This window comes from Nicotiana tabacum, chromosome 11, assembly GCF_000715075.1.
Source record: "Nicotiana tabacum cultivar K326 chromosome 11, ASM71507v2, whole genome shotgun sequence".
Classification (NCBI taxonomy): Eukaryota; Viridiplantae; Streptophyta; class Magnoliopsida; order Solanales; family Solanaceae; genus Nicotiana; species Nicotiana tabacum.
Window position 1 is genome coordinate 103,615,368 of NC_134090.1, and position 72,089 is coordinate 103,687,456.

Here is a 72,089-nt window from a genome sequence, read left to right on the forward strand (position 1 = left end):
TATTGTGTGTTGTGATTTTCTCCTGCATGGGGTCTAGTGGAAGGTTTTTGGTTGATGGGATATATGTCCTACTTGTGATTCAGAGTTGAGAATGGGATCATCATATTTTCATATGATAGCGTAATTAAGGTGATGCACTGTGTGGGATTGAGATTTCATGGTCAAGGTTGCGGTTCGTTTTGAAAGAAAGGTCATGAGTTCTAGACCGCGGGGGAGATTTCAGATGTTTAGAAGATGTTAGTACTACCTTGTATCACCTCAGGGGTGTGCATATTAGGAGATGCATTGTGTTTCGACTTGCGGATGCTTAAATAGTATTATGTTAATTGGATGGTTGTTGGATGTTGAGGTCCAAGCTTTGCTATGTGGCGCAGAAGATTTATGTGAGTATTTTATGCGAGTTGGTTGTGTATGAGCAATGTGTCAATCATTTGAGGGTGGAGTTGGGATTGGATAGGGAGATTCATGTATTCTTGAGGTATAGTGACTGTATGCTCTTAGAGGCAGACTATTCCTTGGTTGTGGATTATGAAGATATGTTAAGAGTTATACAACTGATGTGGTGTGTTATGGATAGGTTACTATGGACTTTTGGAAGGTTGTTTACCTATTTTAAGATGATCCGGATTGATTTGGGGGCCCATTAGTAGGCTTAATGAGAATGTGTATTCAGCATCAGACGAGTTTGTTTACTAGGCACAACTACTGATGGTGGTGTTTCAGTGGCTAGAGTTAACCTTATTTATGTCCTGATATGTTCTATGTGCTACGCTCTCATGCTACGATGGGCCGCGAGACTAATTGACTATTCACACACATGATATAGTTCTGTTCGGGCCTTGCATCGAGACTCGAGCGAGATAGCACCTAGTGTGTTAAATTGTTTATTGTGTCTTAGCATGTCTTCTTGTCTGTGGCATATTGTGCTATCCGTTTCTCCATAGTTATGGTCATGCACTTCGCGCATTTATTATTGATACGCATGTGTTTGCTTATTGTGAGTGTTATGGCTAGATAGATATTCCATGTGGATCGGTATGTTTGGATCGGGCTACGTGCTGCAACAGAGTTATGATAGCACATGATTCTTCGTACTTACTTCTTGTGCCTTAGTTCTTCTTTGTGAGATGGGTTTATAGCGTTATGCTTTGTGGTGGTATTTGTTGGGCTTGTTGGGTGGTTCACTTATTTGGTTCTGTTTTGATCTTCAACTATATTTGAGTTGTTGCTTTTTGGGTACAGATTTCTCGTATGTGACTATGTGGCATTTGGTATGGCTTGTTCCTCAAATAGCTTCTATTAAGGGATTGGTTATGAGTTTCTACACATTTTGTATATCATTAATAGTGTTAATAGTGTTGTGAAGGTTATGATTGATATGAGGTATGTTACTGGTACTGGCTTTGGTAATGGGCAGCTATTGTGGTAAGAGATATTGCTACGGACATATGAGCGATGGGCTATGCTGTGTGGTTATATCTTGGGAATATATTTATGATTTGATACACCTTGTTAAGATTGAAATATGTATATGTGAGGACCAGATCGTATCAAGAATTTTGAATGTTGGAATTTGGGTCTATGGTTGATATGTTAAGGTTGAAGAAAGAATTTTCAATTAGGTTGTGTTGACGGACTTATATAGGTTAAGGTGATGTAGGATCACTCATAAGTATGTGTATGGTAAGTTTATACAGTGATTTGATTTGGAACTACTCTTTGCACGTTTGAGGACACTCGTATATTTAAGGGGGAGAATACAACGACCCGACCGGTTGTTTTTAGCTTTAGCGTTCCATTGGATGGTTTGAGATTTTGAGTAGCTTCATATGATGTATTATGACTTAAGTGTATGGTCGGTTTTGGTTTTTGAGTGGTTCGGGATTGATTTGGAAGAATGACTCTTGATTTAGAAACTTTAAGTTAGAAGAGTTGACCAAGATTTGTCTTTTGGGTAAACAAACTCGGAATCGGGTTATCATTATTCTGATAAGTTTATATGATGATTTTGGACTTGTGCATATTTTGGGATTTAGTTTCGGAGGTTCCTAGAAGTATTCAACACTATTTGTCGAAGTTGGCAATTTAGAGAACTTAAGAGTTCATAAGTTTGACCAAGAGTTGACTTTGATGTTATTGGACTCCAATTGATGTTCCAAGACTTTGGATAGGTATATAAAGTTGAATTGAACTTGTGTGCAAAGTTTCGAAGTACTCCGAAATGTTTAAATATGATTCAGACACTCTTTTGAAAGAATGAAAATTTAACAACTTAAGATAAATTCTATTCGGTTTGAACCTCGATTCTTTGTTGTGATGTTCCCGTTGGTGTTTTGAGGCTTTGGATAAGTTTAGATAATGTATTTGTACTTGTTGGTATGATTGAATGGTGTCCCAGGGGACTCGGATGTATTTTGGATCTTTGGTTGAGAAACTAGTTAAGTTAAGAATTTTGAGTTTGACCATGGTCAATATCGAGTCAAGATGGCCTGTTTTCGGTGTTTTGAGTGCACGAGCAGGTTTGTAGCGTGTTTTATGATTGAAGTGTATATATGGTTTGTGTCCGAGAGGTTCCAAATAATTTTTGGGTGCTAAAACGAATATATATATATATTTTTATTGTGTTGATTTTTTGAGGTAAATAATTATGAAAATACCATTTATGTCCCTGAAATTTTCAGACTTTCTTTAAAACTTCATAACATCATATCTCCTTTATTTTAAGGCCTAATTGAGTGATTCAAAAGGCTATTTTAGGTGTAAACACGCAAGGATCATGTTGGAATTATCAATCGTGAGTTTCAAGATCATCTAGGATCTAACTCGGACTGGGACATCTACTGCATTTTTTATTTATTTTGGAATTTAGTTACTTTTTTTCTTACAAGGTTTGGGAGCTTGAAAAGACGCAATTTTTGAGGGAATTTTCATCTACTTCATTAGCGTAAGTAATTTTGGCTCGTATTTAATTATATTACATGATTTCATATTTGATTTTAACATTTAATTGGTGTATCTATAAGAAAAATTGGGGGTTCTTGTCTAAACTTTTCTAAAGTGAATAATTGAGTTTTGAACACCAACTTAGAGTCGGAATTGGATGAAATTAGTATGGTTGAACTCGTATTCGAATGAGTTGTTGAAATTTTGAGTTTTTTCGGGTTTTGGGTGTGAGATCGGATTGACTTTTTGGTTGACTTTGAATTTTTGATTCACGATTTGACCTTTATTATTTGAGTTTGTTTCCTATGGTATTATTTGATATTTTTGAGTTGCTTTTGGCTAGTTTCGAGCCATTCAATGGTAGATTCGCACGGGATGGCATTTCAAGATTATTGTTTTTTCTTGTTCGAGGTAAGTAACATGTCTAAACTTGGATTAGAGGGAAATTATCCTTGATAACTATGATTCTGAGATGTGTTGGGGATGACGTATGCGCTAGGTGACGGGCGTTTATGCATGCACCGGGGTGTTCATGATCCGGGTGGATTTTAGTCTACTATGAGACTTGTTTGCTATCATGTCTTGTAATATCCGTACTTTCTCTATTTGTATGATTATTTAAGCTATGATTCATGTTAGAAATCATGTCTAGGCTATGTGCTTATTTGTTTGAGGCATGATAGGGCTACTCTTGTTATTTGAGATGTTTGTCTTAATTGTAAACGTACTTTCAATCATGATATTGTATCCGTGTATGATATCTCTGTATCAGTGCATATTTATTTCGATTTCTCACATGTTGGTGATGCATCATATGTGTAACACTGTTGAACTAAGTACTGCGATATGTGGTTAACTGAGACTTGAGCGATTGATGAATGAGTGGGCCATAGGGCCGATTTGATATTGATTTTGAGGTGACGCGTACAACAGGCCCATATTAGGCTAACTAGTACTTATTAAGGGCGACACGTGCACCAAGCCCCAAGATTGCATTATGTGATATTGATTAGTGCTTGGGCCAGGATCCGCCCCTTTGGAGTTTGACATATAGTGAGTGCAGGCACAGTGATATATATATATATATATATATATATATATGTGTGTGTGTGTGTGTGTGTGTGCGTGTATGTGTGTGTGTGTGTTTGTGAGAGTGATGTGTCATTGTTGACGGGCAATTTTGACCTTCCTTTTTAAAGTTAATTTATTTATACTTAATAATTTTCAATCAATGTTTTGAAAATATTTTCAGTTAATAATACCTATTTTACCAAAACTAACTAAGTATTAGTAGTTTTGAAATTAATAATTTAGTATTAGTATTATGTAATTACAAATATACTTACTATTTTATAGATTTTACATCACATAGGCCTTATAATTAATTTAACGAATTACTCCTTAATTTTTAGTTAATTAAACTACTATGTTAATAATTTGAAACTAACACTATAATTCAAAAAATGAAGTACTTATAAACAATTAATTGCAATAGTTAGTAATGTATATAATAATTATAATTTTACTTCATTTTATTGAAAATTATTAAGCTTATTTAATTTAATTATAAAATGGATCAAAAGAGGCTAAAGGCTATAATTGCAATTCTTTATTAAAGACCAAGTGGCTATCTTTTAAATCATCTCTAGCCCAAACCGGAATTGACCTAGTCCAAACAACCCCTCCAAGCCACCTTGGTACTCCTTGCCACTCCTTTTAAACCAATAGATGTGTGCCATGTCACCTATCTCAATCACTCACACAACAAACACAATTGATCAGAGCCATCCATCCTACAAATCAAAGGCTCTGAATTTATCTCCATTTTCCTTTAATTTTAACATCCTAGCAAGATTAATCTTGGCCGTTGAAACCAAGGGATCTAACGACCCTAAATTTTGTCCATAAAAATGTTTATATCCCAAATTATCAGGACCGTTTATCTAAAAGATCAACGGCCCAAATCCCTTCCCTAAGCTTAAATAGACGATGCCAACTATTCTCCTAACCCTAATCACATTGAACGGCCGACCCTCTTTCCTCTTTTCTTCTCTATTCTCTCAAATCCCCATGCCCATCAATCAAGAAACCTTGCACAAATCGGTGCAAGGTAACAAAAATTAAACCCCAAACACTCAATATGCTCCCCTATCCACGAATCATGCTTTCCTCTTTCCATTTTCGACATTGAGATTCAAAATCTCTGAATCGGAAACCCTAACCCTAAATACGAAACCTCAAATCACCTGTGATCTTTCAAATCCATGGCATGCATGGCCATCCATCTTGCTTTTGTACTTCAAATCTTGTTGTTCTTTCCATTTTCACCATTTGATTTCAAAAGCCTTAATCACGGAGTCACAAACCAAAACGTGAAGCTTGAATTCGTCTTATTTTCTCTCATGACCTTTCAAATCGAAGCAACATGAAGACATTAGTTGGCTTCATCATTGATATTCGATATCTAGAGGTCAAATTCAATGACCTATGGGTATTAGAGTTCTGATCGATGGTCTCTCATGCTTCAATGGATCGCTCACTTCCCATGCCCAAATAATTATCTATTACTGCTTTTCACCTCTGTTCGTCTCTGATTTTCACTCAATCGTCCTCACATCATCAACTCTCTGTCATCTTCCGCTATCTAGTTTGAATCTGTGAACCTATGGCATTGAATGCCACTATAAATAGAGCCTTCAATGCTCTCACCTAACAGACTTAACGTGAACACAAAAGCAATATTAAAACTTCACAAAATTTGGGTTCCTTACTGATTTCTGGTTCTCTTTTTGTTTCTGAGTTCTTACACTACTCAAGTCCGAATCTTTGGGTCCTACGCAATTAAATTGAACTCTTGTTTGGTCTGCTGCCCTAGAAAAGGTCAGTAAAATTTCAATCTTATCTCTCTTTGTTCATTTGTTTGGTTAAGCATGATTCATTCTATTATTGAATGATTATTAGCGATGCATCAATGTCTTGATTGGTTTATATGTTTTTGTTAACATTATATAGTTATTAATATGTTGCAAAAATCATGAGTTATTGGAGTGGTAGTATTATGATAGTCCTAATGCGTATTTGGTGGCATGTCTTTGTTGTTAAAACCTTAAAGAAAGTCTAATAATTCTTAAGCTATCTTGATATCTGCTATCTTCAGGCTTCCTTGATGTTCTGTTAAGTATTGTCATTCCGCCTTAAGTATCATTTGTATTTGTAGTAGTTTATTTGATACATAGACTTAAATAATAAGAGTATGTGAGGCTGTCATGTTGGCCTGGGAATACTGGTTTATGGTACTTGAACTTATCCTCTCCTTTAGCATGCTTTTCTTTGACTCTTGTAAGCCCTTCAGAGGTCATCGACTCTCTGATGAGCTTGTAATTATTTGATCACATTATATGAGCATGATTCGAGCAGACTAAGTTCCTTGTACCATCTTTGTATACATTTTGAAGTTCATCACATCTCTGACCTAAGTCATGAGGCCTTATTCAAGTTCATGTATTATAAGTTGTTAAATCTAAGCTCTATTATGTTTGAAATCCTAACCTTAACCTACTTGACAATTTTTTTCAAAATGATAGCATCCCTATCCCTTTTTCTAAATCCTATGTGTTGACACTGTAGCTTAATGATGATGGCAGTTTCATATTTGAGATAATATGACTTCATGTTCCTTGTACAAGTGATCCTGCAGTCATTTGATCCTTTAGTACTTGTTTATTTGCTTTCCATAACCGTGTGCATGTCCTTGTTGTTCTTAGAGCTTCACTAAGCCTGCATGAACTAGGAAGACTTAGCTGATAAATTTCAGATGAACATCCTATTTTTACTGATAGAGTTTAACATCATGCTTTGTTAATATGAAGTTAAATTTTTTTTGGAAGATGTAGTCATGTCTTGAGCTTTAGAAATAAACAAAGTTGGTAGCTTAAGTTTCTTTAATACTCTTTTGGAGGCCTTAATCTGGATTATTAATTTGTGACTATGTCAATAATATTTAGAGGTCCTGACCAGGTAGGGGTTTGTATCTCTGTTGACATTCTGGATTGGCAAACTTGTTAACATCCTTAGAAGGTCTGACCGAGTTCATAAGTCTGTGACTTTTGCTAATATCTTTGAAGCTCTAATTACAATTGTTAGTTCATAATTTTATTAGTATCCCTTAGAAGTGTAATTGATAATGGTATCTTTGTCATTATTTTTAAGGAACTCAATTAAAGTGGTTAACTTGTTTCTTTGTTAATATCCTCAGGGATTGTCAATAAGGATTGCTAGCTTATATAAGTTTTAGAAGTTAAGACTTGGGTTATGAATAGAATATATCCATATTCATGAACTTCATAGATTTAAATCATGCAACTATTTTATCCTTAAGGCGTTTGATCTCAAGTGTTTGGTTTTTTAACTATAGTATGTTAATACCACTGCCTTTATATGTGTGTCATGACCTGACCTCGGGGAGCGCAACCGGCGCTCAACCAAGATAACCTAGTCAAGCAAACCTATACAATTCCTTCTACCCAAACTTACCCATGATTAAAGAGAACATATATTTCATTAATTAAATGATGAGAAGATCATGTGAACAACACCAATTCATTACCATTAGTTACGTCATTTATAAGTCTCCAAAATATTACATTACACATTCATAGTCTAGAAGTGGAAACTTGTAATACAATTACAACATATTTAGTTTGGATTTCACAAAACCAATATACAAGCCACACTATATCTATGGAGCCTCTAACAGATACAAAGAAGTACTGTGATATTCCGGCAACAAGGCCCCGACTTTACCTCAAAACATAATATACAAGGAAAAAAAATACACGACCCCGAAATGAAGTGGGGCTCATCGAATCAGCTAGGAAGAGGGTGTAACGCTATCATTGATCAATCCCACCTGCTGTGGAACCACCTGCATCCATTAAAGATGTAGCGCCTCCGGAAAAAGGGACGTTAGTACATATGAAATAGTACTAGTATATAAGACTAAACACCCTCTCAGTAGAACGAGTAATGGAAGCCTCAAACAATACCCAAGCAACAAGTTAGGAGCAAGATAAGTTTTCAAGTAAGTTTCATTATTTTAGGTTGGGAGATCTGTAGTACTGATATACCACCGTGATTTTAGCATGGAGTCTGATCTTGGCCCGATCGGCTAGGTCGTCTCACCTTAAGACATCCAATCACAATCACTATCACTATCATGTGCACAGCATGGCATCCGATCTCAGCCTGATCGGCTGGGACGTCTCACCACAATGTCATGTGGATCGACATCACATTCCGCTAGCAATCATCTCATCCTAATTAAGGGGAACTATCTTAACACATCAATCTCATCCCATTTAAGGGGAATATTCTCAACTCAGTTTGGGGATTTGCCCCTTAATCACTCCTACACTGGCACGTATAATTTTGGGGTTAGGTTATTTCAACCTACCCTTCCTCGGTGACTAACGATACTCCCAAAATATTTATTATATAAGGGATATTCAGCTCATTTCATAACCTTTTACACATCTTTTCATTTCATCGGCATTAGTGGCCACAGATGTAATATCATTCCTGGCACATCGGCGTATTTCATATTTCATGCTCACCCCTTTAACTTTTAAACATCAAGGATTATCAACAATAAACTATCTCTAATCACGACTTATAGAACACATATGAGCAAATAAGAGTCTTGGGCACATTGAGTTTTCTTCCACAATTTGGCACAATAACTAGCAATTGAAACATGATTGAATTCATAATATTTTGACACATGGTCACATTTGAATACATTATCGAAGGATAACACAATATGATAAGAGCATTCGGAACACATTTTGAACATATATCTTTAGACACAAAGTTTATTCGGAAGAGTCAAATTTATAATAAATAACTCAGGACATGAGAAGTAAGAAATTGGTACATCATACTTGAGACTTGCAAGAACATTGTGAGATTCAATTCTAAGAGACAAGTTTATCCAACATACCTCTCTTTGAGCTTTCCTTAAATTACTACAATGATTCGAAAATCTTAGAAACTTCAATCTCTTGGGTGAAGACTTCTGAGTTTTCCTTGTGAATTCTCCAAGACTTGAGCAAAGATTGATGAACAAAGCACTTAGGGCTTCCTCCTTTCTCTATAAAACACTCCCCTCTCTCTAAACTGGCAGTTTGAACCTTCTAAAATAACCCCCAAGGTCATTTTATAAAAATGGGGCCGAGTTATAAAATCGGAAAATGGACCCTCTGAACTCAACTTTGCGGTCACAAAGTGCACCGTAGATCATGTCTGCGACCTACAAAGTGGACTGCGAAATGGTCCTCCAAAACTAGGCTGGTCTGGACCAGTCTGCAACAGATCTGCGGTCCGCAGATCAGTTATGCGGTCGCATTATGCGCCGCAGAATCTTCCTCTGAAGTTTTCTCATGCTGGTTTTGCGAAAGATGTGCTCCTCGCAAAACGATTATGCGGTCTCATATTTGACCGCAAAACCTCCAAAATTGGCCCATTTTTGTGCTCCGCTCCGCGACGGATCTGCGGTCCGCGGAGTAATTCTACGGTCGTATAATGGACCGCAGAAACGCCATGTTTTACAATAATTTTCCTCCAACTCCCCAATTCATTGCACAACCCAAAAAGTATTTTCTACAACTTTTAAACACATTAACCTACCTCAGCACCATGAAACCCCAGGTTTTATTAAAATTTTACGGGGCCTTGTCGCATTTTTGTACGAACGTCTTTGCGTCATGTTCCATCTGAGGCTAGTAGTATCATGTATTAACTAGTTTTAGTACCAACATATATGCACCTGAATTGTTTTCGCAAATTCATTCATGGACTTCTCTCATCACGTAATCTTTTTCCAAGGCTCCTAGACATCGGGCCAACGAGCCTTGGTATGATCTCCTATATAACTATCCACATATTAGGCAGCATCGAGTCGTTTTGGTGCATAGTGCCCGCGACACCTTCGGGCTTCGGGCAACTTTCCATGCCGAAGATAGTCGATGAACTTGTTCCTCAAGTCCCAGACTAGATTGGGTGTATTTACTTCACAATAGACATCCACATCTAGTACCGAATGCATAAGTTGAATGACAGTACCGGAGTTGGACCCTTTCATCTCCATGGACAACCCAAAATTGGCCAATGTATCTACTTCTATGTTCTCTTCTCTCGGGATGTGTGTGATCGACCATTCTCTAAACCGTGCAAGCAAAGTTTCAACTTTAATCACATACTGTTGCATGTGTTCCTCCTTTACGTCAAAAATCTCGTACACTTGGTTTACCACTAGCTAGGAATCACATTTGATTTCTACGACCTTGGAACCAAGTCCCGAGGCAATTTGATCCTGCAACTAAAGCCTCATACTCGACTTCATTGTTAGTTAACGGAATACTTTTAATGTCCTGCCTCAGAGTTTCCCTCGAGGGTGTGATTAAGACCACCCCGAGCCCGGACCCATTCACATTGTAAGCTCCGTTTGTGAACAAGGTCCAAACTCCTGATGTCATTTCCGACACTATCACCGCTTCTTTAGCGGCCAAGGGTAATAACCCAGGACTAAAATTGGCCACAAAGTTGGCCAAAACTTGTGATTTGATTGCAGTCCTAGGCTTGTATTCAATATCGAATTTGCTAATTTCAACTGCCCATTTGGACAACCGGCCTAACAACTCAGGCTTGTGAAGAACATTCCACAAAGGAAAGGTTGTGACAACGGCTATCGGGTGGCACTGAAAATCAGGCCTAAGCTTTCGAGAGGCAACTACAAGAGCTAAGGCCAACTTTTTGAGGTGCGGATAAAGAGTCTTTGCTCCTGACAAACTTTTACTAACGTACTAAATAGTAAATTACGTACCTTTACCCTCCTAACTAGAATGGCACTTACCGCTACTTTCGAGACCGCTAGGTATATTAGTAATTGTTCACCTTCCCCTGATTTTGATAGCAGTGGGGGGCTTGATAGATTGTGTTTCAGGTCTTTTAAGGCATGTTGACATTCTAGAGTCCATTCAAAATTGTTCTTCTTCTTTAGAAGTGAGAAGAAATGATGATATTTTTTCGAGGATCAACAGATGAACATGCTTAATGCGGCCAATCATCTGGTTACCCTCTGTACTTCGTTTATGCTCGTTAACTGATCCGGGATGTCTTCGATGGCATTTATTTTACCAAGATTTACCTTGATCCATCTCTGTGAGACCATGAATCCCACGAACTTATTGAAGCCAACTACGAACGTGCATTTTTCGGGGTTAAGCTTCATGTTATGCTTCCTCAAGATATCGAAGGTCTCTTGGAGGTGCTTTAAATGATCACTTGCATTCAAAGACTTGACCAACATGTCATCTATGTACACTTCCATTATTTTACCTATTTGTTTTTCGAACATCTTGTTTACGATTTAAGCCCGAAGGGAATAACATTATAACAATATGTGCTAAAATTCGTTATGCACGAAGTTTTTTCCTATCCTCTAGGTTCATCTTAATTTGATTGTACCGGGAATAGACATTGAGGAAACTCATTAACTTGTGCCCGGCTGTTTCATCAATCTTTTGATCAATGTTTGGCAATGGGAACGAGTCTTTAGGGCATGCCTTATTCAAGTCTTTATAAGATACGCGTATTCAAAATTTGTTATTCTTTTTCGGAACCACAACTACATTATCTAACCACTCGGGATACTTTGCCTCCTGGATTGAACCGATGTCAAGTAGTCAAGTTACCTCTTCCTTAACAAACTTTTTTCTAACCTCGGGTATTGGGTGTTTCCTTTGCCTTACCAGAGGAAATCTCGGGTCCAGGCTTAGCTTGTGCACGGCCACCTCTAGTGGGATACCTTTCATATCTGAGTGCGGCCATGCAAAACAATCAATGTTAGCTTTAAGGAAATTAATAAATCCTGACCTGAGTTCGAGATTGAGTCTTATTCCCAAGTGAAACTTCCTCTCCAAGAATTCTTCAATCAAAGCCACTTGCTCGAGTTCTTCCACTGTGGATTTAGTCACGTCTATCTCTTCCAATACTTTGATGTATCTCGGTACATGGTGTGATTTCGATGACTCCTCACCTTTATCATCTTCACTCGGCTTGGGAGTAGGCGTCGGTTCCTGTAATTGCTATTTGTTGAGTTCCTTCCCTTTACAGCTGGAAATTGACATTGCGTTCATTTCTCTTACTGCCGTTTGATCTCCTCTTTCTACTGGACTCCTTATAGGGTCGGGGATTTTAGCAATTGGTGATACGTTGATGGTACGGCCTTCATCTCATGTAACCATGGTCTACCGAGAATTATGTTGTATCCCATGTCACCATCCTCCACTTCAAATAAGGTGGTCTTTGTTACGCCTTAACCATTCGAGGGTAACAGGATCTCTACTGGGGTTGTCACATGTCACGACCCAATTCCATCATAGACCGTAATGGCGCCCAACACCATTGCTAGGCAAGCCAACACTGATCAAACTAGTGACTTCCCATTTAAATAAATTACTAAGTGGATAATAATTCTTCATTTGTTAAAAAATTTGGAAATTTACCAATAAAACAAAGTCAAACGGAAGCAACGAATACAAGCCGTAATCATGTATACAATACCAAAATCATAAGTCTACTAGTGGGTCTGAAAAGACCTGGTGTCACAAGTATATGGGAAATCTAGCAGAATGTACAAAAGAACACTAGCCTACTGTATGAAAGAGAATAGACAGAAAAATAAAGCATAAGAGAGACTTCAGTTGCTGTAGAACAGCTCAGAAGGCAGCTCACTGTGAAGTCTCGGGATAGGGATCAAATATACGCCCCGGACTGGTGGCTAGATGCACCTACCTCAAATCATGTACAATTAAGTACAGAAGTGTAGTATGAGTACATAAAAATATGTACCTAGTAAGTATCTAGTCTAACCTCGAAGAAGTAGTGACGAGGGGTCGACTCCGACACTTACTAGGGCCAACAATATAATGATATGAAATTCTAATTAAACAAGATATATAGAGATATCAATAAAATTCAGAACATGAATTAGCTGAACAATTCTTTCATCATATTTTAGAACCCAAAACACTTCCTTCATTTAAAACAATAATCTCTCAAACAACAAATTTATACAAGTTATAAAAAGTTTCCAGTTCTATTATCACACACGAATACCACCGAGGACGTTCGGCCCGATCCAACATAAATGTAAATTGTGCACTGCCGAGGGTATAACGGCGTGAACCATAGATGCACATATTACCCCGTTCGCGGATCATATGTGTGACGGGGCCAAATATAAATTCAAGGAATTACCCCTCTGGCATATCATACGTGTGATGCGGTCAAATATCAATTTATAAATAAATCGTAACACTTTTCTTAAATCTTTTAAAAATAAAGATATTTCAACATGAAGCTTTTAAATCCTTGAAAATCCTCAACTTGGTTTCATCTATTACAATTAACAAATATAATCAAATAACGGTATCCTCAAGCATGGTGTGAACCTAAAACTACCCGGACATAAATAGGAATAGTAGCTACGTACGGACTCTCATCACCTCATATATATGTATCCCCCACAAATAACCCACATATATTAGTTTAGTTCATCTATGGGGTAAATTCCCTCTTACAAGGTTAGAAAAGAGACTTACCTCGTCTCAAAGCTTACTTCCCGGTCCAAGATTATGCCCAAACCCTCAATTCGGTGCCGAACAATCTAAAATTATTCAAATAGTGTAAAAACTAATCAATATAGTCTTAAAAGTTCATATCCCAACTATTAAAGTAATTTTCCTACTCTAAATGCAACATTCCTAAAATTCATCCCCGGGCCCACGTGCCCGGATTCTGAAAACTTTTAGGAAAGTTGTTACTCATAACCTTAGGAGCATAAATATATGATTTTTACTTCCATAACCATTTTCATGGTAAAATCCCGTTTTTTATCAAAAACCTAGGATTTTCCTTTAAACCCATGAATTTCACTAACTACATGTCATAATCTACCCATAAACTATGTATTAAACTCACATTAGGTAGAAATTACTTACCTCACAAAGCTAGGTCGAAATGCCCTCCGTAAGAGCTATCAAATCGTCCCCAAGAGTGAAATAAATGACCCCATAAATGCCTAAGTCCCATTTTTTAAACTCACTGCCCAGCTTCCTCCTTCATCGCGAATGTGGAAAAGGCCTCGCGTTCACGAAGGCAAACAGATCAGACCCCTGGAGACTCTACATCGTGAACATGACCAAGGTCTCGTGAACACAGAGGTTGGCTTGGGTTACCCTTTATGAACGCGAGTGTTGTTTCGCGAATGCAAAGAACAAAGCGGCCCACCCCATATCAGGCCACTCTACGCGAATGCAACTCGCCTCACGCGAATGCGAAGGTCATCGGCCCTAGACCTTCGCGAACGTGGACTAGCTATTGTGAACGCGTAGCACACTTTTCCCCCAATCCCAATTCCTTCTCTGCGAACACAATGATTCCCTCGCATTCACGAAGAAGGAAACCAGAACTAGGAATTTTGGTTTCTTAAACATTGCTCTGAGGGGTTCGAAACTCACCCAAGCCACTTGGGACTCTGCCCTAAGGCACCAACAAGTCTGTAATCATAATACGGACCTGCTCAAACTCTCAAAATGCGAAAAACAACAATGAAACCAAGAATCATACCTCAAAACCAAATTGAATCAAACTTTGAACTTCAAGTTTCCTAATCGCTTCGAACGCGCCAAATCATACTTAGACTACTCGAAATGATATCAAATTTTGCGTGCAAGTCTTAAATGACATTATGGAACTATTCCTGATCTCGGAATTCAATTCAGACCTCAATATCACCAATACCAACTCCAAACCAAATTTAAAGAACTTCAAAGTCCTTCAAGAACCAACTTTCACTATTAGCCGCCAAAACGCTCCCGGGTCATCCAAAACCTGATCCGAATATATGCCTAAGTTTGAAATTATCATACGAACCTATTGAGACCATCAAATCTCAATTTTGAGGTCGTTTACTCAAAATGTTGACCGAAATCAAACTTGGCTTTTTAAGCCAACATTAAGGAACCAAGTGTTTCGATTTCAACCCGAACTAACCACCCCCGTAAGTCATAAATCAGTAAAATCAAGTACGGGAAGCCTTATTTAGGGGAACGGAGTTCTAGAAAGCAAAACAATCGATTGGGTCATTACATCACACTTTCCAAGTTGTATCCGTGAGGAGCTTTATTGCCGGAATGATACTTCCGATTAATTTGGCTTATTCCATCACTGTCCATTGAATGATGTTGGGTGAAATTCCTGGGAAAACCAAAACATGCTTAATCTTAAAATCTAGAACATTAAGACAGATTAATAGGGCATTGTTATGCGGCTGAAAAAGTCCGTCAGCGTCTTCCTCTGTGAAGATGGTGTCGTCTTCGGCGACTTTCCGGAGTCTCTTGCTACCTTCTCCAATACATTTTTTTTCTTGGCCGCCAAAAAGGTTACACCATTGATTTTATTCCCTCCGAAAATCATGTCAATAGTCAACTGAGGAGGGTTTTCTTCTATCTTTGAGGGTTCTGCATTGTTCCAGTTGCAGACGTAATTGTTCTTGGACCGATCGCTCAGGAACTCCCTGATATGGCTATTTTTCAACAGCGTTTCCACCTCCTCGCACAGATGTCGGCAGTCTTCGAGCAACTTGCCATGCTGAAGATAGTCGATGAACTCATTCCTCCAGTCCCAAACTAGATTGGTTGTATTTACTTCGCAATAGTCATCCACATCCAGTACTGAATATATAAGTTAAACGACAGTACCAGAGTCAGGCCCTTTCATCTCCATGGACGACTAAAAATTGGCCTATCCATCTGTTTCTACATTCTCTTCTCTCAGGATGTGTGTGATCGACCATACTCTTAACCGTGCAAGCAAAGTTTGAACTTTAATCACATATAGCATGTGTTCCTCCTTTGCATCAAAAATCTCATATACTTGGTTTACGACTAGCTTGGAATCATATTTGATTGCTACGACCTCGGAACCAAGACCTCGGGCCAGTTTGAGACCTGCAACCAAAGCCTCATACTTGGCTTCATTGTTAGTTAATGGAATAGTTTTAATGTCCTACCTCAGGGTTTCCCTCAAGGGCATGATTAGCTCCACCCCGAGCCTGGACCCTTTCACATTGTAAGCTCCGTTTGTGAACAAGGTCCAAACTTCTGATGTCATTTCTGACACCATCACCGCATCTTTAGCGGCTAAGGGTAATAACCCAGGACTAAATTGGCATAAAAGTTGGCCAAAACTTGTGATTTGAATGCATTCCTTAGCTTGTATTCAATATCGAATTTGTTAATTTCAACTGCCCTTTTGGCCAACCAGCCTGACAACTCAGGCTTATGAAGAACATTCCCCAAGTGAAAGGTCGTGACAACGGCTATCAAGTGGTATTGAAAATAGGGCCTAAGCTTTCGAGAGGCGAGTATGAGATCTAAGGCCAACTTTTCGAGGTACAGATAACAAGTCTCTGCTTCGGACAAAATTTTACTAACTACTAAATGAAAAATTGCGTACATTCATCCTCCTGAACTAGAACAGCACTTACCACTACTTCCAAGACCGCTAGGTATATTAGTAATTGTTCAACTTCCCCCGATTTTGATAGTAGTGGGGGCTTGATAGATAGTGTTGCAGGTTTTTTAAGGCATGTTGACATTCTGGAGTCCATTCAAAATTGTTCTTCTTTTTCAGAAGTGAGAAGAAGTGATGACATTTTTTCGAGGATCAAAAGATGAACCTGCTTAATGCAGCCAATCTTATGGTTACGCTCTATACTTCTTTTACGCTCGTTAGCTGATCCGGGATGTCTTCGATGGCTTTGATTTTATCAGGATTTACCTCGATCCCTCACTGTGAGACCAGGAATCCTAATAACTTACCAGAGCCAACTCCGAATGCGCATTTCTCTAGGTTGAGCTTCATGTTATGCTTCATCAAGATGTACCTTGAAGTCTCCTGAAGCAGCAACCACACAGCTAGACTCGAGGCTGATAACTAGTACCTGGATCGGCACATGGAAACCATGTGTAGGAAAGGGCATGAGTATACCACAATGGTACCGAGTAAGTGTCAAGCCTAACTTCGGTCGAGTAGTGATGAGATCAGGTCAGGGCCCTACTGGTATAAATATAATGAAATAAGACAGAAAGAATATTACAGTAAAATAAATACGGAAATTTAACAGGAATAGAACTCATTAGAAACCAATAACTCAAAACACAGTAATAGCAACAGGGGATTTCCCAAGATACTCTCAATAAGTCTCAAACGCAAATGTGCAGGGTGATCTCACGGAATACCGTTTCGCAGTCCCAAAGTAAATGTGCAGTGCTGGGGGATTCCCGGAATACCGTTCCGTAGTCCCAAAGTAAATATGCAGTACAGGGAGATCTCTCAGAATACCGCTTTGTAGTCTTAAAGTAAATATGCAGCTCAACCAAATAGAGGTGATAGTTACAGCGAGAAACCACAATTTAGACTAAGTCTGCATCAAGGAAGAACAAGAAATTTCACTAAAACATACTGCACAGAGTTCAGATAGGCAGTTAAGACAGTTAAAACAGTTAAGGAACGTAAACATGCTTTCCTAAACTAAACAGGATAGTTACATATGCTAGTGTTGCCCAATTAAAGGAAAACAAATATTTGCTTAATGTAAACGGGATTTTTCAACAAATAACCCGTGTACGCACTCATCACCTCACGTACAAGGCGCCCATATATCAAACGGTACCAAATCTTAAGGGTAACTCTCCCACACAAGGTTAGGAAAGTCACTTACCTCGAACTCAAGGTCACTCAAAGCTCAATCACAGCTTTGCCTTTCAAACACGCCTCTGAACCAACAATATCTTGTAAATTACCAACCAAACGTTTCAAAATAAGCCTTAGGATTCACCCACGATAACAAAACACTCAATTTAGGTCATTATTGAAAAAGTCAACAAAGTCAACACCCGAGCTCGCTTGGTCCAAACCCGAAATTCGGACAAAAACCCGATTACCCATTCGCCCCCAAGCCAGGATATACAATTGGTTTTGGAATCCGACCTTAATTTGAGGTATAAATCCCCAAATTTCGAAATCCCTAATTTCTATCCAAAAATCCCCAATTCCACCCTGAAAACCTTAGATTTTAGGTTAAAATCTTATAAAATAAAGTGAAAGATTGAAAGAAACTAGTTAAGAATCACTTACCTATTTATTTGGGGAAGAAGGAGTCTTTGGAAAATCTCCTCTTATGTTCTAGGTTTTGAAAAATTGAAGAATGAATGAAAAATCCTGTCCAAAAGTAATTTTGATCAGTTGCAGGTGTCGCATTTGCGACCTGGGGTTCGGAAATGCGAGCCCCGCAAATGCGAAGAACTTATCACAAATGTGAAGGTCTCCCCAGTCCTTCTTTTATCACAAATGTGAAGAAAGCCTCGCAACTGCGAGCCTGACCTTCCGCAATTGCGACCAATTGATCGCAATTGCGATCCCTACCATTCCCAGACTCCCTTCGCAAATGCGAAGAAAGTTCGCAATTGCGAACACTGCTGGCCCATCTTCTCCTTGTAAATGCGAGAATTAGCTTGCAAATGCGAACCCCTCAGAGGTCGTAATTGCGATGCCTGATCTCGCAAATGCGAGATCAAAGGCCTGCACCTTGTTCAGTTATACCAGCAAATTTTTCCAAGTTCAAATCACTCTGTAGCCTATTCGAAACTCACCCGAGCCCTCGGGTCTCCAAACCGAACATGCACAAGTCTTAAAACATCATACAAACTTGCTCACACGATCAAATCTCCAAAATAACACCTAGAATCACGAATTTAGCACCAAATCAAATGAAATTCTCAAGAACACTTTGAAATTTCTATTTTCTCAATAGGATGTCCGAATCACGTCAAACCAATTCTGTTTTTCATCAAATTTCACAGACAAGTCTTAAATATTATATTTAAGATGTATCGGACTCCGGAACCAAAATACTGACCCGATACCAACAAGATTAAACATTAAGAATTTCTTAAAAACCATTGAATTTTTAGACTCTCAATTTTCAACAGAAATTCATAACTCGAGCTAGGGACCTCCGATTCCGATTCTGATTACGGGCATACGCCCATGTACCGTATTTTGATATGGACCTAGTGGGACTGTCAAAATATGAATCCGGATCCGTTTACCAAAAATATTGACCGAAGTCAACTCAATGAAGTTTTTATTTTATCAAATTTCAACATAAAAACTTTCCGAAAACACGCACGGACTATGCACACAAATCGAGAAAGGATAAATCGAAGTATTTAAGGCCTCGAAAAACAAAATTTGATTTTAATTCACCAGATGACCTATCGGATCATCACATAAATAAACTATAAAAAGTAAGACTTAGCGATTAAAATTGAAGGAAATGATAAGCTCGGTTCTGGGAGTAATGCCTCCAAGAGCAGAAATAAGAACAATATAAAATAGCAAGTAAAGTTATTTTATTTAGCTTGAGTATAGAATGTAGCATAAGTTTTGCCAAGAATTTTGTATCCTTACAATGGCTGTTGAAATTATTATTTATAGCTATACCTAAGAAATATGATCCTAGGATCAAACCCCTTTTAAATGACAATAAAGGAGGCAACTGATGAATGTGTAATGGCAGGGCATGAATGCAAATATTCTTTGCAACAGCTGCCTATTTAATGCTAGGGAATATTCTTCATTGAATGTCATCCAGTGGCAAGCATTGGATCTGTTCACATTGATTATGCTCCCTTCGGAGTCTATCTGATGCCATCTGTAACTTTTATTCCCGGTTTTGGTTCTTACTTGATTTGTCTTCTACCTGTCCTCGATTCGACTGTCACGCTACCATTTGGTTATTAATATAAACTATAGGTGTTTAACGGGTGGACTGGGCCAGTCCGGGTTGAGAAAAAAGGTGATCAGCCGGTTTCTAATCCTGGCCGGTTACCGGTTTTTTCAAACCGGCTTAACGGATCCGGGTCCATCCTGGTAAAAAATGAACTGGAACGGTTATGGGTCCAAGGGTCGGGTCGGGCCGGTTAGTGTTATTTTTATGTTTTTGTATAACTATCGTAATTTATATTAATATAAAGTAAAAATATAAAACAAAAAAACAATCTTATAAAAAGAGTGCTTGAATAAAAGGATGCAAAGGCTTTAAAATCTTTATATTTGAAATTTTGAATATTTCATTAAGAATTTAAGATAATAGAATACAATGAAGATGGAAAAAAATTGCACTTATAATTTGCAAGAGCTTTTTTTATTTCAAAATTACAAATTGAAATTTACATTAACAACAAGTAAATTAACGAAAAAAGAGTAAATTCAAAGGTGTTGCATTGCCTTAGTAAGTTCTTCATAATCAATATGAACTTCTTGGCCATCTTCTGGAGTGTTAAATTCAGATGGGTTACCATGTGTTAATATATCTCCAAGTTCCTCGTCTTCTGGTCTATCAACATCTTCACGTCCCTGATTTTTTCGTTCTGATCTAATCCAATCTCTAAAACATGCTAAAACTTCCAAAGCATTGCTTCTCAATGAGTGATGGGTGTCTTCAATTTGTTGTCTTGCTTGACTAAATACACTCTCTAATACAACAGTTGAAATTGGCACATTCAGCACATCCCGAGCCATAGCAGAAAGAACAGAAAATTGGTTTTCATTCTCATGACACCATCCCAACGGTGAATATTCCTTTATGCGAGGCTCGTTTTGCTATTGCAAGTAGAATTGAAGTACATCAATGTTCCTGCTACTGGTTTGAGTGGTAGAAAATGTAGACCAAATATTAAAATCATCAAGGCCTTCATCATCATCCATAGTAGTAGAAGTGGTACAATGTATAGTGGGATTAACACTGCCTACATTAAGAGCAGTATCATCAACTATATTTACATAATAATTATATAATTATTGTAAATAGTCATTTATCTTGTTCATACAATAATATATATCTGGAATTTCAGTTGGTCCAATCTCCATATAAGTATATAAAGCATTGATTAATTGGTGACAATCAGACATCTTAATAGAAGGATTTAAAATAGCACCAATTAAGTAAATCGGAGGAATTGAAAAGAAATATTTTTTGAACTTTGCTTGCATTTTTTCAAAGAGTAGAAAAAAAAATTCAGCTATATGTACTAAACCCATAGTAACAGTAGGGTAATATGCTCCAGAAAACTCAACAGTAGCTGTATAGAATTTATGTAAAAATTTAACAACATCATTAATGGCCTCCCAAGCAGTAGTTGTTAACATACGGTTAGGATCAGTACAATGCGCATTAGCAACTTCAGTTATTAGCAATCTATATTTGTAGCAACATTTTAAAATTAACTATGTATAATTCCATCTAGTAAGAATTTCGTCTGGCATGAATCTAGGGTTAAGGTTATGCTCGGTACATTTATTCTTAAATTCTCTAATTCTAGATTGTCTATTATTTCCTTGAATAACACCAATTGCTCTTATAACATGAGTAATCTCAGTTGAAAATAAATCAAGGTTATTTTTAACAGTTAAATTATAAACATGTCATGCACACCTAATTCGTCAAGTGGTGGTTGCAAATGCAGTCTTAATATTAAAATTGCGGCATTATTGTTAGAAGCATTATCAAAAGACATACACAATACCTTTTTCTTAAGATTATAAAATTCAACAACTTCGCAAATAGTAGTACTTATTAACATAGTAGTATGACTCTGATCTTTATCATTTTTAAAAGCGATAATACGTTTTTGCATACAATAATTATCATCTATTCAATGACATGTAATTATCAAATAATCATTTCCATTAACATCATGGCCAATATCAGAAATTAGAGAAACTCTACAAGGAAGGTGGTCAAATAAATAACGTATGTATGTTTGATATTGTTCATGAAGTCTAAAGATATCAGATCTACAAGTACTTCTAGGGATACCTTTAAATAAAGGATTATAAATCCTTTGAATATACATAATAAGATATGATGATGAAGCAAAAAAAAAAGGTAGACAACCCAAAGCAATCATTTTTATTAACTCCTCACGATCCTTCAATTTATCATATTTCATAAGTCCTCTAGTACTAGGGTTTAGAGTTCCTTGATTTTCATCTAAATCAGAGCCTCATTCTATATGATGCTCAATTTTCATATGTCTACTAAGTGTCACAGTCCCCCCTAATTGTCCTCCAGTCTTATGTTTAAAATTATCTTTACAAAGTCTGCATCTAACTCTATCAGTATTCTCTATTTCGTCAAAAATATTCCAAACCTTACTTCTTTTTCTCCGATTAATAGTCGGGGTCACAGGTAGTCTACTACTAGCACCACGACCACTATCCCTGCTACCAACTCCAACACTACTAGGTGTAAGTGATGCCTCATCTTAAATTTCTAATTCATTATCTCCTATACCGAAATCTTCCTGTAATTGTTCATAATTTATATTATTATCAGGTAATGTTTCAGAAACATGTGTAGAGTCATTTAAATTACTACCAGATGTTGAAGTAGTACCTTTTTTTGAGAAATGAGAGATGAGTGATGAGTGAATAAATGAAGAAAAGGGAGGGGGTGTATTTATAATTTTTCAAATGGCTAAATTAGTAATTACTAAAAGTTTTATTTTTTAAAAAAAAAATTGCCCATAAAAAGGGCTATTTTTGCAATCCGCCCATTAGGCAACATTGAAGTTGACCGTTGTCAACGATCATACCACTTTAAAAATATCAGATTTATAGCCGTTGAGAGAATGATAATTGAGAATATGAGTTCGAGAAATGAGAGGTGAGTGAAAAAATAAAGAAAAGGGGGGGTGTATTTATAGTTTTTCAAAGGGCTAAATTAATAATTACTAAAAGAGTTATTTTTAAAAAATAAAATTGCCCAAAAAAGGGCTATTTTTGCAATCCACCCGTTGGGCTACGGCCAAATTGAAGCTGACCGTTGCCTACGGTCATATCACTTTAAAAAAATAGATTTATAGTCATTGAACCGGGCCGGTTAACCGGTTCAACAGTATTTTTCGTTGATCGGGTTTGACTGGTCCGGTTAACCGGATTTTTTTTTTAAACGGACCAACCCCCCTAATCCAGCCCACTCGGCCCCCTAACTATCGGTCCGGGTTACAATATGTCTGGGTCGGTCCGGAAACGTGTCAACCCGGCACTTTAAACAGGCTTAATATAAACCAGTTTTACCCTATACAAATTTATTTTCCTCGAGAAAAGGCACTTGCACCTACCTAAATTCGAATCATGTTAGCAACTACGGTAGCTTCGCTAAATCTAAAACAAGTAAAAGACTAAAAAAAAAAAAAGTAACCAAAGAGCTTGAGCCATGGGGAGTTCAAACACACAGTGAATAGAAACAGTTGTATGATTCCACCTAAGTCTCCTGTCAAGGTTGGCACAGGTGTTTCCAAGAGTGCCCCTCTAAGAAAAAGAAAACCTTTGTTGTCTATTTTGTCAATTCGTCACGAGAAATCAGTCATGGGTCTCTTAATTGGTTTTCTTGATAGAAGAGATGAGAGAGAAGGGATGGAAAAGAAGAAAGGAAAATATTTTTTGGTGGAGCAGAAGATGAACTGAGGTGGGAAGGGGCGTAGGGGTGTTTGTCGGTACGTACGGTATGGTATTTAAATATTTCGATTCGATATTTTCGGTATTCGATTTCTTAAAATCTTATACCAATACCGTACCTAATTAAATTTGGTATGATTCTGTTTTTCTCCTTTCGGTTTTGGTTTATTCGATTTGGTAACTTCGGTTTATTCGGTCTGAATACTAACTAGTGCATAGAGCCATGGACTATAATATTCTTAATTAAAGTACTCAACAATACTAAACTGAAAATATTTGTTGACAAAAGTTTTATCTAAAACCAGCAAATATCGACCTATAGAGAGAAAATTGTACATAAAAGAATAAATTTGATCATTAAAAATATTTTGTTACTTGTTTAGAGTTAATTGATGAACTTAGAGAATAAAGGAAAGTAAAATTTTATATTTTTTATATTTATGTTATAATTGATAATATGTGTTTTGTATAATATAATATATATTTCGGTACGGTATCGGTATTTCGATATTTTATTTTAAAATATCAAATACCAAATACCATACCAATATTTTTAAAAGCATAAACTAAATACCATACCAAATACCAAAATTTTCGATTTCGATACAGTAATTCTGTATTTACCAAATTATGCACATCCCTAAAGGGGCGTAGAACATGGACTGAGGTGGGTAACAAATAAAGGGGTCGGGTACAATTAATGGGGTGGATATTATACCCAAATTTGGTTCACGTAACCTTGTAAAAATATGTGAAGGCCCACATGCTGTGCCATTAAAAGGGGGCATTTGTATCTATACCCGCTTCTTGTCACATTTTAACTTGTGTCCGCTTTGTAAAAAAAATTGCAAGTGTACCCGCTTTTTCGCATAACTTCAGCACACGGGGCTGAAGTAGCAAAGGCAATCACGCAAAACTTCAGTATTCTAGTAGCCGGGCCTGAAGTTCAGCTCTAGAGCTGAAGTTTTTGTTTTGTAACTGGCGAACTTCAGCTCTAGAGCTGAAGTTTTTGTGTTATAACTGGAAACTTCAGCTCTAGAGCTGAAGTTTTTGTGTTGTAACTGGAAAACTTCAGCTCTAGAGCTGAAGTTTTTGTCTTTATAACTGGCGAACTTCAGCTCTAGAGCTGAAGTTTTTGTTAATTTGTTGTATTTGTCAATTATAATTTTCTAGTTGTATTTTTGTTATTTTGCCTTAGTTGTAGCTAGTGGCTATTAGCTGAAGTGGACTAGAATGAGCAAGTTATGTTTTTAAGAAAGTCACAAGATGCTCGATATATGTCCTCTAAGACAAAAGAAGGAATAACGGTGCCCAAACAAACAAAAATAAGTAGAGAGGCATATGACAAATCATACCAAGAAATATATATATTTCCAAAGGGCACATAAACAATTGGCCTTACAAAAACGCTTTCCAACAGCAAGCAATCCAAAACAAACCCAACTGGTAACTTAAATTTTTTCCTAAGACTAATTTGCTGTAAATTTGGAGCAGAAGTACAACTGTCTGAACTGTTCAATTAAAAAAATTGACCTTATAACTAAAGCAACATTGCTTTTGGAGATAAATACCAATTTGTTTTATAACTTGAAGAAGAAAACAAAGGAGGAGAAGGAGGATGAGAAAGAGGGCTGAAGTTATTTAAAAAGTGGGTACAAATTAAAAGTTTTAAAAAAAAAATGGGTATAGGTTAAATGGGGGCGATAAAATAGGGCACCCCATGCAATTTTTACATTAAAAGGAGGGCAGTTTAATTTTTTAATTTTTTAAAATAACATGGTGTGTTACTGGACCATTAGGTTGACGGAAGATGAAAAATATTTACCAAAAGATAGGTTCATAAGCAGACGATGTAAAATAGATTTTAAGTTCAGTCATGAGATTGTAATTAGCTATTGTATCTCATATAAGAAAATTATATCTACTCCACCGCTACCTCGGAGCAAGCGACATCAACTGAACCTAACTAAAATATGAAGTAATACACGTGACATTAACTACGAGTCAAAAAGTCCGTGTGATTATCTTTTCTGTTTTCACGTCTTTTGTGTTTTCACGTGGGTTTTGGGTGGGCGGGAGTTGGACTTTTTGGTTATCAAACCCATATTTAAGCTCAAGGAACCAAGAATAATATCAGATACAACTTACATACATGTATGACATGTACTATTGACTGCCTCTTCAGTCTTCCGCTATTCACAAAAGCAAAGGAATAGGTCCTACAATGCACAAAACTGTCCCAAAACTAGGACCATGAACCAGACCTGGCCTTACAGAACTACAACTTGCATGACTAAAAGGCAGCCAAGAAGGTGAAAGGAATAATACATCAACTGCTTGGGCACCAAGTAGCTTAAAAGTCAAAAACAAAAATCATACTAATCTCTACACAGTAACTTGCACTAGGAGATCCATCGCCTTATCAAGCAAACTTTGTAAAGGAGCTAGTAACACGAAAGGTTATACAAAACAGGGCGTACTTTCAACGTAACAAAGTGAGCCAATCTGATTATCTGAAGCACAATAAAGTGAAGTTAGTGGAAACAGAAAATTACCAGTAAAGTACTAGAGAAGAACGATCAGAAAGGAGGTTATTGTTAATTCAAGATGTAATTCTCTTTAAAGCAACAGGCAGCAAAAATCAACAGACCTAGAGATTAATTGTTTAATTATGTGTGACAATTCGTAATTAGGTAAGTTGTAGAAAGTAAATGAAACCACAGTACACACAATAGCAAGAACCTGATAAAAGTTATTCCCTATGATGACTTGTCTGTTCAATCTGACTGTAGTATGACTGGAACGCTCAACAATCTATTGATATAAAACACTGGAAAGAGTCACGAGTAACCCTAAGGAGATACCAAAACATGATCAGGCATTATCCTGATTCGACAATGGGTCGAGTAGGCATCTTGAAAGGACAACCAAATCTCTTAACTGATGTGACCTCCCACATTAACAAGTTCAAAATTCCAACATGAGGAGGCCATGTAACGGCGTCAACTTTTATTGTGATTTTAAAGATCTATGAACGAGTTCCATAGTTGGGAGTGGGGGTTAATGTTTACAAGACAGCATGGTTCTTGCCCTCTTAGATCATGGCGAAGTCTATGAATTGTGAATCATCTCAAGTATATAATCAAAGAAATTTGAGTTTAAAAAACTCAATGCTATCCAACTAACCCCTAGGCTCGAACTTAATAAACAAGAAAAATAAGGAAGACACGCTACGAGTAAGCCGGATAAAGCGAAAAACATCAAAATTAAGCAGAATATACAGAAACTACCTCCGTTAAGCAGGTTGAAGATTTTAGCTCTACTCTTCCAGAATCAAATATCAACGACAGATATACTATACAAGTACACACCGATTAATTTAGGCATGCAGATGCTTCAGAGACAAAGTGGGATGAGATACTTGAGGACAGAAGTGTTCCACGAAAACCTTCTTCAGTGTTTTGTGCCTCCGTTTTCTGGCCAGAAAGCTCATCTGAAGTTAAAGTACATAAATAAAATTTAATTGATCAAGTGCAAATCTGATATAATTACTACGTCGGCAAAAAACTGAATTTGGTCAGATAAAAACTAAGGGGGTCATGGGACATTATTAGCTGATTTACCATAAACCAGCAGTTTTCATGTGGCCTGGTTTAATAAAATGCCAAGCTAGTGGGATGGTGTACATTAATCTGATCAGTCGTACTGCAATAATGCAGGTATATCATATGATGTAATGCATACTCTTCCATATGCAAAATGTTTGTTATGTATTGTTAATGCTAGTTAGACCTTGACATTGTAATAATAATAAAACAACAACAATGCAACAACCTATAACACAACAGATCCAAAATAATTGTAAGAATACTACATACGCATACCATTTCATGAAATTCATGTGCAATATGCTAATATCACATAACCAAATATGTACATAAGATAAAACCCCAAAATGTGTACTAGTTGAAATTAAAGGGAGAATAGATGACAGAATTGCAGTTTTTAGGAGCCGAAAAGGAGAAGATTGTACAGAGAAATGTAAGAGCTGGCTATGTTGCTCGGACTCGGTTGCGGGTATCAGATATAGGTGCGGATCTAGAGGTCGGATTCTTTATCACATAAATTTTACGATTCAAGGGGTACAGATCCGAGTGCGGATACAACCAATAAATGTATATTACGATATATATTACATTTTTCGATTAGTTAAAGTTATTGAACAAAAACTAATAAAACTTAATTCTTTATAAGCATCTAATATTTTATTCGTAAGATATCTCGCGTAATAGAAAAGCAATACTTTATATGATTATACATATATATGACATAAACCAAAAAATCAAACCAAATACCCGATCAATCTATACTTCTCGGTTGTAGAATGTAGTCAAAGTACCCAAGGCATGTTAACCAAATCCGGTGTGGATCCCACACACCCACACCCATCTCGTGTCGACACGGGTGCGGCAGGGATTATGAAGAGTCTTGCAACATAGAGAGCTGATAAAGAATGTCATACTTAAGATAACATAAGATTATTGTAGTCCACCTAGAAAATCTGGACATCCATTTGGCATTGCAGTATTACCTGCAATATCACGATGCTCATGAATCTCCGAATCTGTAACCCATAGTACATCTCCGGGGAATATATTCATGTCAGCAAGACAAGCAGATTCACCATCAATAACCAGAGAACCTTTGTGAAGTACCTGATTTTCCTTGACAATCTGCAAAAGTAAAAAGAGATAAATTCGTCTACCAGAGCCCAGATCAAAAGGAAGAAGTCCATAAAAACAACTGCAGACAACAACTCTATTCTTTTGATGTGAGTAAACTGCCATCACTCTCAAAGCACAAAAGAGCAAGTGAAAACAATCGTCGCTGGATCATATATCTGCTATTTTGAATAAATAGCTATATAAATGAAAGCACAACGATAAGAATTCCAAATATGTTATCAATCAAAAAAAAAACAAATAAGTTAAAATATGAAATATTACATGTCAACAGAAAACTTGCATACCACACAAAGTAAATACAGACATTATTATCAGAATTCAGATACGAACCAAACAAAAAGAACTAAGGTATAGGCCAGAAAAAATGTCTATCTAATGACATAAATACTGAACAACCATGTTATCTTGTATGATTGGCCTTTCATCGTCTCATATGCTTGAGATTAGAATCTACCCATGAAGGTCAACAGAATGCAATTGGGCTGAGGCACCTAAGTTTTCCTTCCTGAATCAGTTTTCTCAAACAGATTTCAAATTCAATAAGTTACAATCTATCACATAACTTTGAAGTTTCTACAGCATCAATAGGGTGTTCCTAAAAGGCATAACTGACTTTATAACATTATTTTATGCTAGTATTTTCTTGATATCGACTCCACCAATGTGAAAGAATAGCTTGTTAGTACAGATAGAGGAGTGTTGTGATTGATTGACTGCCATCATACAAACAATCAAACTATGATTTTTTAAACCACTATTCCCAACTGTAATAGGCATTGCCCTTCAGAACATCTTTCAGATTTTAGAACCTACTCCTACCAAACTAGTATCAGCCAAAAAAGGCTCACCTCATAAACAAGTCAGCCATGGAAATAAAATTAAGAATAGGATATGTTCAAAAAGCAAAGGTGGCTATACCCCAAAAGCTTCCCATATCATCATCTTCAGCTGGTAGACAGATGTGGACCCAGATACATTCAAGTTTACTGAGTTTCCAAATGCGGTCTTCCTGGAACGCTTTGAGGTCCGTCGATTTGGTTCCAAGCTGTTCACTGATGCTTCTAGAACTGATTTTGGAGGCTCCTTGCCACGAATGAAACAGACACATATATCCTCATTGGAATAATTGAGCTTCCTCATTAATTCACGGCTTTTCCTTTCATCAATGCACTCCTCACACACCTGGAAAGCATGAAATTTAGGATTAGTATCCATATGCAATAGAAACTCAAAAGGCTTCTTCTTGAACCTTCAGCTGAGACACAGAATAACATCTCCGTATTGGAACTCGTCATTTTTCTTCCGGCTGATGTCAGCATGCTCTAAAGGATGTTCAAGTATCATGCAAAGTGCTTGTGTTGGATTCACATTTTAGACAAACATAGCATCAATCCTGTAGGGGCCAATATTTTTCAACTTGTAGGAAAAAACTATGCAACAGGATTTCTACAACCTGGAGGCAAAACTATGAGATTTGGTAAGCTCTTCCGAGCTTCTCAACTACGACAAGGCCCTTTAAATCCTACGTACATGAGCACTTCCTTCTGTGATAAGAAATCCCTTAACTTTGGAATCATCATAACCTAAGGTATTCCATTAAAGCCACTTGCATAGCATTACGTTTCAACTAATAGTAAATCCATGAAAACCAGGATATCCTGAGACCAACTACAGGTTACTGCTTAGAAACAATCGGCCTGGGTTGTTAAAATGATTCATCGCTGCCATTAGATAATTACTTATTCTGGCCAGCCCCTCAACCCCCCCCCCCCCCCAAAACCAAAAAAAAACTTTAAGGGTTCTAAAAACAGTGAGAGAGAAGGGAAAGGGATAAGTTGAGGTAAGACATGCTCTAGACCTAGTTATGCTTGCATTACTCTCCGGCTTATAAAGAATATGGCACATATATTTTTTGTGATAATCAGAAATCTTTGACAGCCATGGCGCACAGTTCGAAACTTGGTGGATGATGAGCTTGACCATCTACCTTTTTGCACTTAAATACCAAGCTTTGGTTGTGGCAGGGATTGAACATGTGACGTGTGCCTAACTCACACATCATGCGTTGCGCCCTTAGCAGAATATGGACATAAATTCTTTTCAAAGATACAACTAGCTGATATTAGGAAGTGTAATGGGAAACTTTTACCTAAATTAGTATATCGATCATTAGCTCAATAAATTACGTCCATGTTTTAATGACAGAAACAAGAAGAATAAGTGAAATTACCTCTGGTGAAATCTTAATGATGGGTTTTCTAGACTCAGACCCAGCATTCGATTCGTCGGTCAAATTCATATGCTCCTCAGAAATTGCCATATCTTCACTAGATCCAAGGAAATCATTCCCCAAACAATCAATTTCAGCTGTAATGCCTTTTGCCTCTGTACCACCCCAATCTTCACAAAATAATTTCCAATCGTTGTCGGTGATAATTGTCAATGCATCTGTCTAAATTCCACAGCCAGAAATCAAGTACTCAGCAAAAAGAATAAGAATCAAAGAGTGGAAGAACATAAATGTAAAGAAAAAGGAAAAAAACAAGAATATGGACCTGCTTAATGGTGCACGGAGATAAACAAAATCAGACATGACTAATATGCCTGCCTGAATAATATTACAATTTCATCGTGGAAACATTACCGTTCTTTATGTTAATGAGCTACTGTAATGGACTTTGTCACGAGTAAAAACAAGCTGGATCAACAACATGTTAAAGTTACCTTGAAGATCGTTAGATAGTTATGTGTAAATAATCGTAGTTCGATATGTAACAGAAGTAAAATATGTCCTAGTCCCATATGTAGTAGGAGTAGAATATGTACTAAAGAAGTAGAACATGTATTATATATAGGGTTCATTGTATCATTGTTAAAAAATAGATTTTTTTCCTGTAGAAAATTATCGATGTGTGTCATTCCAGCGACATCCGGGAAGAAAGATCTCATCGCCGTGCAATTTCCGGCAACTTCGTCTTGTTCCTAGGGTTCATCACTGCTACCGTAGTACTATGCATATACTAATACCACCATCAGATCTGAAACCCTTGTGCGAACAAACCCCAGAAATTCCAGTCCCATCGGAACAAAAAAGAGTCATCGTGCACCTTTTTGGTTGACGACTCAAGATTGATCTGCGTTATTTCCTCATCGGCAAGTGTTTGTGCGAAAACCAACACTACCATCTTGTTCGAAAAAGTCAGGTGACAAAACCCCAGTCAATCGTCCGGCAAAAAGTCCCTCACGCGCCTCCACGCGCTGGCGCGTGGAGCACTTTCCAGTCAGAATTTTCAAAAATTTCTTTAGGACAGTTGTTTTGTGGGGTGATTCCAAGATGACCAGTACAATTTCCTCAGATTCCGAGAACTTTGAAATTTTCCGGCGAGCTACAGTAACTTTTCTGGTGCGTGTGAGCCATTCCGGCCACTTTTTGACAAAACTTCTTCAGGACAACTTACTCGTCCAGTTCGAGCCTACCCATATAAATTACATCAAATCCTGACAACTTTTATTTTTTCCAGCGTGAACACTGATGTTCATGACTGATTTTCTCGCATGAACAGTAATTTCTAGAAAAGTTTATGTTTTCTAGTGATATTTTAAAACCTATTTTGTAGTGTGGAATTCGGCTTGGTCTCACTATTTTCAAATTTCTTCGGCGACTTTTCAACCAACTTCTGTTTATCAGCAACCACCTAGTTTTGTTACTCAGGGAGTCTAGTGGCCTTATATGTCACTTGCGCTGGTCATTCTATGGTGTAGAGCAGTCTTCTCGAGTCTGGTTTGGTATGTTCAGCACAATTATCCAGGAGTTTGGCAAGACTCGTAGTGAAATCGAATGATTAGCTTACAGATATTTTCACCAAGTCCCCACTGGTCCTCGTATTAGTTACTTATTTAACAAGCTCGCTACATATGATTTGTATGCACTGGCTTGAGGGGGAGTATTAGATAGCTATATGTAAATAATCTGTTAGATATGTAGTAGGAGTAAAATATAGAAGTAGAATATACCCTAAAGGAGTAGAATATGTATTATATATATAGGGCTCATTGTATCATTGTTAAAAAATATATTTTTTTCCGTGCATTCTCACAAAGACAAACAATAACTTGGAAATACATTATAAACTTACAGCAGGTGACTTTTGGAGAATACTTCCACGTTTGCAAACCAGATCAGGAGGCCTTTCAAGAAGTCTTGAATGCTGTTCACAAGAACCATAGCTTAGCAAGAAATAAATTACAATGAATCATCTTTCTGAAGAACTTATAGACAGTTTATAAGCATTTCAAACTTCAAGGAGTACAGAGAGCACATTCAGTTTATCTATCCAAACACACGAGGAATCATCTCATGCAATACCTGAAATTTACTCTAGGAGGAAAATAGCTAAATGCATAAAGCTTGTGTAAAGTACCTTTGGATGGAATATGCTATTGAAAATTATACCTTTTCACACATCAGCAAATCAATGACGGCATCCAAAGTTTCAGGTTCAGCACTAGGAGCACTTTTGCCACTTGCATTAGAGTAGCTTTTCCATTTAGACAACCAAGAAGATGGTAACAAGAAGTATTTGGAACCAGGAAGAATTGGTATGCTTTTACCCATTGCTAATCTCTCATGACTTTGCCGTTGCTTGAGCTTGAACCCCCTGTACCATATAAATACTGTAAGCAACAAGGTAACTCTAACTCCAATACCTTAATAAGTTGATATGGAACCTTAGAGTATCTTCTAAGCATGCAACTTCAGTGAGTTGACTGTTGCATTGAGCACAGGGCTCAGAGTCTAAAATGAAAGTTGAACAACCCACAGCGTCATCAGGTTTTACTGCCATAGCAATCTCACGAATAAAATTCCAAAGACTCTCGGGTATTAGCACACGCCTAGCGCCAGCAGCCTGTTCAGGCATCAGCTGTCCATGTGGACACCTTATTGAAGCTGTTGGTCCAGCATCAGCATCACAAGGAGAGTCTACATTCTTCCGTCGGAGCCACTGCTGTAACCTACAGAAGGAACCAAATGAATATCAATAGACATCTAATATACAGAGACTAATACATGTTGAAAACATATGAAACACAAGATGATGCAACTGCCACATTGCATGAATAGCTTCAATATCTCGAACATGCAAACTTCTTTGACGATTAGCAAAATTGATGAACTTCGTGAAATTAAGATCAAGACAGTAAAAGAAAGCACAACTGAATAGAATAATGTACACAATAAAAGAACTAATGTTAACGTTTAACGTTTATTGATACCGTCAGGAAGTTAAAAATTAAGCCAAACGTCCCATGTAAACATACATTGGACTCGAAATGCCTAGTGTGATGCCAGAAGTTTTTCTTAGGAAGGTCATTTCAAATCGTTTTCTACCACTTTTTATAGTTGGTAACTAGACGATGCAGGTTACGCTTGACTATAAACTCTTTTTACGGGTAATCACACTTTTATTCAAATATCTTCCCAAGCACTAAGTGCTAGATATCCTACATTAGACACATCTATACAAGTTTAAACAAGTAATACATTGCATAGTTGTACCATGTCTTTGATATGTAGTACAACTTCCCATCAAGACAAACCCCTGCAAGTGCTGCTTCTGCAAGCTCTTTCATTAATGTTCTTCGATCCCGGTAGTTATCTGCACGGGCCATCGACCGAGCCACTTCAAAGAGGCAGTCAATGCAGTAATCATCCTTGGCCAGCATTGGTCCTCCACCGTACTGGACTTGCACGCATCAGATAAATATCAGGAAGAAATAGCATGCAACTTAAAGCTAGTAATGGAGAATATCATGGAAATCATTAAGCATAGATAATATTCAAATTCCTGAAAAGCAATTACCAGTTACAGAATAATGGTTTTTGAGGTTATCAAGGAAAATGCTTAAACAAAACAGTAAAGAATACTAGTTCACAAAATATTACCTTAGAGAATAACATGGTCCAAGCTTCACCAGACAGCCGCTTCATAGAGCCAATCTTTGAAACTGGTACTTTCCCATGTGTGCATTGTAAGGAAGTGTTGTCAATGATTCTGTAATACACCAAAGGAGACTAATGACTACTAAATAAGTCGTTTACCTGACAGGTTGTTTTGATGAACTAGTTACCCCGGGATTCATAATAAACAGATTGTTATGAGGAGCGACAAATAATAACACATAAATTGTTACACGGTGAACAATGTTATGTAGCGTTGGCATCACGAAAGTCAAAATTAGCTTATGGGTAATTTTGTTGTTTTAGGTACATATGTCTAATACATATTCTTATTTCACATTCTATTCAAAATAAGTAATACAAACAGCATTTATGCACAGCTTATGACAGTAACCAAACGTTGTTTTTAGTATGCAAAGCTGTTTTAGTAACGTATAAGTTTATACTGTTAGCTAAACATTGAGCCTAAACATTGAATAAGCAAATTCTCAGTTTTATGCCGAGATAGGTCTCTAATATTGGAAAGCAAACAAGCCCTTAAGGTCCATACTTCCAATAAAATAAACTAGCTACATCATCATATAGCATCTCTTCTACATTAGCAAGTGAGAACAGCACCAGAAAATACAGGATAATCTTTAATTTAAACTGAATTAAAGATGACTGAAACCTGTGTCATTGCATACTTTATACCACTGCATTAAGCATATATTAAAGCAAATATCTTCTAATTATAATTTAAACAGAATGTAATGGTTTCACTTATCCCCGTGTAACTTGACTAAATCTTAATACTAGTTATAATCTTTTGAGAAATGAGTAGTTAGTAACAAACTAGCAATGTCGTAGAATAGCAGAAGATACAACAGAAAGTGGTACAAACTATAATGCTTTACATTAAGAAATATTTTCGAAATAATAAAACAGTAATCAAACAGAACTCTCTTGAGAGCAAAGAAGCATTAACTGAAACCCTGGGAATACCAAGTAGCATCTAGTATATTCAAATGGAGCTAATGTAATGGCGCGTATTTACTTGCACACACAAAATATATATATATATATAATATATATATACACACACACATGCATACATGCACATATACAAAGACTTATACTGATTTTATGGGATGCCCCTGAAGGGACTACAGTCACTACATAAACTTTAATAGACTCATTCGAATTAGTACATGCAATTGTCATTTCCAATACTTAAGGCATGCAGAAGAAATTCATCAATTAATGCAATACCTAAACATTTGATTAATACAGTATCAAAAGCATCATCAAAAATACAATATCCAAACATCATGATCAACTAAATACTCCAATTCCATAAACTTTTCAAATGAGACCAATAATTCATTCAGAAGTATGTTATTTCATTTTCAATTATTAGTCATTTTCATCTTTATAGTGATAAGCAAAATCCTATTTGCTCTTCTTTTTTTAACTTGAAAATTTTTGTGCTGTATTCTATGTGGAAATAAGTGCATGACGTAAATTTTTTTCATGTGATCATTTAGAATATTTTCTGAATGTGCTAAATAGTGATTAAAGTTTTTTAGTTTCTTCTAATGACGGCGGTATACAGGCCAATTTACGTACACCTCGACTAATCCATTGGACAACCTAGTATAATCTACAAGTTAAAGTATCAAGTTAAACCTACCACACCAAGAACATTACAGATGGGCTCACGCTGAGTGTTGTAACTGGGATTTGAGCCTAAGCTCTCCAGATTGTTACACTTAATACACCAACTACTCAACAATCCTTCTAGAACTAATCACGACAAAAATTATCGACAGTGCCATTCACATAAGTAGAAGGAAAAGGTCCCATGTAGAAAGAAATTATATTTTCGTTTATCAACTACCTTAAAAGGATTTACACTATGAGACGCAAAGGAAAAGGAAGAGCCACCAAAGGCATTGAAACTTACGATGCCATGATGTTGTCCGCCCATTGACGCAGCCAGTCCATAGATATCCAAAAGTAAGATTTTTCAGGTGATTGGACTGCAGCTTTAGAAAGGATTGAACGTACCTCCTGCCTCCTCTCAGTGATGCAGTTCAGCTCAGACTCCTTCCTAGATTTGTATTGGTTACATGAGTCTATATATGAGTCATTCAATGTTTCTACCTCCTCATAAAGGTGGGATGGAAGATGACTATCAGCTTCAGAAGATGTACAAGCCTCTTTTTTCGCCTTATCATCACTAGAGTCAATTGACATTCTATCACCATTCTTTGTACGTCTAAGGACGTACATCAGCATATAAGCATCACAAGACGAGAAGGTCTTCACCTCAGTGACATCAGTATTTGAGGCTTGCTGCTGCCCACCAGCAGCAGGTCCATTTCCATTCTCGGGGATATTAATTGCATCAGAAGAAGAGTGGTCAAGTGGCTCAGTTTGAGAAGGCTTGACAGCAGAATGTGAAGAACCTTTACCAAATGGCTGACAGCCTAAATTCGAAACATGTTCATCATCAAATTCCCACCACTGCTGTGTATTCTCATTTTTAATGTGCGCAACATAGTGGCCACTATTTGCAGCAGAGCCTTTGTGGATCAGTATGGCTGACAAGTTATATATTAATTCTGATTGGAAATGCTCAGATATCCTCCGTGTCATATTCAATTCTTCAGGAAAACAAAACGCAGATATGATTTTCTTCCTCGTTGTAGTCTAGGAAAATAATGTATGTATCAGATAGAGCCCATAAAAGGAACAGATCACAAACATCTAATAAATAAATGAATAAGTCAACTTCAGCAATAATTTGGGTAGTGAAGCAGAAACATAGCAAGAGTCACTTTCTTACTAATAAAGGACCACTCTAATCTTTTCCATTATTCAACTCAAATTAATATATGTACCAAAAGTTAGGGAGCTTGGAAGGGTAAAACAACAGCTACAACATCTATGCCTCATTTCCAAACAAGTCGCTATCAGATATATGAATCTCATACCAACATTATACAAAATACAAATTGCATAAAGGGTACTAGAAGTTCTCTATATTTTTATTGGCATAAAAATCTCATATAGAGCCAAAAAAACTCCTAGAGCGCATAAAAGCTAAAGCAAATGTACTAACATAACTAAACCATATTCCTTACTAATTGGTATCAGCTAGATAGAACTTTTTCTTTCATTATAGGAGCCTGGAAGGGTAAAAGCATTTAAATTTTTTTCGAATCAAGAGACCAGAGTTTCTAGATATTAAGTAGCTGCAGTCCAACATTTCAAACTTCATGAAAGCCATCAAGCATCTAATTCATCACTTACAGCATAGAACTATGACCAAGCAGAAGAAGAGAGTCCACTGCACATACAGTGATATAAAATTGCTGGGATAAAGCTCTACAACGAGATAAGGAATTTAAGAAACTTCCTCCCATGACAAACGAACTTACAATTCCCAGCAGAGAGAGAAAAGGGTTTATGACGAAGCAACTATAGCATCATTACCAACCTTTAGAGAATATTATGGTATATTAATCAACTCTAATAATCACATGTAGCAACTTCTCTATGTAGTCTTATAGAAGGACTAGCATATACCGGTGAGGTGTTTTAAATACTTTACATACATTTGGAAGGAAAATGCAACGCTTGAGCTGGAAATTTAGGACTGCAGGCAGAGAGCGCAGTTTAATGCTACGGGTAGCATCAACTCGGGTGGCACATGAATCACAATAATATTGATTATCTCCTTGAAGCTCCTCCACACTAAGATAGTCGTCCAGACTCTCGTCTAAACTCTTCATACCCTTGACATTCAACTCCAGTTCATAGAAGTCTTCAATTTTTGATGAAGCTTCAGATTCATTTCCACATTTTGAGCACCTACACGTTAATTAGGCACAAGCACCCAAAAAAATTTAGGATCTCCTAGAAACTCCGAAACGTAACGCAGAATCAACCACAAAGAATTAAACAAACAATTGCTTCTAATCTAAAAGTTAAAAACCCTGACATAACAAAGTGGCAGTCATATAAAAGATCTGATGAACCACTAGTAGGCTGTGGTATCTTTTCATGAGTATGAAAGGTGTGAAATGGGCAATATCTAGGACAACTGCAGAAATGTTAGCTTGCTGGAATGACCCAGGTATTCTACTAAGCCAGAAGCATTGGTGGAGGTTGATCCCAGCATGTATTTGGTGGACAATTTGGTTGGAGAGAAATTCAAGATGCTTTGAAGATAGAGCTAACACTGAACAGAAGATCAAGACGAATTGTATATTTTTGTTTCACTTTTGGTGTAGAGAAGCTCTGGTAGAGGATGTAGAGTCTATAGTGGATATTATTGGGTCTTTGTAACTACCACAAGTCTGGGTTTGCATTTTTGCTTTTTTTCGAGGGCATTGTAACTATCTTTAACATTTAGCATAATCTTTATGCTAAAGGTTTTCCTACTTATTTATAAAACTTGTTACCTTCTCAAAAAAAAAAGATCTGATGAACCCTGATTTTGAGAAGAATACAACCAGGAGAATCAAGGATGACAAATTCCTTGACAAGAGATGTGACGTAGTAGTTAGCATTTGCATTGCATTAGAAAGGAGGGCAATGGAAGCATCACAATGTAAATGCAACGAAAAGTTCTTCCGCACTAGAACGGGGAGTTGCAATTCCTAATTTTCTTTTGCCATAAGGGGCCAGACATGCTTTTGGGTGTCCGGGCACGTGCAGTCAATAAATTCTGAAATGACCATTCAACCTTCATTATTTTTTAAATAAAAATAGTAAGATTATTGATGTCAAAAGCCAACACTAAGAAAGTGCTACGGTTGCAAGTTAAAGATATTAAGAGGAAGCTAAAAAAAACGACTGTCTATACAAAAAATTGTTTGATAAAATTGATTAAAGGGCAATAACTATTTTAGCACCTATCAACGAAAGGCTTGGGTGGTCTGGACAGGGAATAAGCTCCAAAACATACAATGAATTGAACTATACGCGATCATCAGCCAAAAGCTTCTTACTACTTATAAGCAATTGAGACCATGTATAATTCTGGTTAATAGTAACAAACTGGAAAGGATGTAGCATATAAGTAATAGAAGATGTAGCATGTGAATTTAGGGGATTTAAAAGCTAGTAATTTTGGTGTGAAGGTGATGTTCTCTTCTGTCTTTGACAAGATAGGCCAGGCTCATTGCTAAACTTCTCCACTGTACACTTGCTAGATAACAAAAACATCCTATGTTGCTATATACCAGAGTAGCTAATCTTATCAGATCTTTTTTGATAAAGTATCTCTTTGATCAGATTCTGATAAAGCATCTTATCAAATCTTTTTCACGTTCAAAGTTCTTTCGTGGGAAAATTCTTACTTGGGCAAGAGCTTTAACAGATGAACCAATTTACTTTTGCAAATCATCAAGGCAAAGTAGAGTCTACAAATTGGCTATGTTCTTCAACAGAGAGTGGAGATACTGTTCACAAGTATGAGCTCACAATAGAGTGATTTGAACTCCTTTTGCTGGTGATCCAGACTAACACACTAAAAACCTCATCCAATAGTGAAACCCCTTGCTCTGCCTTTAATCTACAAATGTACCGAAAATTTGTTGTGGCATTGCCATTTCAGTTTAAGAAGATGAGAGATAAGGTTACTTATATTAAATTAGAAGAAAATTTTCTGTATCATTACATTTGTGACTCCACCAAAAAATCAAAAATACAATGAAAGGCACAACAAATTCGTCCCTTCTCCATTCAGAAGTTTTAACTCAATGTAATCACAAGAAAATACTATGAGTGCCATTCACAGCTCATGATCAAGAAAAATAAAAATAGAAAAAAAGATTAAACTGATGGGCCACCTATATCAAAAATTAAGTAAAGAAAAGGAAATCCAGGAGTCATGAAAGGATTAGAGTAACCAGTCTAAAATATCAGAAATATCAGAATTTAGCGACAGTTTTAGTATTGTCAATCTAAGTCTAGACTTACTTAGTCACATGTGACACACCTCCACGGAAAAGATCTTGGACAACTGTTCTGGCCTTCAACACGCTAGACCGGCTCAAACATCGCTCAAGCAGAGAGAAGAGCAAGGTCAGAAACTCATGACTATCCTGCTGAACACCATTATCTAGCTCTAGAGTTTGGATAAATGGAGCAGAATCTACATAAGCCATTTTGCTCAAATGTAACTTTGCAAATAGTCGTGCTAGTTGGTCTAACACAGGTTGTTGTTTCAAAACATCTGGTTCAATAGAGAATACACCCTTCCTGAATGACTTGTTCATGTACAGGCATTGCAGAATACTGTTAGCATAGCATGTCGCACCCAGATTTGTCAAGCCAGCAGGTGTCTCTGGGGATGCACGACGATCATCTGAAGGATCAGGACCAAGAGCATTGACTACTTCGGATGTCTTCTGCCATAACCCAGATTTGCGACTACCATTTGGTGGTGGAATCAATCCACAAAAGCAATTAGGATTATCCTTGGTGTTGACACGACATCCTTGGCATGCAGGTTTCGATATCATGTATAGCTGATTAACATCATCTTCCGTCACTTGGCTGGTAGATAGAATGTTTCTGCAAAGAAGACAGCAAAAATTACCAACTGAAAAAACAAAAAAAACAATCACAGAAACAAAAGAGAGATAATAAATTGGATTCTCCTTGAAAGGCAACATCACTTAGGTCCAGCATTCAAATATTCAGCCATTACAGTATTTTATTTATGTCACTTCAACAGAAGGCAAAAGAGCACAACATGTTGAAGTAGAAAGTATATTCCTTGAGTTAGGGCTTACTGATAAAACACAAGAATTAGGTACAGTAGTTTATTTTTATTCTGAAGATGATAAAAGGGGTAAGAGGATGAATATGTCAGCTCAGTATTGAGCTACCCAAGACCTTTTCTATTGTTTGGTTCTTGTGAAACTGAATTTCAAGTTCACAGCAGTTGAATTCATATGAATCAAATTGAGTATTTGGTGGCTCACAAAGTACAAGAAACTCATCTATCTCAATATTCTTGCCATCTATAAATATGTACTACTATATTTACAAAAAAACCCCACAATGTGGGATTACACTAGGTATGTTGTTGTTGTTGTTTGCACTATATTTACAATTTACAAAACCAGAGGTTGCCCGCTTACAATTAAAAATTATTATTTGAAAACTTTCCAAGAGATACCACATTAGAATCTAAAGAGCCAAAAATACTCTGTCCTAGATCCCCGTCATCACTTGCAATACTACAGAGAAACTACAAGTTGGATTTCCTAGTATGCCTTTTTCATTTTTGGATAAGTATAAGGAGTTCCTACTGTGTCTTTCATTCTCCTACCATGAGAAGAACTAATAAATCTGCTTTCTTACTGAAAATCGGGAATTTTGCAGGAAGGACCTCTTCTTATCATTTACATAAAAGGGTACATTTGTCCCGTGGACTGCCTCCACATTATCCATTGGGGGAAAAATAGGGTACTATATTCTTTTTCTTCCGTGCTAAAGATTTCATTTCTATCTATAAAAGGCTGTAAACACAAATTATCATTACAATTAGGTGCATCACAATCTCTGACGGCATATATTTTTCTTTCCTGAATTACAATCTCAAATGCGCATGTCCAAGAAATGAGAGCTTATTATGTAACAACTAACACGATATATTTTATGAAAGATCAACAAGGGCTGATACATTTCCATGACTTATCTTAGCTGCACATTTTCATTCCACCGGATTAACCAATTCTACCCGTTTCCATTCTTAAAAAAATTATGACAATATTGTCCGGGCCAACTTGGCACACCTCGACTATTCTACCGTTACATGTTGCCTCCCACCAACATAGGTACCAGGTAATTTTGACCACCAACATGCTTAGGCAGATGGGATTTTATATTTTTTAATCTTTGTGCTACACTCTGTTATTGTCAAAACATTCATGTTACGAACATTGATCTAAGCTTGTTTGACAGAATCAAATGCCTTTAACTCAAATGTGCTCTTTCTAGATAAAGTAAATACTTGTTGATTTTGTAGGGTAACTCTTTGCACAAGAAGAACACCTGCATTTTGATTCAATATGTTGTACTAATGAAAGTTACGAAATAATTATAGTAGGAAAAAAATATCAAAAAAAAAAACTAAAAAAAGTCACTCCAGCTTGGTCAAGAAACACGCTAAAAAACGTTACAAACTCGATCAAAAATAAAAACAACGGCGTTGAACATTAATAAATTTGTAAGATATCCACAATCATAATAGCAACAATCAATATAAGAAAAATTCACCTGAAAATTTCCGCAGTAGCCTCAGCAGAATCATCCGGTCTATTCCTTTTATTTTTACTGCGAGTATTCGGACGATGATGCCCCATCTTCACAACAGTAAAATATTTAATCGGCACAAAATCGGCAATTTAGCTTCTGATCAACAATAAACTCCGTCTAATTTCGGAAAATTTATAGTAAAATCGAGTCTTCAAGTGAATCGAAATCCAAAACTCTGAAGAATTCAAGCTGGATTTTTGGAAAGCTCGCACCTGAGAGTTTTTGGGAGTTTTTTAGGGTTTTTTATTTTAAATTACATTTTATTTTGATGGGGGGGAAGTCTTTCCAGTTTCCCCTGTCTTTTTATTTTTCTTTTCGTTTTTTTTCTTTTTGTGGTTTAGGAGGGAAAGATAAAAATATTCCACTGAATGGGGCACGTTATCACCAATTTCGTTAAACCCGAGTTTATTGGGAATAATAAAAAATCTATATCCTCTATGTATTATTAAAAGCCAAAGAAAAAAAAGGCAGTATAGTAAAACTTTCACTATGTGCATGTACAGGATGAACCGGACCACAAGAGTTTATTGTACGTAGCTAAGTAACAGCCTAAAAAAAGTCACATAATATAATTAGTTATTTAGTTAAAAATTAGTTATTGGCTATTATTTTTGAATTTAAATAGCTATAAAATTCGAAAAAAATAAAAAAAAATCAATTCAAATTGGGGAATAGTTTTTTCCTAATTTAGTAGTCTGTCTCTCTCTCTCTCTATATATATATATATATATTATACTCCCTATGTTCACTTTTAGTTGTCAAGTATTCAAAAAAAAAATATTTTTATTTGTCACTTTCGCATATCAAGAGAAAAAGAAATTTTTTTCATGTTTTACCCTTAGCATTGATTACTCATTCCAATTTATTTTTCAAATTCATTAAGATTATACACCAATTAATATGGATATCATGGTAAATTATGCACTTTATTTATTATTTCTTAAAGGTTGTGCAAAGTTTATTGTGAAAGTGAACGGAGGGAGTGTATGTGTGTATATATATATATGTATATACACACCAGATGACGCATGCTCGTGCACAGCACGGGCGTAAGCCCAACGTCGTTGTTTGTGTTGATATTAACAACATAATAACCTTCTTGTTATAAAATAAAGACTGTAAAGTAAAGGCTAGTATAGAGAGAAACTGTTATACTATTCGAATTCAAACTGATGTAAATAATGAACTGAAATCTCTTTTATTTATAGAAGAAAGGAAGTTGTTGTGTAAGCTGCTACTATACCAGATATGGATAATCTTCTACTAAGAGCAATGTTTATCCATAACGGAGTACTGAAAGGATAAGCTTATTATACCCGATATGGATAATCTTCTATCGGGGGTAATGTTTATCCATAACTGGGTACTGAAAGGATAAGCTTATTATACCCGGTATGGATAATCTTCTACCAGGGTAATATTTATCCATAACTGGGTACTGAAAGGATAAGCTTATTATACCCGGTATGGATAATCTTCTACCAGGGTAATATTTATCCATAACTGGGTACTGAAAGGATATGCTTATTATACCCGGTATGGATAATCTTCTACCGGGGGTAATGTTTATCCATAACTGGGTACCGAAGTGATAAGCTTCTTCAGGAAGCTTATTTCCAATAGAGTACTAAATAGATAAACATATTTACGGTGGAGTCCCATATAGATAAGCTTCTTCAAGAAGCTTATTTACAACGGAGTACTAAATGAACATCCATAATATAATATATTTATAACACTCCCCCTTGGATGTTCATTAAAAGATAATGTGCCTCATTAAAACCTTACTAGGAAAAACCACGTGGGAAAAAATCCCAGTGAAGGAAAAATAGTACACATATTTAGTAAGACGCATTGTTAGGCGCCTCATTAAAAACCTTATAAGGAAAACCACATGGGAAAAAACCTTAGTAAGGGAAAAAGAGTGCATCGCGTATTTTACTCCCCCTGATGAAAACTTTGTTTCAAATATTTGAATCTCTGCATTCCAATCTTGTATACCGTATTCTCAAAATCTTGTAATTTATTTTAAATTACATTTTATTTTGATGGGGGGAAGTCTTTCCAGTTTCCCCTGTCTTTTTATTTTTCTTTTCGTTTTTTTTCTTTTTGTGGTTTAGGAGGGAAAGATAAAAATATTCCACTGAATGGGGCACGTTATCACCAATTTCGTTAAACCCGAGTTTATTGGGAATAATAAAAAATCTATATCCTCTATGTATTATTAAAAGCCAAAGAAAAAAAAGGCAGTATAGTAAAACTTTCACTATGTGCAGGTACAGGATGAACCGGACCACAAGAGTTTATTGTACGTAGCTAAGTAACAGCCTAAAAAAAGTCACATAATATAATTAGTTATTTAGTTAAAAATTAGTTATTGGTTATTATTTTTGAATTTAAATAGCTATAAAATTCGAAAAAAATAAAAAAAAATCAATTCAAATTGGGGAATAGTTTTTTCCTAATTTAGTAGTCTGTCTCTCTCTCTCTCTATATATATATATATATATTATACTCCCTATGTTCACTTTTAGTTGTCAAGTATTCAAAAAAAAAATATTTTTATTTGTCACTTTCGCATATCAAGAGAAAAAGAATTTTTTTTCATGTTTTACCCTTAGCATTGATTATTCATTCCAATTTATTTTTCAAATTCATTAAGATTATACACCAATTAATATGGATATCATGGTAAATTATGCACTTTATTTATTATTTCTTAAATGGTGTGCAAAGTTTATAGTGAAAGTGAACGGAGGGAGTGTATGTGTGTATATATATATGTATATACACACTAGATGACGCATGCTCGTGCACAGCACGGGCGTAAGCCCAACGCCGTTGTTTGTGTTGATATTAACAACATAATAACCTTCTTGTTATAAAATAAAGACTGTAAAGTAAAGACAAGTATAGAGAGAAACTGTTATACTATTCGAATTCAAACTGATGTAAATAATGAACTGAAATCTCTTCTATTTATAGAAGAAAGGAAGTTGTTGTGTAAGCTGCTACTATACCAGATATGGATAATCTTCTACTAAGAGCAATGTTTATCCATAACGGAGTACTGAAAGGATAAGCTTATTATACCCGATATGGATAATCTTCTACCGGGGGTAATGTTTATCCATAACTGGGTACTGAAAGGATAAGCTTATTAAAACCTTACTAGGAAAAACCACGTGGGAAAAAATCCCAGTGAAGGAAAAATAGTACACATATTTAGTAAGACGCATTGTTAGGTGCCTCATTAAAAACCTTATAGGGAAAACCACATGGGAAAAAACCTTAGTAAGGGAAAAAGAGTGCATCGCGTATTTTACTCCCCCCGATGAAAACTTTGTTTCAAATATTTGAATCTCTGCATTCAAATCTTGTATACCATATTCTCAAAAGTTGAAGTTGGCAAAGATTTAGTGAATAAATCTGCTGGATTATCACTTGAACGGATTTGTTGCACATCAATGTCACCACTTTTTTGAAGATCGTGTGTGTAGAATAATTTTGGTGAAATGTGTTTCGTTCTATCTCCTTTTATAAATCCTCCCTTCAATTGGGCTATGCATGCAACATTGTCTTCGTATAAAATTATGGGTATTTTCTCACATTCCAAATCACATTTTTCTCGAATAAAATGAATTATTGATCTCAACCATACACATTCCCTACTTGCTTCATGAATAGCTATTATCTCAGCGTGATTTGAAGAAGTAGCAACAATAGATTGCTTTGTGGAACGCCATGATATGACAGTACCTCCATATGTAAATACGTAGCCGGTTTGAGATCGAGCTTTATGGGGATCAGATAAATAACCTGCATCTGCATAACCAACAAGGTCTGCACTATCTTTGTTAGCATAAAATAAACTCATATCAAGAGTTCCTTTTAAATATCACAATATATGCTTAATCTCGTTCCAATGTCTCCGTGTAGGAGAAGAACTATATCTTGCTAGTAAATTAACAGAAAATGCTATGTCAGGCCTTGTAGCATTAGCAAGATACATTAGTGCACCAATTGCACTGAGATAGGGTACTTCGGGACCAAGGAGTTCCTCGTCCTCTTCTGGAGGTCGGAACAAATCCTTATTCACTTCAAGTGATCGAATAACCATTGGTGTACTCAATGGGTGCGCTTTGTCCATGTAAAAGTGTTTTAAGACCCTTTATGTATAGGCAGTGATTGATAAAGATCTCGTCTGCTAAATGTTCAATTTGCAGACCAAGACAAAGTTTTGTCTTTCCAAGATCTTTCATCTCAAATTCTTTCTTAAGATATTCAATTGTCTTTTGGAGCTCTTCTGGAGTTCCAACAAGATTTATGTCATCAACATAAACAACAAGTATAACAAATTCTAATGTCATTTTCTTTATAAAAATACATGGACAAATAACATCATTTATGTAACCTTCTTTCAGCAAATATTCACTAAGGCGATTATACCACATGCGCCCAGATTGCTTTAAACCATACAAAGATCTTTGTAATCTGATTGAATACATTTCCTGAGATTTTGCTTCAGGCATTTTAAATCCTTCAGGGATTTTCATATAAATTTCATTATCAAGTGAACCGTACAGATAAGCTGTAACTACATCCATTAGATGTATTTCAAGCTTTTCATGTAGTGCTAAACTGATGAGATATCGAAATGTTATGGCATCCATAACAGGTGAATATGTTTCATCAAAATCGACTCCAGGTCGTTGTGAGAATCCTTGTGCAACAAGGCGAGCTTTGTATCTTTAAATTTCATTTTTATCATTCCTTTTTCGCACAAAAACTCATTTATGACCAACTGGTTTTATACCAGCAGGTGTTTGGACTACTGGTCCAAAGACCTCTCTTTTAGCAAGTGACTTCAATTCCGATTGAATTGCCTCTTGCCATTTTGGCCAATCAGATCTTTATCGACATTCTTCGACAGATCGAGGTTCAAGATCCTCACTATCTTGCATAATATTAAGTGCAATATTATATGCAAAAATATTATCCACCACTATTTTAGATCGATTTAAATTAATCTCATCACCGATCAAACTTATTAAAAGTTCCTCACTCACATGAGCTTCGGGTTCATTGATTTCTCCAGGAATCTCAGAACTAATCAGATTTTGGGTCTCTTAGGGAGATCCCTTCATAGTATCGTTTTGATCATTTGTCGATTTTCTTTTTCGAGGATTTCGATCCTTAAAACTCAAAGGCCTACCACGCTTCAGGCGTGCTTTAGGTTCACTATCTCTCATGCTAGTAGATGGTCCTACTGGAACATCAATTCGGATAGGCACATTCTCTGTTGGGATATGTGACTTAGTTATCCTTTTCAAATCAGTAAATGCGTCTGGCATTTGATTTGCTATATTCTATAAATGGATGATCTTCTGGACCTCCTGATTACATATAGGGGTACGGGGATCAAAGTGAGATAATGATGAAATTTTCCACACAATTTCTCTTTTGATTTCCGTTTTCTCTCCCCCTAATTGTGGAAAATTTGTTTCATCAAACCGACAATCTGCAAATCGAGCAGTAAATAAATCTCTTGTCAATGGTTCAAGATAGCGAATAATAGAGGGTGATTCAAACCCAACATATATTCCTATCCTTCTTTGTGGTCTTATCTTACTACGTTGTGGTGGTGCTACTAGCACATATACAGCACATCCGAAAATTCGTAGATGGGCAATATTTGGTTCATGACCAAAAACTAATTGTGACGGAGAATATTTATTATATTGTGTCGGTCTGAGACGGATAAGTGATGCTGCATGCAAGATAGCATGGCCCCAAGCAGTAGTGGGCAATTTTGTTTTCATAAGTAGTGGTCTTGCTATCAATTGTAGGCATTTAATAAATGACTCTGCAAGGCCATTTTGAGTATGAACATAAGCTACAGGATGTTCAACTTTTATCCCAACGGATAGACAATAATCATCAAAAGCTTGAGATGAGAATTCTCCAGCATTATCAAGGCGAATAGCCTTTATAGGATAATCTGGGAATTGTGCCCTTAATCGAATTATTTGGGCTAATAGCTTTGCAAACGCCAGGTTGCGAGATGATAGTAGGCACACATGAGACCATCTTGAAGATGCATATATTAGGACCATAAAATATCTAAACAACCCACTTGGTGGGTGAATAGGTCCACATATATCCCCATGTATACGCTCTAAAAAGGCAGGGGATTCAATACTAACCTTCATTGGTGATGGTCTAGTGATCATTTTTTCTTGATAACAAGCATCACGAGGAAATTCGTCATTTGTAAGAATCTTCAAGTTCTTTAATGGATGGCCACTCGAATTTTCAGTAATTCGTCTCATCATTATTGATCCGGGATGGCCCAAACGGCCATGCCAAAGCACAAAAGTATTTGAATCCGTAAACTTCTGGTTTACGATAGAGTGTGCTTCAATTGTACTAATTTTTGAATAGTATAAGCCAGAAGATAAAGTTGGTAACTTTTCTACAATGCATTTCTAGCCAGAAATATTCTTTGTAATACAAAGATATTCCCTGTTCATTTCATCTATTGTCTCAACATGATACCCATTTCGGCGGATATCTATAAAACTCAACAAGTTTCTTCGGGACTTGGAGGAGAACAATACATTATCTATAATAAGTTTTGTTCCCTTAGACAAAAATATTATGGTTCTTCCGGAGCCTTCAATCAAACTTATATTACCAGAAATTGTTGAAACATTTGCTTTTTCCTTATGCAAATAAGAAAAGTATTTCTGATCGTTGAATATGGCATGAGTTGTTCTACTATCAATAACACAAATATCTTCATGCTTTGTCTTTGATCCAAACATAATTTGAGGGTTATCCATATTCTTCAAAATAACATAAATAAAATATATTATAGTAAACATCATTATCAAAGCATAACTTTTATTTATGTACAACAATTACATAACCATACTATCTATTACAAACAACAAAAATTAAAATATTTACATTTCTACAGATTCACTACCGATTGCATGACTTTTTTCTCCTTCTGGGAGTGCAAAGTAATCAGCTACATCCAAATGCATGAAGTCTAAATTATCTTCAGAAATAAAATTTGCTTCAGCATTTTTCTCTGTCTTCTTCAGGGAGTCTTGATAAAGCTCAACCATGTGCTTTGGCGTACGACAGGTACGTGACCAGTGCCCTTTTCCTCCACATCTATAGCATGCATTTTCTGCATTTGGCGCTTGCACCGCTTCATGCTTTTGTTCCTTCCTTTTCCACTGCTGGTGGTGAGGAGGCTTCTTTGGTGCATTATTATTACCATGATTGAGGTTTCTTCCCCGACCACGGCCATGACCACGATTGGGGCCACGACCTCTTCCACGTTTAGCTTGGTGGAAGCTCGTCTCATTCACTTCAGGGAATGGACAAGAACCAATAGGCCGACTTTCATGATTTTTCATTAATAGCCCATTATATTGTTCTGCTATAAGAAGATGTGAGATAAGTTCAGAATACTTTTTAAATCTCATCTCTTGATATTGTTGCTGCAGGAGCATATTCGAGGCATGAAAAGTGGTGAAAGTTTTCTCCAACATATCATGATCAGTAATATTATCACCACATAATTTCAATTAGGAAATAATTCTGAACATAGCAGAATTATACTCACTGATAGATTTAAAATCTTGTAGCCTTAGATGAGTCCAATCACAACGTGCCTGTGGAAGAACGACCATCTTCAGGTGGTCATATCTATCTTTTAAATTATTCCACATTATGACTGGATCTTTAACAGTAAGATATTCTATTTTCAGGCCCTCATCAAGGTGATGGCGTAGGAATATCATTGCTTTGGCACGGTCTTGGTTTTATGCCTGATTTTTGTCTTTGATGGTGTCTGCCAGACCCATCGCATCAAGATGAATTTCAGCATCAAGCACCCAAAACATGTAGCCTTTGCCCGATATATCCAGGGCTACAAATTCAAGTTTAGAAAAATATGACATTATTTAGGAAAAGAAGTTCTTACCTCTAATACTTTTAAAGTATTTGCTCGAGATGGCAGAGTCTCGTGCTGATAACGTGTTATAAAATAAAGACTGTAAAGTAAAGACAAGTATAGAGAGAAACTGTTATATTATTCGAATTCAAACTGATGTACATAATGAACTGAAATCTCTTCTATTTATAGAAGAAAGGAAGTTGTTGTGTAAGCTGCTACTATACCCGATATGGATAATCTTCTACTGAGAGCAATGTTTATCCATAACTGAGTACTGAAAGGATAAACTTATTATACCCGATATGGATAATCTTCTATCGGGGGTAATGTTTATCCATAACTGTGTACTGAAAGGATAAGCTTATTATACCCGGTATGGATAATCTTCTACCGGGGGTAATGTTTATCCATAACTGGGTACCGAAGTGATAAGCTTCTTCAGGAAGCTTATTTCCAATAGAGTACTAAATAGATAAACATATTTACGGTGGAGTCCCATATGGATAAGCTTCTTCAAGAAGCTTATTTACAACGGAGTACTAAATGAACATCCATAATATAATATATTTATAACACTCCCTCTTGGATGTTCATTAAAAGATAATGTGCCTCATTAAAACCTTACTAAGAAAAATATTATTCGGTCTTGCTTTCATGAGAATATTCTATAGTCTATACTATTCACGTATTGACAAAAGGAGATACACTCTATACTATGATAAGTCATCTTCTTTGTGATCTGTGATATAAGTGTTGACAATTGTAGAATTATGAAAAAATTCACAAATGTCAATACAGTTACAGGCACCAATTTATACTACAAACAAATGAAGGGAAGAAAAGAAAAAGGCAATCGTATTGCTACTATATAAGACAATACAAGCTAATTAATAAAACATTTAAAGGCATAGAAATGTTTCACATGCTAATCGGGGCGGCCCTTCCATAAAGCAAGTAAAACAATCGTTTTAGGCCCCATATTTGTAGGGGCCCTATTTTTTGTTACACATAATAGACTATGTATAAGTTTAAAAAATAGTTTTGTAAAGTGATAAACTTTGATTTCTTTCTTTAACAAATATAGAGAAGAAGGATTTGCAACTGCTATGATTTCTACCAAGAAAATTGCACTTGAAATGAATATCGGGCCCAAATTTCGTAAGAAACGTGTGATATATAGGAAGTAACAATTTGACGCACATGTTGATAATAAAATCTCAAAATCTTTCGAAGAGTCCTTTAGAGTTGATTACTTTTATACATAACAGACAGGGCTATTTTTTCATTTCAAAATAGATTCGAACAATTCGAAACATATGAAAATATTTTTGGTTTTCTATTTGGCTATAAAAACTAACATCGCTAGATATTGGAAATTTGAAAAATATATTGCCTTAATCTTGAATGTTCCTTAAAGCATAATAATCAATTCGATATTGATGGTCTAGATTTATTTTCTGAATTAAAAGTATTAAAAAAATAGCACAATTAGAAAATAACAGTTTAATTGATACATTTAATCAGATAAAAAGATTTAATTCTTTTTTCAATGCCTAAATTGCTTATGGAATAGTGTTCATAACTCATGTTACTGTTGCTTCAGCGGAAAGAAGTTTTCAAAATTAAAATAGAAGATAAAATCTTACCTAAGAACAAAATATTACAAAAATGGTTAAATGGATTATCGATATTGTCAAGTTATTGATTATAAGAAAATTATTAATAACTTTGTATCTAAAAAAAGCTAAAAAAAATTCAAATAAATAATTAAAAAATTAAAAAGTTAAAGCCCCTCATAAAGTTTGGCTTTAGGCCACAAAATTCGTCGGGTCGCCCCTGATGCTAACTTGTGCAATTTGAATCCAACTCAGTCCGTGAATCAATTGTTAATTTATACATCAAATTTTATGGATGAACCAACAATTTTTCCGTAAAAAGAAAACTATAGAGTTCTTGGTTCGTGGAAGTTTTCTGCTACTGTTTTCAACTGCAGATTTTCTTTTCACCTGCTTATAGAAGTGCGGTATGAAAAATATTCCACTATCAAGAATGTAGGTTCCCCTACTGTCACACCTCCTTTTTTACACACCCGAGGGGGATATAGGGAGTTTTTTCAATTAAAGTGACATTATTCGAAATGAGATTATTTAATTTATCAGAGTCGCCACTTAGAATAGTTTATTTGGTGTCCCAAGTCACCGGTTTATTTTAAAATCCCAAATCGAGAAATTCGACTTTTATTTTAAAGTCTGCGAACCTAGAAATTCTAAGTAAGGAATTCTGTTAACCCGGGAGAAGGTGTTAGGCATTTCCGAATTCCGTGGTTCTAGCACGGTTGCTTAAACTATTAAAATTGACCTATTATCCGATTTATTACATGTTTTAGCCTATGGTGTATTTTTAGCTTATTAAACTGCTTTTAATTATTTTAAAACGCTTTTAGGAAGATTCAACGTTATTTAAAACATGTCTTGAACCACGCCACATGAAATGCACCCGCGGTTCGCGACACGTTCTGTTTAACGTTGTTAAAAATTGAAATTGGGTCACATGAAATGCACACCTGGGTTTAATAAATAAGGAAACCAATTTAAATAGTGCGCCTAAAGCAACTACGCACTTACAAATTTAAAACACAAGCTTTGCGAGGACCATGAAAAATTTAAGAATGGCACACCTCAATTTTTAAAATAGTTATTATTAATTATCCGAGGGCCATGGGTTATCTAATTTTGCACTATGGCACACCTCAAATCTAATTTTAAAGGATGTTCGAAGTAATCTTTTGAGGACCATAAATTAGATCTTACTTAATATGGCACGCCTCAAATCCAATTGTTCAAATGATTTCTTATTTTTAAATCCTGAAGGCCATAAACTATTGGTGTTCTTTAATATGGCACACATCAACTAATTAATGGACCTAGTTGATTGATTAAAAGACTAATGGGATTTCTAATTATTTTTAAAGCAAATGTTTAACCTAAATTTTAGTAACTAACGGATTGACAATAAGTAAAACCAAACATTTGGTTGTTAAATGGGGCCTAAACTGGCGACAGGCCCAATTGTCATTGCAAAAGCTGCCTATGACAAACACATGAAGTAGCTGGCTCAACGTGAAGCCCAAACCAAACACCAAGTTGTCAAAGAGAAAAACCAGGCACAACTGGGCTAATGACAACAGCCCAGATTTGTGATTCATTACCATTGATTGAAGTAAATTGTAATTTTATGAAAACAAAAACGTGAAGATAAAAACAAAGGCTAACATTTCTTACCAACTTAAAGCCTATACAGAATGCACCCCTGAAGCCGAATCACATACTATAATGAATATGTAATCCTATTGCTACAGTAATCCGTATGCGATTATTTCATCTCTTGAAATTTAATATAATCCATGACATATAACCAAAACACTACATGATTCTCCAAGAAAAAATGAATACATTTACTAGTATAGATTTCAACTGAAAGTCTTTATTACATATTCAGCAGACTCAAACAAAAATCAACACAAACAAACACTGATTTCAGCAGACTAGAGTGGATCTAAGACATGTTTAATTCGACTGAAGTCTCTACTGTAGTAATATTAACAGTCCATTCATACAAATACCAACTCAGCTCATTTAAACTAAATGACTGGAGGGAATAGTTTATCCAAGACTACAAACAGAGCTTAAAGCTAAAAATAGAAAAGAACAAACACAACATGAAGAAAGTTAAATTAATTACAGAACCAAATGGCTGCAGAAAATAGAGAAAAAGAAAAAGAAAATCAGAAGAGATGAGGAGTGAAATAAACAAAAATAAGGAAGGAACTTAAATACCTAGAGTAAAGGACGGAAAATGGTTTGAACGGACCTCTGACTTTTCGATTTCGAGCCGCAATTGGTATTCATCGTGGGTTCTTGTTAAGAACCAACGAGAAATAACAATTACGGCCCTAACCAGTTATCGAAGCTTGGAAAATTTGGGAGATTATTATCTTCGCTTTCCTGCCTTTTTTAGATCTGAAATCGGCTCAGTTTGGTGATGATTCGAGGGAATATAGTGATGGCTTGGGGGTCAGGGGTGAGTGAGGGTTGTGTGGTGTTTATTTGGGGTTGATTGGAGGTGGTGTCTCCGGCTACAATGGCGAAAACCCTTCAGGCGACGCTAGGGTTTGATGAGGAAGATGAGAGACAAAAGAGGGTGAGTTTGGACTGGGGTTGTCTCTAGGCTTTCCAGACAGATATAAGCAATGTGGGGGAGGTGATTTGAGCCATTGAATGAGGATAGATGAAGGGCTAGGATTAGTTTAGATGGGGGGAACTCCAAACGTTGTCGTTTGGTTGATAAAAGGGGCGAAACGGGTATGGGATAGAATTGAGCCTGATTTGAACGGTTCTTGAGGGATATCGTTTGGGCTGGAGGAAATCTAAATAAAATGGCCCCAAAACCAGACTTCTTTATTTCCTTTTCTTTTCTCTTTCAATTTCTAATTTTTCTTTTTTCCAAATTAAAAAAAAACCTAAATTAATTCTTAAACAAAATTAATCTACCAAAAATAAGCTAATTACCCTTCATAGTAATTACAAAAATTAACTAAGTCCTAGATTAAGAGAAAAACTATAGCAATTCAATAAATTAAAAAGGTTAAAATGCAAAATGAACTATTTTTGTGGTTTTTCCACTTTTATAAAATACCTAATTTACTAATTAATCTAAAAATATAAAATTAAATCATAAATGCAAATGCAATGTATTTTTTTATTTTTCATGAATCAAATAAAATTAAACATGCACAGAAAAATGCAAACAATTAGAAAAATTCTACAATAATTCCTAAAATAACAAACAATTGAAAGGAAAAAAAATCCAATTCTTGGGATTCTGTAGGAGTAGTTCACGTGGGGCAAAAATCACGTGCTCACAGCTGCCCCTCTTTGCTCAGTGACACGAAGAGTTTTTGGGCAAAGATAAAATGAGCAATTATGAGGGATTTTTGCCCGTTTGGAACTCCATGAGAAGCATTTTTTGGAAAGAGCCTGACCGAACCTTGCTTCAGAGGTTGCCTACATATCCTTGGCTATAAAGGAATCAGGTCAGTGTAGTTCTGGAAGTTTCGATAGCTGGGACTACCGGGAAGCTGTGATTTTACTGTTGTTGCTGCTGTTACTGCTTGCTGAACTCCTTATTACACCAAAATGTAAATTAAAAAAAAGTGAACTAGCTAGGCCTACCAACTACAAGTTACAAGATTCCTATCCATAAATCTCTTGAAGCTTGATCTTGAGTCTTGGCTAGTTCTTGCTGCAGACTCCGATCTGAATCTTGATGCTCGTCAGCTGTAATCGCTGGTTCATTCTTCAGCTTTGGATCAAGGCGGGACACGTGAAGCCCGTGACTTCAATCATATCTTGAGCAATCTGCATCTTTGGCAAAAGGCGACTAGGGGATGGAGACCCTATGTTGGCAAAAGGCGACTAGGAGATGGAGACCCTATGTTGGAAAAAATATCTCAACTAGGGGTTGGAGACACTATGTTGGCAAAAAGCGACTAGGGGATGGAGACCCTATGTCTAAAAATAATCTCAACTAGGGATTGAAGACCCTATGTTGGCAAAAGGCGACTAGGGGATGGAGACCCTATGTCTAAAAATAATCGCAACTAGGGATTGGAGACCCTATGTTGGAAAGACGTAAAAGATTGAGATTGGGGATCCTAAACTACCATTTTTGAATTTTCTTCTTATCTTTTTTTTCCCTTTTCTTTTTTATTTTCATGGAATGAGTAAATGCAGGAAAAACTTTGGAGGGGACTTCCCTTTTTATGGATTGTCGCTGCAAAGCTGTTTCTAGCACTTGCGCATTTCTTTTTCCTCTTTTTTTTGGTTGCACCTGCTTCTTGCACGGTTGCTTTGGATTGCACCTGTTTCAAAATTTTCAAACAAAGAACAATTGTTAGTTTGAAACAGTGGTTGGTTTTGTGGCCTTGATTGTTTTTGATCACTTGATCTCGGCCCAACTCTTTTGGTGAGAACCTCTGCTATTTGCCGACTTTTTTGAAGATTGATCCCTCTCCTAAAACCGAAGAAACTCAATTTTCCAAACTTTCCAGATGACGGTTCACCCTTGTGGGGCTTTGGCCCTTTCACCTTATTCTGCCTCTAGGGGCTTTTGACTTTGTATTTCTTTTTATTTTCAATGACTTTGATTTTAGAGCATTGGACATCATGGCCAGTCGGGATCGACTTGATGCATCCGTTGAGGCTGAGTATTTTTTCTTGGACTTGGCTTTTACTAAAGCAGAACCCTGTAAAACCACTCTTGCCTCCTTTTCTTTGTATTAGTTTCGGAATAGAGTTAGACCGAAAGGAATTCAAAGAAAAGTAAAGAAAGGACAAGAAAGTGAATTTAAGGAGAAGTGTCCCTTTCGGGGAGGAAAGAAGGACTTATCTGGAGTGCATGCAAACTTCAATAGACATGACATGCTTCTTGGACTGGATACTTGATCTGCACAACTATCCAACTTCTCATAAACCCATTGCGATCCGTGTTTTTTTAAAACCGAGAAACCTTGCCAGGACTCTTTTAGTAGCCAATGGTGGTGAGGGATTTCTTCTTTTTGATCAACGATGCCCTTTGCGGGTTTTCGCCAATCAACCTCTCTCATTTCTCTTCTCACCATCGTCTTATAGTGCTCTTTACGAGTTTTTACTAACAAGACTCTCTCATTTTTCGGTCTTTCTGCTCACCATCGCCTTGTAGTGCCCGTAGGTTTTCACCAATAAGACTCTCTCATTTTATTTCTCTCATCTTGATTGCATCGAATCCAAATAACTGCGTTCTTCGATTTTGAAAACCTTTCACCGATTGATCGGAAGGACTTGAACAAGGTTTGGGTAAAAGAACTTGGATTGAATTACAACTTTGGAACTGTTCAAGCGGGGTCATCGCCGAACCATTATAACATCTGCCCCAGTTTCACTTTTTTTGGGGAAATTGGATTTTTGCCTTGGTGTGACTGAACCCCAGAGAGAGGCTGCCTATGTATCCTTTCGGAATCAAGTCGAACGTAGTTCAGGGAAACATTTTGTTTTTGTTGTTTTGTTGTTTTTCTTTTTCTCCTTTTTTCTTCTTTTTTTACAAACATCTTCAGGTTCCAAAGAGGGTAATGAATGAAAAGTAACCGACTCAAAAGATTGGAGTGTTTGGGGTAGCGAGAATGAAAGCCTTCATCATCCCAATCGGATAATGTTATTGCTGCAAAAGGATTAAACATAGTACCTTTTGACTGCGTCTGCATTTACAACTGTTTCGGGGTCATTCCCTTCGATGTCTCCCAGGTATAACGCCCCTTTTGGCAACAATTTTCTGATAATGTGTGGGCCTTTCTAGTTAGGAGCAAACTTTCCCTTTGCTTCCTGATGATGGGGGAGAATACGCCTTAAAACGAGTTGCCCCACTTTGAAGTTTCTAGGCCGCACTTTCTTATTGTAGGCACGGGCCATTCTTTGTTGATACAACTGCCCGTGGCAGACTGTGGCCATTCGCTTTTCATCGATCAGGGTTAACTGTTCCAAATGGGTTTTGACCCACTCACTGTCTTCAATTTCAGCTTCAACAATGATTCAAAAAGAAAGGATTTCAACTTCTGCGGGTATCACGGCTTCAGTGCCGTAAACCAAAAGATATGGGGTTGCTCCGACAGATGTGCGCATAGTAATACGATATCTTAACAATGCAAATGACAACTTTTTATGCCACTGCCTGGAACTTTGAATCATCTTTCTCAAAATCTTTTTGATGTTTTTGTTTGTTGCTTCAACAGCACCATTAGCTTTGGGCCGATAAGGGGTAGAGTTCCGATGCATTATCTTGAATTGTTCGCATATCTCCCTCATCAAATGACTATTCAAGTTTGCAGCATTATCCGCAATGATAGTCGTAGGGATACCAAAACGGCAGATGATATTGGAATGTACGAAGTCTACCACAACTTTCTTGGTGACAGATTTGAGAGTAATTGCTTCAACCCACTTTGTGAAGTAGTCGATAGCGACTAATATGAATCTATGCCCATTTCAAGCTTTTGGCTCAATCGGCCCAATAATGTCTATACCCTAGGCAACAAATGGCTAAGGTGCTGACATGGGATGCAGTTCTGTAGGTGGTGCATGAATCAGATCACCGTGCACCTGACACTGATGACATTTCCGGACAAAACTGAAGCAATCTTTTTCCATAGTCATCCAATAATAGCCTGCTATAAGGATCTTCTTTGCCAAAACATACCCGTTCATGTGAGGTCCGCACACTCCTGCGTGTACTTTATAACATGATTCTTCCAGCCTCTTCGGCGTCAACATATCTTAACAAGTTGAGATCTGGAGTCCTTTTGTACAAGACATCACCGCTCAAGAAGAAACGACTTGCAAGTCGTCTAATGGTTTTCTTTTGGTCTCCACTGACTTGCTCGGGATATTCTTTAGTTTTCAGAAACCTCTTGATATCATGATACCATGGCTGAATATTTGGTTTTGCCTCTACCGTATTGCAGTAACCATTCCTTTCCCAGATTTGGATTTCCAATGGATCAATATGGGCATTGCCTGGGTATGGCAACATCGAGGCCAAAGTAGCGAGCGCATCGGCTAACTCATTGTGAAAACGAGGAATGTACTTGAACTCTACTAACTTGAACCGCCTGCTAAGATCTTCCACATGTTGCCTTTAGGGAATAAGCTTGACATCCCGGGTCTCCCATTCTCCCTGAGCTTGTCGGATAATCAGATCTGAATCTCCCATGATTAATAATTCTTCGACATCTTGGTCGATTGCCATGTTCATACCCATAATGCAGGCTTCATACTCGGCAGTGTTGTTTGTGCAGAAAAACCAAAGCCGGGTTGTGGCTGGATAATGCTGACCAGTGGGTAAGATCAAGATCGCCCCAATTCCAACGCCTTTTGCGTTTACAACTCTATCAAAGAACATTTTCCAAGCATTGGTGTCTTCTGATGTTATCTCAACTGAATTTACCTCTTCATCCGGGAAGTAGGTGCTCAAAGGCTGGTATTAGTCATCAATAGGGTTTTCAGCCAGGTGATCTGCTAAAGCCTGGGCTTTCATTGCCGTGCGGGTGACGTAGACTCTATCAAACTCAGTGAGCAGGATCTGCCATTTTGCTAACCTCCATGCGGGCATTGGCTTCTGGAATATGTACTTTAAAGGGTCCAATCTAGGGATGAGGTAAGTGGTATAGGCCAGCAGGTAATGCCTAAGCTTTTGAGCGACCCAAGTTAGGGCGCAATAAGTCCTTTCCAGCAGGGTATATTTGGATCCATAGCTTGTGAACTTTTTGCTCAAATAGTAGATCGCCTGCTCTCTTTTCCCGGTCACGTCATGTTGTCCAAGGACACATCCAAAAGAATTCTCCAAGACTGTCAAATACAGAAACAAAGGCCTCCCAGATTCAGGTGGGACCAGGATTGGCGGGTTCGACAGATATTCTTTGATTTTGTCAAAGGCTTCTTGACACTCATCCATCCATTTAATCGCTGCATCTTTTTTAACAGCTTGAAGATAGGTTCACATATGGAAGTCAACTGAGCGATGAATCGGCTAATGTAGTTCAACCTTCCCAGCAGGCTCATAACTTCTTTCTTGGTTCTTGGAGGAGGCAAATCTCGAATAGACTTTATCTTTGTTGGGTCTAACTCGATGCCCCTCCGATTGACTATGAATCCCAAGAGTTTGCCAGACGAAACCCCAAATGCACATTTGGCTGGATTTAGCTTTAAATCATATTTACGTAGCCGCTCAAAGAATTTTCTCAAGTCCCGAACATGGTCGTCCTAGGTCCTGGATTTGATGATCACATCATCTACATACACCTCAATTTCTTGGTGCATCATGTCATGAAAAATGGCAGTCATGGCCCTCATATAGGTTGCCTCGGCGTTCTTCAGACCAAAAGGCATGACCCTGTAACAGTAGGTGCCCCGAGGTGTAGTGAAAGCTGTCTTTTCCGCGTCCTCTTCATCCATCAACACCTGGTGATATTCTGCATAACATTCCATGAAGGACTGTATCTCATGTTTGGGCAGTTATCAACAAGGATGTGGATGTTCTGCAAAGGGAAGTTGTCCTTGGGACTTGCTTTGTTCAGATTTCTGTAGTCCACACACACTTGAGTTTTCCCGTCTTTCTTTGGCACTGGAACTACATTGGCTAACCACGTGGTGTACCGAACCACTTGGATCACCCCCGCTTTCAACTGTTTTGTGACCTCTTCTTTAATCTTTTCACTGATATTGGTTTTGAACTTTCTTTGCTTTTGCTGGACAGATGGATAATCAGGGTAGGTTGGAAACTTGTGAATCACCAAATCGACACTTAGTCCTGGCATGTCATTGTATGACCAAGCAAACACATCTTTGAATTCAAACAAAAGTTGGATCAATGCGTCCCCAGTTTTTTCATCTGTGTGAATGCTTATCTTGGTTTCTTTGACTTCTTCAGAACTGCCCAAATTAACCGGCTCGGTATCATTTAAGTTTGGCTTAGGTTTATTCTCAATTTGTTCCAATTCTCGATTTATTTCCCTAAAAGCCTTTTCTTCATTGTATTCCGGTTCTTGGTTCATTATTTCGCAATTAGACAGCGTGTTTGGATCTGGGCATGAAGTCCGCAAGCATGTCATATTATTTAAAGCCGCATTATTAGAACTGAAAGAAGGAATAAGAGAGAAAAATAACAAAAATTAAAAAGAATAAAGAGAGATGAATGATGAAATATTAATTTCATTTCATTGAATTGAAGATAATAGGGTTTACATTGGAAATTAAAGACAGGAATTTAAATAGAAAATATTCAAGTTACACCTTGAAATAACTCGTGATGCAGAAAAAGTGGTAGGACTAGACTACCAGGATTCCCGCCTGATTGGAAAAAGGAGTAGCCTTCCAATTTTGCAATTTGGCATTGGGCCCCATATACAGCACCTCAGCAGTGCTCGAGCCTTCTCTTGGTTGGACCATGTGGGTTTCATATAGCATCTGCCTCATAGCCCCACAGATTTCTTCAATTTCCTCGGTCGTGAAGGCCTCATCTTCCTCTTCCTCATTGTACTTGGGCCTGACAAATGTTCTATAAAGATGCGGAGTCTGATGAGGCAAGACCCAACCATTATTCTTTCGTTTATCTGCCCATTTTTCATCAGCTGGCGTGGGTTGGAAGCCTACCCTAAAGAACTTCTCGTTGGCTGCCAGAGTGATCGGTTCGATGATTCCTTGCAATGACATCCCGAGCCCTTTCCCAGGTTTGTAACCATGCATGATCATTTCCTTGGCAACCATAATTGATGCATTTGAGAGAAAGGGTTGAGGACAAGGGTTTCCTTCTTCACATTGGTCTGCGACCACAACCTCGAAAGCTTGATAGACTATATGTTCACTTCCTTCCCTAGCCTCGAGACATGGGATTGACGGGTCCCGGTAAATTGACTTCTTATCTTCTTCGTGAACTACAATCTCTTGATCTTCATGTTCGAATTTCACCATTTGGTGGAGAGTAGAAGGTACAACCCCTGCTGCATGAATCCAAGGTCTTCCCAAGAGGAAATTATAGGAAGTATCCATATCCAAGACCTGAAAGGTCACCTCGAAATCCACCGGGCCAATAGTCAGAATCAAATCAATCTCGCTTATGGTATCTCTCTTGATGCCATCAAAGGCACGTACACAGACGTTGTTGGGCCTGATTCTCTCAGTACCGTTCGTTGCAGAGTTGAGAGAGGGCAAATATCTACTCCAGAACCACCATCCAGCATGACCCTTTTCACATAATATCCCTCGCATTTAACTATCAGATGAAGGGCTTTGTTGTGGGCGGCCCCTTCCGGGGGCAAATCATTCTTGCTGAAAGAGATTTGATTGACTGCAAAAAACCTTTCCGCCATCTTCTCCAACTGTTCCATAGTGGTTTCAATGGGTACACATGCTTCATTGAGAGTTTTGATCAACACTTTTTTATGTTCAGTTGAATTCATTAGCAGAGACAATAAAGAGACTTGAGCAGAAGACTTCCGGAGTTGGTCAATTATCTCGTATTCCACCATTTTCATTTTTTGGAAGAACTCTTCTGCTTCCTCAGCACTCACTGGCTTCTTGAGTGGGAAACGCTTCTTCGTGGCATTATTCATTTCCTCCAGATTGAGGTATTTCTCAGCCGGGCTACTTTCCTTTACTTCTCCTGAGATCTCTTTACCTATGTAAGTTACTACCGCCTTGTTGTAATTCCATGGAACGACAGTGAGATCTATCATGCGCCTCTGCAGTGCGCGGACAATAACCACGGGCTCATTCAGCCTTGGTGAAATTACTGGCCCCCGCACCACGTAGGTCCCTTTAAGCACATACATTTTAGACCCCTTGTTTAGCTCAAACCTTCTTGGAGGGCTCAATGACATCTGTTCTTTCTTGTGGCCCCAGGGAACATAGAGAACAACATCTTTTGAGGGCTCTGCCCCAGTTTCTATTTCCACTTTCTTTTCTGTACTTTGAGGGGTGGGTTTATTCTTCTTCTCCCCCTTGTCTTGTTTTACGGCAGCCTTTGGCTTCTTTTCTGCATCGGCTATGGCAATGATGGCTTTTAGAGCTAGTTCAAACTCTTTATCTTCACAGATCATTCCAATAATCGGCCCGTTGTTGTGAGCTGGTAATGGATTGTTTGTTACATTAGGAACGTTTTCGTCCTTTAACACTATTTGCTTATGTTCTATGAGATTTTTCACAGTCCTTTTCAGGGTCCAACAGTCATCTGTATCATGCCCTTCCGCCCCTAAATGGTAAGCACATCGAGTATCGACTCTGTAAGCGGGCGACGCTGGGTTATGCCTGGTTTGGGGTACAGGCTGCAACAAACCCATCTGGACAAGTTTGGGGAAAAGACTGGAATATGACTCACCAATGGGTGTGAAGTTTGCCATCTTGGGCATGTGCATTGTAGGGGAAATTGTTCTGTGGAGGTCGAGGATTATACTGAACTTGGTGAGGAGGTTGATTATGGTAAATGGAGCTCGATTTTGATTGAATTGTTGTTGTGGCCTAACTTAGGGTTGGGCATTCATCACTACGTATGGCTGAGGAACCATATCATAGGCCACATCCTGATGGGGATAGTAATGTTGTGGGGTTCTTGCAGGGAAGTAAGGTCTGGGTGGACGGGGTTTTCTTTCGCTTGAAGTTGCCATTGCCGCTTCTTCCTTCTTTTTTTGATTTGCTACACCTCCAGACCCGCTTTGAATTGCTTGCGTAGCCCTTATAGCAGACTGACTCAAGATGCGCCCTGTTTTTAAACCATTCTCGACCATTTTACCAATTTTGATGGCCTCGACAAATGACTTCCCCATTGCAGACATCATATTCTGATAATAATCAGCCTCTTGGGCTTGAAGAAAGACACTAACCATCTCTGTTTCATCCATTGGAGGCTTGATTCTGACGGCTTGCTCGCGCCATTTGGCAGCATACTCTCGGAAGCTTTCTAAGGACTTCTTCTTGAGGTTCGACAACGAATTCCTGTCAGGGGCAATGTCAATGTTGTATTGAAATTGCCTGACAAAATCCCGAGCCAGGTCATCCCAAATATGCCACTGAGATATATCCTGATCCATGTACCTTTTAGAGGCAATGCCGACCAGGCTTTCCCCAAAATAAGCCATGAGAAACTCCTCTTTTCCACCTGCTCCCCGCAATTGGTTACAATACCTCTTGAGGTGGGCTATGGGATCCCCATGCCCGTCGTACTTTTCAAACATCGAGGTTTTGAAACCCAAGGGTTGTAAGGCCCCGTGAAAACTTGTACTCAAAATAGGGTAGCTTGTGGTGCCAAGTCCCGAATATATGTTAGGAATGTGTAAAATTAAGCGAGTCGCGATTCAGACCCTTTTGGTACTAATCTATGTTATAAAAAGTCAAGAAATACTGTATTCCAGGAAATGCAATTCTGCGGTCTAGAATGCAGTCGCATAACAGATATGCGGACTGCATAATCGCCGCAAAGTGAGTTAGTGTGTTGGTCGAATTTGAGGTTAAATATGCGGTCCAATATGCGATCGCATAATGGATATGCGGACCGCATAGTCGTCGCATATTTCCCTTGGGATTTTGTGAGGGGCAGTTCTGCAGTGCACTATGCGACCGCATAATGGGTATGCGGACCACATTTCTGCCACATACCCAGGCAGTGTGTTCAGATTTTGGGAGCACTTTTGCGGTCCATTCTGCGGACCGCATTTCCACTCTACGATCGCATACCTAACTCGGGCTCCTATTTTTCTAAATTTTAAACCCGACCCTTTCTTCAATAAAACACCCCAACCCCTTATTTTAACATATTTTCTGAACAAAACTAGAGAGAGGGAAGAGAGAATTCTTTAGAGATAAAGTCCTACCTTCATCAATTTGATTCTTCAAAGTCACTCGGGCCGGGGAATTTCAAGTAATTGTCTTCATCTCCGTTCTTACAGGTAAAATCCCCAACCCTTTTCCATTATTTTCAAATTTAAACAAAAAAAGGGGGATTCTTATGCGTTAATTCTTGAAAATGGAAGTTGAGATACACATGCATGTCCTTTAAAACCTAGAATCTAGTAAGGGAAATTGGGTAGAACTAAAAATTTGCAAAAGAGGGGTTGATAACCTAAGTAAGTTCGGGCTGAGTTTGTCTAAGTTATATGTGTTAACTTGTGAACTAGATTGACGGTACTAGGTTGTTGGTGAATTGGAAATAGAAGAAAAAAAAGGGGAGGATTCGACTCCAGGTATGTATGGCTAACTTTAACCTTTGTAAAGTCACCTTGTTGGCGTACGAGTAATTGGTATGTGTTACTTATGTGGACTATTTGTGAAATTCTTGTGATTAATGTGCCTTGAACGTTGTTGGTTAAGTTTTTCGTTATAGTGGCGTGAGTAAAATGGCAATAACATAAGTGTGTGTGGGTATGAATGTGTTACGTGGTAAGAGCTGTGGAACAAACGATGGAAAGAAATCGTAATTGATACAATTGAAACAATTGTGGCAATATCATACGTGACTTGTTGTGGGTAATTATCGTTGTGACTTGAGTTGTGTACGGGTTATTGTATATGTTGGAATTGGTATTGATGTTTATGAACACTCTTTGTGAATTGTTGTTGTTGTGTGAAATATGATTGTCCGATGGGATCGGGTTGCGTGCCTCAACACGAAGTTATAAGGTGTGGGTTGTGGTGATAAGGGTGGCCGAGGTAATAAGGGTGGAAAAATGATCGAAATCACTATTGAAATAAAAATATGTGAAAGTTGTGAAATCATTGATGTGATGAAATAATGTTGAAAGGGGAAAATGAGAGATTGTGGAGTTTGTTTGGCTTTGGTTGTTCCTTTCATGTGCATTTGATTGTTGATTCTATTACTGTTTGTTATCTGTGTATTTCTTGATTTTACTTGGGGTAAAGTTTGTTCATACATACCAGTACAATTCAAATGTACTGACGCCCCTTTTGCCGGGGGCGCTACATTCGTGTTATGATTGTAGGTGGTCCCATAACAGGTACTCCAGCCCACCGATAGTAGCACTCCTTCACCTCCCGTCAACTGAATTGGTGAGCCCCTTTCCTCTTGGGGCCCTGCGTGGCTCATGCCGCTTATAATTTTATTTTGGTATTTGCGTAAGGTATAGCCGGATCCTTGTTACCGGCAAGTATTGTAACACTCTTTTGTATCTCTAAAGGCTCCGTAGATAGGAAATGTGGGTTATGTACTTATGTATTTTGGGCAGTATAACTTGTAAACCACGCTAAGTAACTATGTATGTTATGTAAATCTCGTAAGAATGTGTTTAAATTTATAAATGGCTATTTCACTTGGTTAATGGGTAATGGAAACGCAGGGTATCATGTGGAATAGGAAAGGCACCCAGGTCCGCTTGGCTGAGGGATACCCGGTCGAGCGCCGGTCGCGCCCCTCGGTTTTTGGGGTGTGACAAACTTGGTATCAGAGCCTAAGGTTTTAAAGTGTCCTAGGATGTCTTGGAGCCGTGTCTATTAGAGTCCTCCTTATTGGTGTGTTGTCGACCACATCTATAAGTTGGAGGCTACATGGGCATTTAGGAAATTACCTTCTTCTTTGTTACTTTATATCGTGCGGTGAAGTAAAAAATGGAAGTATTTACATCTAACTCGTGCTCTGTTCCAAATTTTCAATAATGGCTCCTAAGAAGAGGGCTAGACTCGGCCTCGGGGCCAATACCACCCCAAGTGTGGCTGTGAATCATGTACCTGATGCCTTGGGTGAGAGTGACTCCCCGATCTTGAATCTGCCTGGCCCATCTATTCCAGATCCAAGTATTCCTGTTCCATCTGCGGCAAAGGGTGCTACCATCCCTCCCGCTGATATTCCAGATCTTGATGCAATTCCAGCTTCCGGTCCCGGGGTTTCTGATGGGGACCTTAGAGGAGCCATCCATATGTTGACCCAGTTAGTGGCTGCTCAGTCCCAGAGATCTCATGATGCCCCTGCGCCCCCCAGCGGACAGGGAGATTCCGCCAGCTCCAGAGTCAACCAGTTTTTGTGGTTGGCCCCTCCAGAGTTCACGGGCACAGACCCAGAGGCCGATCCACATGATTTCCTTGATGAAATGTATAAGACCCTTCGAGTGATGAAGGCTACAGAGACGGAAGGGGTTGAGTTGGCTTCATACAGGTTGAGGGGAGCAGCGTATTCATGGTTCGAGATGTGGGAGGATTCTCGTGGGGAGGGAAGACCTCCGGCTAGATGGGATGAGTTCGTAGATGCATTCATGGACCACTTCTTGCCTGCCGAGACAATGGCGGCCCGTGCCACAGAGTTTGAGGTCCTCAAGCAGGGCAGTATGAGTGTTTGGGAGTACCACATGGAGTTTGTGAGGTTGTCCAAGTATGCTCCTCAGTTAGTGTCGACCATGGATGCTCGAATTCGGCAATTCGTTCAGGGTCTTAGTCCTTTGGTGGTGAATGAGGCTGCTACAACGGCCTTACACTCAGATATGAATTATGGAAAGATTGTGGGGTTCGCTCAGGCCACAGAGTCTAGGAAGTTGAAAATACGAGCAAGGGAGAGTAGCAGCAGGGCCCGATCAGCGGGTCACTCAGGGAGACCAGTTCCGGGGAGAGGGCCATCAGGGCCATCCCAATCATATGCCCAGCCCTCAGCAAGCGCACCACCATCTGTGCACAGTTATCAGCAGAGCAGTCACTTGAGATCAGGTTCAGATAGTAGGAGACCCCATCATTCCGGTCGTCCAAGAGGGAGATCACAGTAGCAGGGGAGGGCTTCATGCCCCAAGTGTGGGAGGTTCCATTCCGAAACTTGTTATTTGGATATTCTGATGTGTTATAGATGCGGGGTGAGAGGTCATATCCAGCGGGACTGCCGTACGCCCAATCAGGGCATGAGTAGGGGATTTGCTCAGTCATCTGGTTCTTCAACTACCACATCATCGGTGCGTCCTCCAACCCCAGTAGGGCGTGGCGTAGTTAGGGGTGAAGCTCGTGGTAGAGGTGTACCCAGCCGGTTTTACGCCTTGAGTGGTCGCCAAAGTGTAGAGGCCTCCCCAGATGTTGCTACAGGTATCTTGTCTGTTCAGGCCATTAATTGTTATGCTCTTATTGATCTGGGGTCCTCTTTGTCTTATGTCACCCTATTCATTGCTCCAAGTTTTGGGGTAGAACCCGAACAGCTTCATGAGCCGTTCTCTGTATCGACTCCGGTTGGTGATTCTATTACAGCCACGCGAGTTTATAGGAATTGTGTTGTCATGGTATGTGGTCGTGCTACCACGACCGATATTATTGAGCTTGAAATGGTGGATTTTGATGTGATTATGGGAATAGACTAGCTTCATTCGTGCTTTGCTAAACTTGACTGCAGAACGAGAGTCATGAGGCTTGAGTTCCCTAATGAGCCGGTTATTGAGTGGAAGGGAAATGGTGTGGTGCTGAAAGGTAGGTTTATTTCCTACCTTAAGGCTTCAAAGATGATTAGGAAGGGGTGTATCTACCATTTGGTCCGGGTGGCGGACACCACTTCAGAAGTGTCTGTCCCCGAGTCCATTCCAGTCGTGAATGAGTTTCTTGAAGTGTTTCCAAACGAGCTTCCAGGGATCCCGCCAGATAGGGAGATTGATTTCGGGATTGATGTATTGCCAGATACGCGGCCGATATCTATTCCACCATATAGAATGGCGCCAACAGAGTTAAGGGAGTTAAAGGAACAACTGAAGGATTTATTAGAAAAGGAGTTCATACGGCCAAGTGTGTCACCGTGGGGTGCCTCGGTTCTTTTTGTCAGAAAGAAGGATGGGTCGCTTCGGATGTGTATTGATTATCGGCAGCTTAACAAGGTCACCATCAAGAATAAGTATCCTTTGCCTCGGATAGATGATTTGTTCGACCCATTGCAAAGTGCGAGGTTCTTTTCCAAAATTGATCTACGGTCCGGGTATCACCAATTGAAGATCAAAGAACAGGATATTCCTAAGACCGCTTTCAAAACTCACTATGGTCACTTTGAATTCTTGGTCATGTCTTTTGGGCTAACCAACGCCCCGACAACTTTCATGGATCTTATGAATCGTGTCTTCAAGCCATTTCTAGACTCTTTTGTGATTGTTTTCATTGATGACATCCTTGTTTATTCGCGGAGCCGGGAGGATCATGCCGATCACCTCAGGGCAGTTCTGCAGACCCTTTATCAGCACTAGTTGTATGCTAAATTTTCAAAATGTGAATTTTGGTTGGAGTCCATTACCTTTATGGGCCATGTTGTTTCCAGTGAAGGGATTCAGGTGGATCCCCAGAAGATTGCAGTAGTAAAAGATTGGCCTAGACCCACGACCCCGACGGAGATCCGTAGCTTCTTGGGTTTAACAGGGTATTATCGGAGGTTTGTGGAGGGATTCTCTACCCTCGCCTCCCCTTTGACTAAGTTGACGCAGAAAGCAATTAAGTTCCAATGGTCCGATGCTTGTGAGAAAAGTTTTCAGGAATTGAAGTCGAGATTGACCTCGGCGCTGATATTGACCTTGCCGGAAGGCACAAAAGGATTTGTGGTTTATTGCGATACCTCCAGGGTCGGTTTGGGGTGTGTGTTGATGCAACATGGGAAGGTTATAGCATATGCTTCAAGGCAACTCAAGAATCACGAGAAGAATTATTCGACGCATGATTTGGAGCTTGCGGCAGTTGTATTTGCCTTGAAAATATGGCGGCATTATCTTTATAGGGTCCATGTGGATGTGTTCTCGGACCACAAGAGTCTCCAATATTTGTTCAAGCAGAAGGAGTTGAATTTAAGGCAGCGGCGGTGGTTAGAATTGATCAAGGATTATGATATGGATATTTTATACCATCCAGGGAAGGCAAATGTGGTGGCCGACGCTCTCAGTCGGAAGTCCATGGGTAGTTTGGCTCATTTGGGAGCGGATCAGAGGCCTTTTGCTCGGGAGGTTTATCAATTGGCCAGTCTGGGGGTTCGTATTTCGACGTCAGACGAGGGGAAAGTTATGGTGCGTAATGGAGCAGAATCGTCACTAGTAGCGGAAGTCAAGGAAAAGCAGCTCATTGATCCAACATTAGCACAGATGAAGGAGGTAATTTTGAATAACAAGACTTCGACATTTTCACTCGGTGGTGAGGATGGTGTATTACGATGTCAAGGTAGGCTATGTGTTCCAGATATGGATAATCTTCGGGGGAGGGTAATGGCGGAGGCTCATAATTCCAGGTATTCTGTGCACCCAGGTTCTACGAAAATGTACCATGATCTCAAGGAAATTTATTGGTGGAACGGTATGAAGATGGGTGTGGCGGGCTTTGTATCTAAATGTCCGAATTGTTAGCAAGTAAAAGCTGAGCACCAGTGGCCTGGTGGGTTAACTCAGCTTATGGAAATACCAATGTGGAAATGGGAGATAATTAACATGGATTTCGTGGTAGGGTTACCTCGCACTCAGCGCAAGTTCGACTCAATTTGGGTAATAGTGGATCGACTCACCAAATCAGCTCACTTCTTGCTAGTCAAGTCCACGGATACTGCGGAATAATATGCTCAATTGTATATCAAGGAAATAGTAAGGCATCATGGCACTCCACTTTCTATTATCTCAGATTGAGGGGTCCAGTTCACAACTAATTTTTGGAAGAAATTTCAGCAAGGTTTGGGTACTCAGGTGAATCTCAACACGACTTTCCATCCGCAGACTGATGGTCAAGCGGAGCAGACTATTCAGACGCTTGAAGATATGTTACGGGCTTGTGTCTTGGATTTCAAAGGTAATTGTGATGATCACTTGCCACTTATAGAATTTGCTTACAATAACAGCTTTCATGTTAGCATTTAGATTGCCCTATTTGAGGCATTGTACGGGAGGAGATGTAGGTCTCCGATTGGATGATTCGAAGTGGGTGAAGCAGAATTGTTAGGGCCAGATCTCGTGCACCAGGCTATGGAAAAAGTTAAAATCATTCAGGAAAGGCTAAAAGCTTCTCAGAGTCTCCAGAAATCTTATGCGAACATTCGTCGAAGAAAATTGGAATTCTAAGTAGATGATTGGGTGTTCTTGAGGGTATCTCCTATGAAGGGAATCATGCGATTTGGGAAGAAAGGGAAGTTGAGTCCTAGATATGTCGGGCCGTATCGGGTCACTCAAAGGATAGGACAGGTGGCCTATAGACTGGAGTGCCCCCTAAAATGTCATTAGTGCACCCGGTGTTCCATGTGTCTATGTTAAAGAAAGTGGTTGGAGACCCATCCACCATCATGCCAATCGAGGCTATCGAGGTCAATGAAGAGTTATCATATGAAGAAATTCCGGTCGCTATTCTTGATAGGCAAGTTCGCAAATTGAGAAACAAGGAAGTTGCTTCAGTTAAAGTGCTATGGCAAAGTCAACAAGTCGAGGAAGCCACGTGGGAAGCGGAAAGTGAAATGAAAGAAAAATATCCCCATCTGTTTGAACAAGTCTAGTAGTGATCGTGCGAACTCTTGTCTCTAAGTAAACTGATGTTGTGTTCAATCTAGTGCAAAGACACCCCATATTTTTCCCTAAATGCTTTACTATTGTAACTCCTCAAGTTGTGCAAGAATTGTATGTGTTGTGATTAATTGAGTCATGCGCAAGCCCCTTTTTGGTAAATGAAAGTTTTGTAAGAACCCATGTGATAAGTGAATGATTAAAGGCAGTGTAGATTGGTAATGATTAATTGGAATACGTATAGCGTATTGGAGTGGTTGAACTGTATGGAACTCATTGAAGTGGCCAAATTATGTGCAGGAGTTGAGGTAATGAATTGTATACCAGTTGTAAGGATAATAGGGATAGCGTAATGGTGCTTGGAAATAATGTTTTGGGGGCTCTTTGACAGGTAGATAAGTCTAATTACAAAGAGAACTCTGGCAAAAATTTTTTTTCAAAAATTGG

At 37.9% G+C, this 72,089-nt stretch overlaps 1 protein-coding gene across 5 annotated transcripts; it reads right to left on the reverse strand.

Moving 5' to 3' along the window:
* Positions 1-25,677: 25,677 nt before the first annotated feature.
* LOC107807370 (ubiquitin carboxyl-terminal hydrolase 26) lies at positions 25,678-42,986 on the reverse strand. Of its 5 annotated transcripts, XR_012696662.1 has the most exons (15): positions 42,580-42,935; positions 40,270-40,866; positions 37,899-38,154; positions 36,242-36,990; positions 34,282-34,390; positions 33,895-34,076; positions 33,066-33,350; positions 32,791-32,995; positions 32,474-32,545; positions 30,568-30,789; positions 29,256-29,519; positions 28,184-28,325; positions 27,948-28,095; positions 26,883-27,085; positions 25,678-26,105 (listed from the first exon to the last, which is right to left on the reverse strand). XR_012696662.1 is itself a non-coding variant. In XM_016631729.2 (14 exons), exons 1-13 carry the CDS (start codon positions 42,663-42,665, stop codon positions 26,967-26,969), a joined length of 3,288 nt encoding a protein of 1,095 aa, XP_016487215.2. In that variant the 5' UTR covers positions 42,666-42,935; the 3' UTR covers positions 25,678-26,105; positions 26,964-26,966. The 5 variants fall into 5 exon arrangements, 1 of the variants encoding a protein (XP_016487215.2); XR_001652883.2 differs by lacking the exon at positions 27,948-28,095 and having other exon boundaries at positions 42,580-42,986; XR_012696663.1 differs by lacking the exon at positions 27,948-28,095 and having other exon boundaries at positions 26,883-27,068.
* Between the last annotated feature and the right edge of the window lie 29,103 nt (positions 42,987-72,089).

Bases quoted from the DNA above. Each gene is read 5' to 3' on its own strand.
- LOC107807370 (XM_016631729.2), bottom strand. From the start codon at position 42,665: ATGGGGCATCATCGTCCGAATACTCGCAGTAAAAATAAAAGGAATAGA. The intron at 34,077-34,281 runs GTAATATTTTGT...GTGCAAGTCCAG, and splicing joins GGACCATGTTATTCTCTAAG to TACGGTGGAGGACCAATGCT. The intron at 32,996-33,065 runs GTTCCATATCAA...TATATGGTACAG, and splicing joins TGCTTAGAAGATACTCTAAG to GGGGTTCAAGCTCAAGCAAC.